Below are 72,089 nucleotides of genomic sequence, written 5' to 3'. Positions count from 1 at the left end.
AAGGGGAATTAATCCCCACACGGAAAATAACGGGGTGGCGAGTATGCATTGATTATAGGAAACTTAATGAAGCCACCCGAAAAGATCATTTTCCCTTGCCGTTCATTGACCAAATGTTGGAAAGAATGGCAGGACATAAATTCTTTTGTACCCTCGATGGCATATCCGGCTATATGCAAATCCCCATTGATCCTTCGGATCAAGAAAAGACGATATTTACTTGTCCGTATGGGACATTTGCATATAGGCGGCTGCCGTTTGGGCTCTGTAACGCCCCCGCCACCTTTCAACGGTGCATGACGGCTATATTCTCCGAGATGATTGAGGATTTCATGGAAGTCTTCATGGACGATTTTTCTGTTTTTGGGTCGTCCTTTGAAATTTGTTTGAGCAATCTTGATAAAGTCCTTCAACGTTGCGAGGACACTAACCTAGCTCTTAGTTGGGAAAAGTGTCAGTTTATGGTTCAAGATTATATCGTTTTGGGACACAAAGTGTCCGGGGAGGGAATCGCGGTCGATCCGACCAAGATCGAGGTAATTGAGAAATTGCCTCCTCCAATCAATGTTAAAGGGATCCGGAGTTTCTTAGGTCATGCGGGGTTCTATCGGCGATTCATTAAAGATTTCTCCAAAATAGCAACCCCCTTGACCCAACTCCTCTTAAAGGATGCGGAATTTAGTTTTTCCTCCGAATGTTTGCTTGCATTTAACACGCTAAAGGAAAAACTAATTAATGCACCCATTATGGTGAAACCCGATTGGAGTCTCCCCTTTGAACTTATGTGTGATGCGAGTGATTTGGCTGTAGGTGCTTGTTTGGGCCAACGGGTGGATAAAATTTTCCGCCCCATTTTTTATGCGAGCAAAACGCTCAATGAAGCCCAACAAAACTATTCCATTACGGAAAAAGAGATGCTTGCTGTAGTTTTTGCTTTCGATAAATTTAGATCATATCTCGCGTTATCCAAAATTATCGTATACACTAACCACGAAGCTCTCAAGTACCTAATGACTAAGCAGGATGCCAAACCACGGTTGATACGGTGGATTCTACTCCTACAAGAATTCGACATCGAAATCAGGGATAAAAAAGAGTGGAGAATGTCGTGGCCGACCACCTTTCCCAGTTACAAAGCAAGCAAGCCACATCTCCGGAAGTTGTGGAGATCAAGGAGACCTTTCCCGACGAAACTCTCTATGCGGTAACACCTTTACCTTGGTATGCCGATATGGCGAACTACAAAGCCGGTAATATTCTTCCCCCGCACCTTACTTACGAGCAACGTAAAAAGTTCTTTCACGACGCTAAGAACTATTTTTGGGAAGAACCCTACTTGTTTAAATCTTGTACTGATAATATCATTCGTAGGTGCATACCGGAAGAAGAGGTAAATCATGTGTTGCACATGTGTCACATCCAAGAGTCGGGGGGCCACTTCGGCCCAAGTCGGACTATGGCAAAGGTTTTGCAATGTGGCTTTTATTGGCCTACCCTGTCCAAAGATGCCCAAGACTTCGTCAAATCATGTGACGCTTGTCAACGGAGTGGGAACATCTCCCGTAAACATGAAATGCTCCAACAAGGGATCCTAGTTTGCGAACTTTTTGATGTTTGGGGGATAGACTTCATGGGACCCTTCCCTAAGTCGCATAACAACGCCTACATTCTCGTGGCGGTTGACTATGTCTCTAAATGGGTGGAGGTCGTTGCCTTACCTTCAAACGACTCTAAGGTGGTAGGGAAATTTATAAAGAAAAACATCTTTACTCGGTTTGGAACCCCTCGAGCTATCATTAGTGACGGGGGTTCCCATTTTTGCAATCGCCTCTAAAGAAAAGGTCAGAAACATATATGGCGTCATCAATTTGATCAGGGGATGAAGTGTGCTATTTTGTTAAACATATCAAACTACAATAAAAATAAAATATCAACATTTTTTTGTCCTAAGTAACCTAATAATGAAATCGATTGTAATATCCACCCTAGGTTCCTTAACGACAACAAGAGTGTATACGTTGGGGTTTAGTGTCCTATAGTCAATTGTTGTAGGATATAAACCAGTTGTAAATGAATCGTTCATTATCGTTTGTTTTATAAGCTGTAGTATGTTAAACTATATAAAGGCATTTATCTTTTATAAGAACTAATTAAGTTAAATAAAAGAAAATCCCAAAGTTTATTTAAAGTGATTATAAAGTGTTCATACAAGCATGAAGTGATACTGAACATTATAATAAACCAATAAACTTAAAACAACCCCAAATCAAGTAACGTGTTTATGGGATTAACATAATACTGTCGAGACTTGTATATAATAGTGTCTTCTGTTGTGAACAGAGAGCTGATCTCACAAGCTTTAGATATGGAGATATCTAAGCAATTACGTGGATCTAGTGAATGAGTTCATTAGGATTGGGGACCCGACTTGAGATAACAGGGTGGATGGATTTATCTAGTGTTACCTGTTTATCTCATTGGTATTAGTAGGTAAAAGTAATCCCCAGACTCAAATAAACATTAACTAGTGATTCTGGATTATAAAGTGTGATTCTTTGATTTTGTGCGAGCACGATCCACTACAGCGGGAGCCCTAGGATGTGTGAGAGCAGGGTTGGGTATCACATAAAGTAATTGCAGGATAGTTAATGTTAGATTGAGCATTCATCACTCCTGATAAGTGGAGAATTAACTGGAAATCCTTGCAAGGTGATAGGGTTAAGAGTAGAAATGAAGATTTCACTTAACCTATCTAATCAGAGTTAATTCTACCTGGACAAGTAAAACAAACGTCTCGCTATATGTAACTTGACATATTCTATAACTACAAGTTTCTTCTAAGGATATAGCTAATGAAGGATCGAATTATACTAGACCTAATACGGAAAGGTAACCGTCATAATCGACCTGACTTCTTATCGCTCTAGGGGAATGTGATGATTATGATAAAACAGTATGTGGGACAAAATAGTAATTCTAAGAGGGAGGACATGTATGGGCTGAAATATATATATGGGATTATAAAGTTGAATTAATTGATTTATTTAGATAATTATAATTAGATCATATTTAGGGATAAGTACAAAAAAATGTCTGTGGTATACCGGATTTGCGAACTCGAACCTGTGGTTTTTTTTGCAAACGGATGTCTGTGCTAAAGGCCGTTAGCAAAGAACAGATTTTTTCACTCACTCCGTCATTTTTGCTTACGTGGCACTTTGACCCAAATTTTGATCAGGGGCAAAACAGGGATTAAATTAAAATATTTTATATATAAACCCCAAAAATGAAATCCCCAAAATCGCAACCCTTATTCTTCTCCCCCTTTCCCTAATTCGATTATCCTCTCCCAAATTGCAAACCCTAATTCCTTAATTGGATACCCAACACTCCCCTTTCTGGCACGAATTGGAAATCTCCGTCCACCGTATTATAATTCCGAACGCGTTGTGGTAGGATGAGTCGAACATCCTCAAATTCGTGGATGCAGGGAAGTCAAGAAGAATGGTCAGGACCTCTGAGATGCAATTGCGGATTCATTTCACCACTACGAACAGCTAAGACGTCGGGGAACATGGGCAGGCGGTTTTTTGGTTGTGGGCGTTTTAAGGAGGTGAAGGGCTGTAATTTTTTTGAATGGATAGATGAATTACCATGCAGGAGGGGAAATATGGTGTTATTAGCATTGAAGGAGGAGAGAAAGATATACGAACGAGGTATTTGGAGTTGGAGTTGGAGTTTGGCTAAAAAGATGGTAGCAGAAAAAGAACTCACGGTGCAGAGTCAGAGGCAAGGAAGAAGATGGACATGGAACTGCTGTATAGGAAATGTAGTTTGCTTGGTTATTGTCATAATATGGTTAGAGATGTATTGGTTGGATTTAGGGAATAATGATAGGAAGTCTTTGGCACCCTGAATTGTTCTTAGATTTTTTGGTATGCATTTGGTATTCTGTGATACCAATTGGCATGAAATGGGATTTTGTATGAAATGGTATTTTGTGGTATGAATTGGTATTGGAATTTTGTGATATGAATTGCTTAAGTTTCATGTTGTTCTTGATGACACAAAATGGGAATGTTTTCTTAATCTGTTGGTTAGCATTATATAAAGGTATTTGGTAAACTGAAGTAGGTTATTTAGGTATGGTTTAGGGTTGATATTGTTGACATTAGTAAGCACAATAATTATGTATTTGCAACGAAGCCTGTAATTGACAAAAAATGGACACATAATTGGTGACATTAGCTAAGGTTATACTTGGTGGCCATAAAATTGACACAAAACTGTATTGTAGAAACATGTAATTGACTAAAAATGGACACATAATTGTATTTTAGGAAGCTGTAATTGACACATAATTGTAAGCATTATAGAAACATGTAATTTACACAAAACCTGTAATAGAAGATTCATTACACAATCAGTAAATGAACATAGAAGATGCATTACAAAAGCAGTTAAGTCAACATCGTTCCAACGTCTTAACTAAACCTGTAATTACATAGACAAAAACAGGGTACTTCAGACCCGCTAGCCACATAAATTGTACTATAAGCATCCAAAAACAAGGTACTTCAGACCCGCTAGCCACATAAACAGGGTACTGCTGGGTACTTCAGACCCACAAAAAAACATCTAACATACTATAAGCATCCAAACAGTGCACTTCATGGTACTTCATATCCAAAAAAACATCTAATCCCAATCTCATTTTTTCAACCTCCACAAGATATCTTTGATTGTCATCCTGCTTGCCTTGGGAGGCTGTGAACTCGCCATAGGTTGGGGCTGCGAACTTGAAACTGCAGGTATTCTTGTAGAGAGTGGAGTTGAGGCTGGTTGTGGCTGTGACAATGGTGTTCTTACACGCCTACTTGGCAATGCAGATGATGAAGGCCGAGATGATGGTGCAGATGTACGAGTGTTCTTCTTTGGTCTTCCAGCCCGTCTAGGGGGTAAGGACTATATAAAAAACATGAAAACTAAATCATTAGATCAAAAAGTTAGATAATGTAAACAAATGACCATGTCTACCCGATATAACCTTACCTGGACATTCAATTCTTTGTTTTTGGCTCTTCTCATCCTCCTTTGCCAGCCGGTTTCGCCTGTAACAGACGCGGTACAACCTCTAACATTATTCCCTTCTTTCTTGCAATTCCCACATACGACAATTCCTCCTGCTCTTGTTACCTTGTATGGATTTCTCGGTTCATCAGACCGCCTAGTTCTTTTCTTCTTAGGCCTTCTTGCAGGTTTTTTCACAACCCATGGGTGGATATCGGGAAGATCTGTTTTCTCCCATTCCTCCTTTCTTGGTATGGGTGACATTATATGACTGTATACACTTAAGTAAACAGCTTTGGAGAAGTACTCATGCACATATATCTCAGGCATCTCCCTATTCCTGAAAATAGCGGATATTGCATGTTTGCAAGGGATACCACTAATATCACACATCCTACAGCTACATGTCCTATCTTGCAAATTTACAACACTTGTGTAATCCCCACAATCAACAGAATAAAGCTTCTGCCCAGTAGGAGTCGCGATACATTCTCTAGCACTCAATTTGAGCTTCTCCAGCTTCTCTTGATTGTAAGGACACATATCACCCCTATATTTCTTCATACCTTCAGTATTCACATGAATTCTCTTCATCATTTTCTTCCTAATCCACTCAAAGCAACTAACCACAGGTTTATCCCTACTCTTCTTAATATAAGCATTGAAGCACTCACTCATATTGTTTTGCACAGCATCGGATTTAGTTTCAATTGAGAAATAGCACCTGGCCCATGTCTTGGGATCTTTCTCCATCACCCATGTCCATGCTGCTTCATCAAATACCTTAAGCTTGTCCATATAGTGTTCCCACAGCCTAATAGTCCCAGCTTTAGCAGCATCCCACAATAGCTTCTTCTACTATAGTCCTTTGTGCTTCACACAGAACCTATGCTCTACTCCAGGAATCAACTTCTCCATAGCTTCAACCAAACCCTGTACACATACATAAACAATTATCAAAATCTATCGAATTCCATAATAATTAGATCAAACTTAAATGAAACAAAGGTATTGTTACCTTTTGCTTATCAGACATAAAAATCCAAGTTGTTGCCCTGGGATTTCCAAAATCAGTGAATAGATTCTCCAAGAACCACTCCCACGATGCTTTGCATTCACTGTCTACCATTGCCATAGCCAATGGATACATTTGTTCATTTCCATCTCTTGCCACAGTAGACAAAATTTGGCCACCTAAGTGTTTTTAGAAAGCATCCATCAAGCCCTATTATTGGTCTCAAGCCAGACTTAAAACCTTCTAACTGTGCATTGAACCTCACATACATATATTGGAAAGTAACTATCTCCTTAGGTAGCCTTGTAAGCTCTCCTTCTCTAGGCACCTCAACCCTTTCCAACTCAAGCTCAGTTTTAAATCTGACCCTGCTACCAGGCATCTGTTTCTCTATTGTTGCACCATAATCAAACAATCTCATGTATTGCTCCATTGCAGCTCCATCAACCAACTTCTTTGCAAGGTTTCTTGCTTTGTAACACTTTGCTGCAGACACCTCAGATCCCAATTCCCTTTGGGCCTTATTACCTAGCGCATCAACATCATAACTGGGATTGTCCCTCAAATCCTCAAGGTATTTCTCTGCAATGTAATAAGAACCTATAAGCCTGTTTCTGTTATCCCTAGGACACTGATGGACTGGCTGAAATGTCTTCACTTGAAATGTGTCATATCCACGTAGCTTAGAAGCATGCACTTTGAATCCACATTTATGCTTGCACCTGACTGTCACCTTCTGTTGATTGTTATTCACGAATATGTAGTCATAGCCATTATGGATTGACCAATCCTTCAGAGCCTTCCTAAACACACGCACATTAGTAAACCTCATACCTACACATAGCTCGGGATTGGCAGAACCAGTATTCTCATTGAAGTCCGTATAGTGTGGACCTTCATCATCAGAGCCCTTTAAACTACGCAACTTATCACTATCATATCCTCTCTTATTAAATTCTGCCATATCGTCATCCTCCAAATCATTGGCACCTGCATCTGTCCTTGGGATGTCTCCAACTGGCTCTACTTCTTCCTCTAGTGATTCTGACTCACTATCCTCCTCATTGTTATCAATACTTTGAACATAAGTACTATCTTCAGAATCAGACCCCATGTCATCATTGTTAGGAGTGTGAACATTCTCATCCTCCGCATCACTGACATCATTGTCATCAGAATCAGACCCTCCTTCATTAGTGGCATCACTATCGTCAGAAGTAGACCCTCCCTCATTAGTGTCAACATTGACACCAGTATCATAATTGTGTGCATTATCCACATTCTCATCATTGGCACCCATACCCACGCCCTCATCATTGTAAGCCTCCTCAACACTCTCATCATTCACACCAATGTCCCCCAAATTATCATCATTGGCACCAATCTCAACATACTCAGCATTCACACCAATTTCCCCCAAATTATCATCATTGGCACCAACATTCCCCAAATTATCATCATTGACACCAATCTCCTCCAAATTATCATCATTGGCACCAATCTCAAAACTCCAATCATTGGCACCAACCTTAACACTCCCATCATTGGCACCAATCTCAACACTCCAATCATTCTCACCATTAGAAGAAGGGTAAACATTCTCACCAACATTATTAGAGCCAGCTGCATTTGTGCTTGGGATATCGTTCATGTCACACCTATTGTCATCAATAACTTGTAATGGATTTATCTCCATGTAGTAAATGTCTGTATGCGGATACCCTGCATTAAAGTCAATGAAATCTCGAACACTCTTATCGTTAACAATCTCCTCAATTCCTTCTGATCCAGATAACCCAGCAATCTTGTACCACATTTGTACTGAGTGTTTATACCCTACATCCTTACCAATATCCGCTAGCTCAAAGTAGCTCATGTAGTCAATATCCATTTTCACCATCCTCGTTTTACCTCCAACATAGAGTTGTTTGTCCATGTCTACCCATTCACCACCGTAATGAATAATCATCGTATGCATTGTAGCCATGATTGCTGTACATCAAACAAGAAATAGCATATCAACATCTTTGAAAGCACAACTCTGAACTCACATGACATCGAACTAAAGATAGTCCAAATCAACAAACTTCATTCACACTAACATGCAACCTTAATAACAACAACGTATAAACATTCATTTGTGCCATTATCACTGTACATCATACAAGAAATAGCATATGACGATCGTTAAAAACACAACTCTGAACTCACAGGGCATCAAATTAAAGACAACCCAAATCAACAAACTTCATTAACACTAACATGCAACCTTAACAACAACGATCACAAATTCGTAACAAAACAACAAGAAAATCGTATATACGAATTCCTATCGCAAAAACCCTAATTAAAAGAAATAGAATGTAACGAAATCAAGATTAGAGAGCTGTGCGAACCGTGTATGTACCTTGATTTCCAAGCTTTTACACCCTCAAAAAGTGGTCTTCACCCTTACTTCTGCTACTTCATACTTCCTTAGGGTTTTCCGTTTTCTTGGAAAATAGGTTGGAAACGAACCGTATGATGCAGGAGATGATGAATTTCGACTTTTCCTCTCCAAATTCCGACTTGATGATGAGGTTTTTCAGTGGTTTGTGGTGCCTGGTAATGTTGAAGTTCGAAGGTTGGAATAGGAAGAGTTGCGATTATGGGGTCTGTGTTTTGTGGGTTTATATATAAAATATTTTAATTTAATCCCTGTTTTGCCCCTGGTCAAAATTTGGATCAAAGTGCCACGTAAGCAAAAATGATGGAGTGAGTGAAAAAACCCGTTCTTTGCTAACGGCGTTTAGCACAGACCTCCGTTTGCAAAAAAAAAACCCACAGGTTCGAGTTCGCAAATCCGGTATACCACATGCATTTTTTTTGTACTTATCCCTTATATTTATGGTTAAATCAATTAAAGGATAATATTAATTGGATAGTATAATTTCATTATATCTCTAAATTATTATCCTAACTTAAATTAAAGGATAATATTAATTGGATAGTATAATTTTGATTATATCTCTGAATTGTTATCCTAACTTAATTGAAGCTCTTAGCCTGTTGGTTGAGAGATTATCTATGACTCTAGATGTCACGGGTTTGAATCATATGGGGTGGGTTGAGAGTTTTTCTTTGTCTTTAATGTAATTTTTTTAATGTAAGTGCATTGTACACAACTTAAAAAAAAGTGCTTTAATGAGATTGAAGTGGTATTTATTTATCATATTTATTAAATATAAGTTATTTTAATAAATGTTTATTTATTAGAAAAAACCAATGGAATTGAAAGTCTAATTAATTAAACTTAATGAGAATAGGAGTTAAAAGAATCAAACACTATAAATACATTCCTATGTTGTATATTTCGGTCAGCCTATTCTTAGAGAAGAAAAGTTCTTCACGTCTCTCATTCGATAAATTACTTTTCTCGTTCCATTCATTTCTTAGTTCATGTGGATACCGTTAGAGGCAATCTACACTTGGTTGCTATTTGGTTGATTACTAACTTTTGGTTTTGGTTTCTTGATTGTGTTCGTGACTGTGTTCGTGATTGACATGACATCCACGTGGTCACTTCGTTAGCAACAGTAGATAGTTCATCAAACTAAATGTATTTTGTTTAATCCCTCTTTATATGAAATAATGATTAACGGATCTTGGGAAAAAGGAAATAGACAAAATAGATAAAAAAAATTATATTTCCGCTGCGCCTAAGCTTGTCTAATTTCCTCCAGTGCTATCAGAGCAAGCGTTAAATCCGTTATTTCATATATGAAAATATTAAATGATTAAGGCGAGATTAATTGGTTTTATGATTTGGTTAATTAACAAATGGGTTTGTAGAGATTAAACGATTAACAATGTTTTGTATATGTGATATACGTGTTTGTGGATTCATAGTTTAACTGTTTGGATCGTTAAAAGAGTTGATTAGATTAATCTTTGAAAATTTGATTTTGTTAATGATTTAAGTCAAATGGTTATAATCGATTAATTAGGGATATATATTTGAAAATAGTTATATATATATATATATATATTTGTTCTCCTTTGTCATGTTTATTTGAATTTCTGATTTTCTAAATATTTTGTTTTTGAGAAAACTAAAATTGATATATATATATATATAGAGAATTAATTAATCCATATGTTTTGATTGTTGTTTATTTTAAATTGTATAGATTGAATTGAATTGTCTGATTAAGGATATTTGATACAGTTAATTAGGCAAACTATTTCACTGATACAAAATTAAAATTGCGAAACAATAAAACTACTCATATTAGTTTATTGATGTTTAAATTATAATGGTTATAATTAATAAATGAATATGGTAGTTATATGTGTTTTATATTGATTTTGCAAACCACTTTTTGTTTAATTAAATATATTAAATATGTTGAACAATTTTGATAAAAATAATAATTAAACACAATAACTCATAATATCTCGTCTTAAAAGGTTTTGTGTTTTTGAATTGATTTTGAAAAGTTATTTTGTGTTTGAATTAATTATATGTGATATGTTAATTAAACGCGTTAAATAAATTTGTAAAATAAATGAACACAAATAATTAATATTTTGTATAGTTATATTTTGGGTGTCTAATTAAGTTTATATTTGATATATTTTAATTAGAATAAAATATAAATGATACAAAATTAATTAAAGGTTAATTTGATGATAAGGTTAATTAAAAGGTTTAAATTGATAGTAAAATTAATTTAAGGGTTAATCAACTAAAATATTACATAAAATAGTTTTATGTAATCAACCAATTAAATTTATTTAATGGAGTCTTGACATGTTTGGCGTTATGGACATTATTATACCCCCTCTGTAATTGTTATTTAGTCTTTTGGTATTTTTGGAAAATAGGGTATGCGTGTCCTGCCTTATCTATTCTCTATTGTATTTCTCTTCTCATCTAAATCCCTTCAAATTAGTTGAAGTATTCTAAAGTAGTATAGAAATTAAATATTGTTGTAAATCAAGGCGCTAAGGAAAAGACGGAGGACCTGAAGGATAAATATGTAATAGTTAGTATTTACCCTAGGGTTGACCTTTTATTCTGTTTCTAGCTCAACGGAATAAATTTAGATAATATGTCCATAACCGCTAATGTTGAATGTATAGTCTGATGTATGCTAAAGCAAATCAAGACTAGGTTAGATTATGAGACTTAAGATAAATCCCTCACTAAACAAAAGTTAAGTCAATAAATAAGTTACTAATCAGTTGCCTTCCAAATATTATAATCAGCTGGCAGTATCTGGGACCTTTGGGTTGTTGAGTTACTCAAACTCGGGGTCTTTATTTTTAAGATAACACCTGGATTATTGAAAATTGTTTTCATGAATATAAGGTTAAGACTTAAACTAGCCTAGAATAATTGGATGAGTCATTCATGTTGTTCGAAGCTGGTAGGCAATATGGTTGGGATTAATATTAAAACATATTAGTTACTAAAGGGGTTAGTAACCCAACAACCTAGGAATCATATAGTTGATGTGATTGATTACACAAATCTACCTATCGAAGGAAGTTAGCTTGTTGAGTCACTCAAGGCGAAACTTCACTAGATAGGATCCTAGCTCACTAAAGAGTTTGTTAAATTCTTCGAGTTAATATAGAGGGTTATTAATTTTGGTAAAATAGTGGGGGCACTTTAAACAACTAAAGTCATGTGTCTAAATTGAATACTTAAAAACAAATGAATAAACATCTGACGCTCTATCTCACTCTCAAGTTAAAGTAAATACTCTAAATCATCATATCTAAAATGGATCTATGCAAATATTTTTAACCGTAGTTTAAATTTCACCAATTGGTTTCACAACCTTAAAATTGTTTTGAAGTTTCGAAAAGATTGGGTATGTATTAGATACATTGATACCCACCGTCAAACTTGTTTTGAAGTATAAAAAAGATTGGGTATGTATTAAGATACACTGATTCCCAATGTTCCTATTGATGATGCTCCTGTTAAGGAGATTGATGTTTACCGGAAGCATCAATCAGATGACAAACATGCAGGATGTATCATACTTGCAGTAACTTTTGAGCTACAAAGGAAACATAAGAACATGGATGTGTATTCCATGGTTCTACACTTGAAGGGGCTGTTTAAGAAACAGGCTCGATGTGAACATTATGAGATAACGAAGTTGTTGTTTCGCTCCAAGATGCAAGAAGGTTCTTTTGTTTTGGCACATTGTGTCAAAGATGATTGGTTACATCACCAAGGTTTCTAGTATTAGATTTGTAATGGATCATGCTTTAAGTGTCAACTTAGTTCTACAATCCCTCCCAGAGAGTTATTCATAGTTCATCATGAATTGTTAGATGAATAACTCAGAGACCTTTCTAGAAGAGCTATTGAATACACTCAAGTCAGTTGAGCCCAAGTCTAAAGAAAGAGAGAGTGATGTCTGCACTTGTTATTGAGGGATCTCACGAGAGAAAAAGGAAGTGTCCTAATTCTAAAGATTCTAAGAAGAACAAATGCATTAAGCCAAGTCAATAAAAGCAAGAAGCCAAAAGGGAATGCCACCAATATGGTAAAGAAGGGAATTGGAAGAGGAACTATAAGAAGTACTTAGACTCTCTCAAGAAGAAGGGGCATGATAGTGCTTTTTACATTAGAACTAAAAGAAATATAATTCAACTTATTTGTGGGAATGTCACCTAGGCCATATAAGCGAGAAACGCATGTCTAAGCTGCATCAAGATGGGCTTATAGACTCAGTTGATTTTGAATTAATAAACACATCTGAGTCTTGTTTAAAGGAAAGATGACAAAGATACCCTTTGGCAATAAAGGAGAATGTGTATCAGTCACTCTAGGACTAATAATTCAGATGTATGTAGTCGTATATCAACACAAGCAAGAGAAAGGTTCAGTTACTCCATTAGCTTCATAAGATGATCATATCGGATATGGATACATCTACTTAATGAAGCACAAATTAGAAGCTTTTGAGAAAGTTCAAATGCTTAAGGAATGAAGTAAGAAAAACAAATAGTAAAGCATATTACTTCGATCAGATCATTGTGGATAATATCTTTCTGTTTTTCTAAATTATCTAAATAAATATGGGATTCGTTCACAATGCGCTCCTCCATATACACCACAGCACAACATTGTATCTGGAAGGAAAAATCATACTCTATTAAGATATGGTACGATCCATGATGAGCACCACCTCTCTTCCAAAGATGTTCTAGAGCTACGCCCTAGAAACTGCCTTATTTATCTTGAACCGAGTATCCACAAAATCCGCCAGTTCTACTAATTTGAATTGTTCATTGGAAAGAAACCCAGTTTCTCTTTCATGAGAATTTAGGGGTGTTCAATATATGTTAAATACATAGCATCATATTAAGTTAGATCCTAAATCTGATAAATACTTCTTCATTAGATATCCGAAAAGGATAATAGGATATTACTTCTATCATATGGATGATAAGAAAGTAATAGTATCCAAACACGCAGTCCTTTTAGAGAAAGAGTTTCTTCTAAAACATAAGTAAAAAGCGTGCTTGAACTTGACGAAGTTCAAGAAGAAGGATAAGTTGATATAGTGGAAGCGATGGCAGAACCTGAATCTGTCTCACAGGATGAGACATTGGTGACATTATTGATTCGTAGGTCTATTCGAGTTCATCAAATCCCAAAGAAATTTGGATTTCTAGTGGGAGATGGTGGAACCAGAATTTGTCTCATAAGATGAGGCACATATGACACTACTACCTCGTAGGTCTGGTTGAGTTCGTCAAATCCCAAAGAGATTTGGATTTCTAGTGGGAGATGGTGAAGAGGTTCCCGCGTTAGACGATGAACCTATAATTTATGAGGAGGCTCTTGTAACCCTGTACATGTAAACTAGTGGGAGCTCGTGTGAGCCTTTACATGTAAACTAGTGGGAGCTCAATCATTTACTTAGTATTATATATCGATGATATTTTACTAATGGAAACAATGTAGCTATGTTGCAATTGGTGAAAATTTTGGTTATAAGATGAAATTCTCTATAATAGACTTAGGAGAAGCAACTTATATCTTAAGGATTAAACTAAAACAATCTAAATTAATCCTAAAAACTCTATAAATTAGGGAGCTATCAACCTCCCCACACTTGAATCTTGCTTGTCCTCAAGCAAGACAGAATCCAAAACAGTGAAAAATCAACAAATAGCTTCCGTACAAAAACAAGAATCTACTGCACTTTATTATCCACAACAGTTTAGACTACTCATTTTTCAATTAAAAACATAATAAACCTCAGACGAGTCTCCAAAACTGATTAATTGGTTTTATCAATCAACACCTCATGAAAACGAAAGAAAATAACTAAAATTGATAGCTCACAAGTGGTCACTGTAACGCTCAAGTGTTTGGGTGTAAATATTTTATTTGGTAAACACTCTACAATTCATCGCACAAGGTGGCCACGTTGGGATTGCATCATCCATCCGGTCGAAATTAATGCATTAAAATTAAACAAAATCATAGGTCTTAAGGGTTGTAATGCAGGCTAAAGGTTAGGGTAGGAAAAAGGGAATTTTAGGCAAAAAGTTAATGACTCGACTAGTTAAGATTTTTGCAAAAAGGACACATTTTCTGCTATAAATTAGGGAGCTATCAACCACCTCCCCACACTTAAATCTTGCTTGTCCTCAAGCAAGTCAGAATCCAAAAGGGACACGTTTTCCGCTATGTATAAGAAGGTTTAAGCTCAAGGTTGTTTTTGTGATTCAATGAAGTTAACCTTTCCTCAACTAAAATATAAGCACGTTTTTTATCCTTTCCTCTATAATTTATTTTTTTGATTTGGTTTTTAACCTTTTTTTTAATAGAGGGAAAAAGAGTGAAATTCAAATGGGCAAAGGTTGCTTCTTCTATTAAAATTACAACCTTTTAATGATTGTTAGTGGGAATTCGAAGGATAGGTGTGTCTAAGGATTTATCAAAACTAAATTGAGTCAATTAACTTGGGTGAGAAAGGGTATTTAAGAAGGCTAAGGTTTGTAACATGGTTGATCAAAGAAATGGGTAAATATAACTCAAAGGGGCTTATCTAGTAGATTTGTTAAGGAGTTTTGGCTAAACAAAGAATAGGCTAAATTCACAAAGGGCTATACCTAGGTTGCTTAATCATTTCAAGTTTAATAGAAACACAAAATTCAACCAGTATTGGATGCAATTCCTATGAGCACAAAGACAATACATGTAATCCCACACTTAAGAGATTAATTGTTCCTAATTATGAGTCTAAAAATATTGATCTTTATGACTCTAATTCATAATTTAAGGGTTATTTGTATCAATCCTAGCCTCAACTAACGTTCCGTTCCATATCAATTTTAGGCAAATAATACACTTTGGAGACTCAAACATTGTTCAAGATTTTTCGCATGCATCAATTTTATTTAGAATGTGCAAATTTTTAAGTGCATTGTCAACTGTATTGACGGGTTAGCTAAATGTATCAAATTCAACTGCCTAGGATTCTGTTTATTCCTAGAAAAATAAAAAGCAAACAGAAACATAAAGTATAAAATCCTAAAATAAACATGCAACCTAAAATAGAAAAATAAAAAGGGAAACATGCAAATGGAAAGAATAAAAAATCATCCTATCCTATTATCTCCTCCCCACACTTACAACATGCATTTACTTCCAAAAATCCATAAAAGTAAAATGTAAGTAAAGTGCAAAAAAGAAATAGGATAGGAAAACTCCTCCAGGGGTGGCGGTCAATCCAACCCCAAATGTCCAATGCTAAGCTGTTGAAATCCAAGCGGAAGTCCTAAAAATCAATCCGGCGTCGGCTAGTGTTCCGCTGAGAGGGTTCTGCCATTAGGAAAAAAAAAGAAAGAAATAAGCATAAGAAGAAAAACAGCAAAAAAATGTTAATTTTTTTTATCGTCCCGGCGAGATGAATAGTGTTTCACCGAGACGAGACGATTTTTTAAAAAAAAAATTTTCGTGTCTCGTCGAGACAAAAAGGTGTCTCGAAGAGACGAGGCGACAAACCCGAAAAAATATATATTTTTTTAAAACTAAACAATTATTTCAACCTATTCAATTTACATAGATTATAATCGAAATAGTCCCCGGCAACGGCGCCAAAAACTTGATGCTCGTAAAATATATATTAGTTAATAGGACAAGTGGATCCTATCGCAACAAGTAATATTGTGCTAAGCACGAGATCGAACCACAAAGACTATTTGTTATAATTAGTAAATCTACCTAGGCTGATCTAATTGTTTAGAGGGTTGAATAATAATTGGTGTTTGTTTAATTAACTAATTAAATGAAACAACAATATAAGCAATAAAGCGAACAATTAACAGGGTAGAAGGTGAATTAATGGAAGGTACAATCTAGGATGAGGAATGCTTTGATTAAATCCTATGTATGGGTTTAGGGAGTTCAGATTTATGTTTTACCAGTGATTGACGGTAATTGCCCTAATGAGAAAGATAAATGTGATCAAGATTCATCTAACCTATTCACATGCATTCAGCTAACGGCTTGATTAGGCATATAACTTAGGGCATGCAAAGCTGTAGGTTCTTTGCCAATTAAGACTAAAGCCGTAGTCCAGTCACGAAGCCGCACTCCTAGTAGTCTCTAGCGAGGTTAGGTTTACACAAGTTCAGCATAGATAATTCCATGGTCAGGTTCTTATCTATCTATAATCCCATTTTTATCAGGTTTATAGGCATTAGGCACAATCATATATACAAAGCAGGCTAGTTGATCGCCATCGAGTCTCATTCTAGCAATAATCTTATTCCTGACAATTTCAATGCATTAAGCATGCATAAACTGATCAATCAAAGGCCCTAGATCCCTAATCATACATATTCATACAATCAATTTCATCCCCATCCCAGATTGGATGGGGATCAGTTCATAGACAAACCAATCATAGCAATAGGGATATATGAATAATGGAAAACATCTTCAATAGATTATAAAAGTAAAAGATAAGAGGGGAAGATAGAAATAAAACCCGCTTTGTCGATTCCGATTACAAAGTAGAAGATCAAGCGCTTCTCCCATTAATTGTTCTTCAATAAAAGAAATAAAAACTGAAATAAATCTAATCTAGAAAGCTGGAAAATAAAACTAAAACTAAAATCTAAGTCTACATTGTGACGGCTCTGAATAATGAATTAATGAAATAATGAATGCCTCCAAAAAGTAATATTAGCTCCCTATTATAGAGTCAGGGAGAAACCCCAATGCAACCGGGGGCAAAATAAGCAATTGGTGCTGTCCAAGGTGGGCCCTGGGCTTAAATTCGCGGATTTCAGCAAAGAGGAAGGCGCTAGTGCGCCTTCCCCCGCCTCGTCTCGTCAAGACAGGACACGTCTCAACGAGACAACCTTTGTCTCGTCGAGACAGGTCCCATTTGGGGAATTGTGGCTCCGGTTTTTATCATTTTGAGTCACCGGGCTTTCGAAAGATGCTCTAATGGTCCCTGACGAATCCTAAAAGTGCTCTGATGGTCCCTGGAAAGTCCGGTAATGCTCCAATGGGCATTGGTATGGTTCGAAAATGCTTGAATAGTCCCTAGAAATCCCTGAAAACACCGAAAATGCCATAAATAAAGGAAAATACTGAATTTAACTAAAAACTATCAAATTAACATCTAAATTAACTAAAGACTAAACTAAAACAATCTAAATTAATCCTAAAAACTCTATAAAATAGGGAGCTATCAATTGTCCGACACGTGAACCTCTTCGTCGTCTCCCACTAGAAATCCAAATCTCTTTGGGATTTGATGAACTCCATCAGACCTATGAGTCAGTAGTGTCACCAGTGTCTCATCTTGTGAGACAAATTCGGGTTCCACCATCTCTTTCGCTATTTCAGCCAATCCTTCTTCTTGAACTTCATTAAGTTCAATCACGCTTTCTACTTGTGTTTCTATAAGAAACTCTTTCTCTAGAATACGTCTTTGGATACTATTACTTTTGATCATCCGGATGATAGAAGTAATATCCTACTTTTCTTTCGGATATCCAATGAAGAAGTATTTATTAGATTTAGGATCTAACTTATCTGATGCTATGTATTTTAACATATGTTGAACACCCTTAAATTCTCATGAAAGAGAAACTGAGTTTCTTTTCCAATGAACAATTAAAATGGAGTAGAACTGGCAGATTTTGTGGATACTCGGTTCAAGGTAAATAAGGCGGTTTCTAATGCGTAGCCCTAGAACATCTTTGGAAGAGAGGTTGTGCTCATTATGGATCGTACTATATCTAATAGAGTACAGTTTCTCCTTTCAGATACATCGTGGTGTGGTGTGTTAAATACAGACGCTAGCAAGTGTACTAGATCGTGTGTAGTGTTGGGTAAGACCAAGTGTCGTATTCCACAGGGATTGCACTTAGTAGGAAGAACAGTTACCTTAAGTGTTAGAATTTAAATATTGAGTGGGTTGATAATATCAAACATAGCATGAACAAGCAACTAAAAACAGTAATAAATGTAATGAACTCAAGATGAACATGCACAAACCTAGCCCTACGCCTACGAACAACTGTGCTTAACGATTATCTTTTAGTGAAGTAAAACCATATTCTTGAGTTGGGTCTCTTCCTCATTTATCACTAAGGTTCGGTGTCCCATTTCCAAAGATTCTAAGTAGGTAAGATTAACCAAATGTCCTTGCGTTAACATACAAACAAGCATTAAGTATCAGGAAGCATTCATAAATGAAACCCCAATATGTGGTAGTTTTCGTGTCCGTCCACTACGACATATGCCAAATAGCTATTTCTGTTATGTCGGAGCACCGTCGTGCCATTTTCGGTAACTAGAATATAGATTTGATCCTAATCTATTCTTTAAAGCATACTAATGACACTCATTCATGGATGGAAATACTTCATTAATCAACAAAAGTAACTTACACTGGCCGTTTAATGGCTGGCTAGGAATGCAGAAGGAATTACTCACTCATTGACATGAGCGAAGAGCTTGTTCTTCCCAAAATCATTCCTCCAAAAATAAACATAAAAACAGAGAATAAAACTGAGGGTGGCGAAAAACGAGGTCCCTTTACATTAAGACTACTGTCCTATTTATACCCTCTCTAACATCAACCCTAATTACAAGGGTAAAGAGCAACAAAAAGTAAATCCAAAAGGACAAATGAACAATCTTCCTACACTTGGCGCAAGATGGAAGCTGTCTTGCTTTCCATGTTTTTCTCTCTTTCTCTCTCCTGTAGCTTGCTCGACCCGCGCATTTATCCGTTTCTTTCCGAATGACCCGTTAATGCTGTTGCTTAAGCTGTTCTGTTCTATTGAGAGCCTGTTCATGAGGATTCCTACTCGAACTGTTATTTCTGCATGTTTCTTCCATTTCTGGTTGAAAACTAAGACTTTGAAGCTCTTTTCTATGAATGCTCAGCCTTTAAAACTTGCTCATTTTACTCGTATCAAATTACCCCCAACTTGAGCTTTTGCTTGTCCTCAAGCAACACATCAAAATAAAAGTGAAGGAACAGGCAAAGATATCACAAGTAAAGAAACAGCTAAGTAGATACATTAAAGTATTTTTAATGATTGTAATAACTCTTACGGTGACTGATTTAAGTTGATTTCAACTAGAGAGTGAATTCCTTGAGCTGAGATTAATCACTTTTCTAGTGCTTCTGGGATTTCGCTCATTACTTACAGTGTTTGCTCTCAATTTGTGGGGTGTTTAAGTCTCTCAACAGCAATGCATAAAAAATAAGTTTTGACTTTGCCTTCTTGTCTAACAGAAAAACGAAACTTCTCTTGGCACCATTGGAATCATTATAAGGGCAATGTGGTAGTTTAGATGGTCGGTTGAGTGGGATCGTTGATTGGAATAGGTGTTTCTTGGTGAAGGTGAATAGTTCTTATTGGAAAGCTGGCTGTGACATAGATGTTTCTAGGCCTTCCTGTCTCATTCTTTTTCTTTTGGACACTTGAAAGGGGAGATTTTTCCTTCTTTTGTTTTTGACAAGGATTTTTGAATGTGCTTGAGTCCCCTTTGATAGGTTTTTGGAAACAGGGCCCTTTTTAGTACTTTAGTGCATAGCTTCCAGCTATGGATTTTGAATATGGGTGTTTGGTGGTGAGTGGTTGTATGTTCATCCTCTTGTGTCAAGATTCATTTCTTTCTACTGAAAGGCAAACAAGGCAAAATCTAACCTACTGATAGCTCCCATTTATATAGGATTTTTAGGATCATTTTAGCTCGTTTTTGCTTCAATTCCTTTTAGTTTTAGTATCGTTCTGTTATCTTTTAGTTAAAATTAGTAATTTCCGTTATTTATGGCATTTTCTGTGTTTTCAGGTGTTTTTAGGCCTATTTGAGCATTTCCGAACCAGACCTGAGCCTTTTGGAGCATTTTTGGACAATTCAGGGACCGTCGAAGCACTTTTAGGATTCGTCCGGGACCATTAGAGCAGATTTCGGAAGTCCAGGGACCAAAACGAAGAAAAACCGGACTCCTTGCCCCATTTGGATGCCTGTCTCGTCGAGACACAGAGCTCTCTCGTCGAGACACAAAACTGTCTCGACGAGACAGGCACTCGTCTCGACAAGACAGTCTATGTCTCGACGAGATGAGGCGGGAGAGGCGTAAAAACGTCTCTCCCCTGCTGGAATCTCGAATTTTTAAGCATTGGAAGACCTAATTAACCGCGGGAAAGGACTTTTGTACCCCCGAAGACCTAGGTTTTCTGCCTATGTCTATAAATAGGCAGCTCAACTCAGTTCTTCGGGAGATTAGTCAGTTTTTAGATTTACAGCTACTATAAACATATTTTCAGCTTTTAGTTTTCGATTCAGTTCTTGTAGTTAGCTTTTATTCTTTAAAGAACAGCTCAAAGGGTGGAGGATCAAGCTACATTGTTTATACTGTAATCAGACAACGGGTTTTAGAAATCCTTTCTCTTTCCCTTTATCTTTATTTACATTTAATCAAAGTATGCCTCCGTTTATTCCCAATTGCATGATTATATTGATTGGTTTGTCTATAAGCTAATCCCCATCCAATCTAGGATGGGGATGAAATTGGTTGAATGGATATGTATGTTTAGGGTTAGGGTTTAATGTATTTGCTTTTGATTTGATCAGATTATGCATGCTTAATGCCTAGCTAATGTCAGGAATATGATTAATGCTAGAATAAGAATCGATGATGATCAACTAGCCTGTTTAATGTAAATAATGCGCTTAATGCCTGTGAACCTGACTTAGATAGGATGATAGATAGATGAAAACCTGACCACGGATTCGTCTATATGGAATCTGTGTTAATCTGACTTCGCTAGAGACCACTAGGAATGAGGCTTTGTGACTGGGCTATGACTTTAGTCTTAATTGTTAGAAAACCTAATGCTTTGCATGACCTAGGGTATATGCCTAATCAAGCCGTCACCCGAATGCATGTGAATAGGATAGACGAATATTGATCACATTTGTCTTTCACGTTAGGACAATTACCTTCAATCATTAGTAGAGCTTAAACCTGAACCCTTAAACCCATACTTAGGAGTTAACCAATGAATTCCCCGTTCTAGGTTGTAACTACCATAAATCACAATCCACCCTGCAGCTTGTTCTGTTCATTGCTTTCCTTAGTTAATAGTTTAATTTCTTAGATTACAATCACTTTGCTTATCAACCTTGCTAAATAGATAGATTTACCGATTAAATAAACTGATTAGGATAATAGTCTTTGTGGTTCGATCTTGTGCTTAAGCACTATATTACTTGTTGCGATAGGATACACTTGTCCTATTAATTGCTATATACTTTACGAGCACCACCTACCTAAAATATGCAAAGCCCACTCTTCAAGGAAATTATTGCACCAGTGTCCATGATTTAGGTACAAGCCTCACCGGTTATTTGCACTTGGTCAGCAATCAAAATGTTCAGGGAATCCACATGCTAAATTGATCAACCTAGATTACTCACCATTGATTATCACAAAAATTAAAGAATACAAAAGTGCATGGCAACTTAACTACTTAAAACTTGATCAACCTAACCTTAATGAAGATGAATGAATGAATGGCGGGTGAAGCGCACATGGTGGTTATGGTGGTTGTGCTTTGTTTTTGTTTTTGTGGGTTGAGGTTGATGCGAAGCGAGGGACAAAAGACAAGTGGGAGCAAAATAACAGAGCAAAGAAAAATAGAGCAACATATTCGAACAGCCAAACAGTTTGCTAAGACGCTGTTCCCCTACCCCCAACTTAACCAAAACATTATCCTCAATGTAAGAAAATTGGGTAGGAGGACAAACGCCAACAGAATGTGCAAAAACACAGCAGCAGCAAGCCGAGCAAAGGATAGAGAGAAAGAGAGCGAGACATTTACACGGTTGGAGATTGGGAGGACTCAGCCTCCTCATTAGCAGTGGGTTTAGGAGCAGTTGGTGTGGGTCCGTCTTCCATAGGTGCATTGTTCTTTACGGGGCTCCTCTGCGATTCATCAGATACATGTGGTTTGGGTGCAGAGTGACTGTTTCCTTCAAGAATGGCTATTCTGGCTTGTAAGATTTCCATCTCTTGTTTATAGGAGCTGATTCTTTGTTCCATGACTCGCATGTTGATGAGGATGGTCTCCATACTCATTCTAGCAGCAATGCGGTAGATCTTATCATCAATGGTCTCCATACTTATTCTAGCAGCAATGCGGTAGATCTTATCATCATCACCACTTGGTGTTGGCTCTGGTACAACACGAATTGGTGTGACATGAATAGGTTGTGGCATAAACTCCTCTGATCTTCGCCTTTTGGATGGACTGGGTGTGTCCTTATTTGTCTTCTTGAGCCGTCCAGCTTCCCTCCGAAGATACCAAACGCCTTTGATGTCGCAACAGATTTCAATTCTTTTCATCACCTGCAAGTTTAAAGGTTCCATAACTGGACCAAGGGTTAGTGTAGTAATCTTGAGGTCAAAGAACCCAAGATTCTAAGCAATGGTTGTGATGAATGGTCCACAGAACAGGCCGACGACATTCTTCTTTTGTTGCAGGGATGCAATGTACTCAGCAAAATAATACCCAATGTTCAGCGGCTTCCGGTCTCATAGACAGGCCAGGGCGAACAGGTCAACAGATGGCACAGTGGCTTGATGAACCCTGTCAAAAAGGGAACCAGCGAGTATACGGTGTAAATATTTCAGAGAATAGTTCTCTATACCTGAAGTCTTAGACGAACTGGGGGTTATAGTCGGTGTGGCCGGTGATTGCATGCCAAAAGGAGTTAGCATCAAAGTCTTGGGGGATTTCTCTGTGCGCCGATAGGTGATAGGGGCATTTTGTCCCTATCTTTTAGCGTGAATTACGGTCTAATTGTGGGCTAAATAAGTGAGTTTAATTATAAAAATAATGTGTTTTTGATAAAACAACAGAATAAAAATAAATTCTATGCTTTTGGTTAGTTTCCTTTGTTTTTAGTTAGTTTCGGAAAAATAAACGTCAAGCTAACTCGGCCGTCGAGAATTGTATTTCGCAGGTACAAGCAAAGGAGTGAAATCCTCCAGGTACGCAGGGCGTCTCTATCAATACACGGGGCGTACAGGAGAAATTCTTCAACATAAGTTCCAGAAGCTCAGATTCGAGCAAATAAACTTCAGAGACTCAGCCACGCGGGGCGTACTCCAACCTACGCGGGGCGTGGCTATGACAAACTGTCTGAATCTGACCAACATGCAGACAATTATCAACAGAATGGGCAAATACGCGGGGCGTCTGCCTGTCCACGCGGGGCATGTTCATGACATCAGGCCTGAATCTGATCCACACACAGTCAATTATCAACGGAATGGGCAAACACGCGGGGCGTACTCCTGGCCACGCGGGGCGTGGTCCGAATAACAAGACTGAACCTGATCCATATGCCAGAAATTGTCAATGGAATGGGCACCCATGCGGGGCGCCTGCCTATCCACGCGGGGCGTGTCTTGGGGAAATGCAAAAATAATACAACTTGTGTATTTACAATTTTACCCCCGGGTTTGATGTATAAGTAAGAGTGATTAGCACTCATTTGATTCATTCAATTTCTTATGTACTAGAGTTCCTCACACCTTGAGAGCTTGTGTAATCCTCCCGTTACTCCGCCGAAGTTCCGCTCCATCCGTATTCACCAAGCTCGAGAGTTCCGCCTCCAACTCCTAAGAGACGACTTTGAGTCCGGTTAGCTAGTCTTAAGGGCCGATTCTTCTTCCCTTTCTACTTGTTAATTAGCTTGTACTCTTTCTATGTACTAGGCTTGGTTGTATCCCGTATTTTCGTATTCCATATTTATAATACATGATTTACGATTCCGTTTTCACTATACGTGTTAATGTCTATTGCTTGCTTTGATACTTATAATTGATTGTTGTGTAGGTCGCTAACGAGCTCCGAAATCTATTAGGAATCACATAGGTGTTGCCTCACCGGAGTTGACAAACCGGAAACCATAGGAATTGACAAGCCACGGAACTTACGAGCCCTAGTTTCTGATCCTAAGAATTAGAGTCGCCTTGAGAGGGAATCACGACTCTAGAACCTCACGGAGTTATTCAGTCTATTAATAGTCGTCTTTGCAAGAGTAAAACTATTAATCGTGTATATTTCGTGTTGTTTATCATAGGTTATAGCTTATCATCACCCGTATCACTCTAGGAGGGCTTGAAATACATGAAAGTTGTCTCACCTTAGTTTAGGAGTAGTTTATAGTTGTCACCCAACCAACTATAGTATTCACCGCTTAGATAACGAGTAAAACCGAGTAGTTTAATACTTGTAGATATAAATCCCGTGGATTCGATACCTGGTCTTAACCGGATTATTACTTGATATGACGGGGTACACTTGCCCATATGTAGTAGCGTCTAGTAGAGTTAGAACTTTTAGAAAGATCATAGCACACATTTATCGTTATGTTTTACCGCTCTACCGGATACTCATCAAGTTTTTGGCGCCGTTGTCGGGGATTTATAATTTCTTGCAATATTAGACCAAAACGTTTTATTGTTAGTCTAAGCATTATCTTTGTATAAATTGTTTATATACACCTTTACTGACAATATTTTTTCTTGCTAATACTTTCTTTGTTTACTTCTTGAGTTTATGCACACCCGATCTCGAAGTGATACTCTCGTTCCTATTGATCTTGAAATTGAACGTACTCTTTGTAGGATTTGGAGAGAAAAGATGGCCAACCTCAACAATGAAGCTAACCAACCCGGGGCAAACCAAAGACCGCCCGTCCAACCCGTGAACGACATCCGCAATGGAGGGGGCAATGACACAAGAACGATGATGGAGATCCTTGCTCCGCATAGGCCCCAAAATCGCAACAGAATCGTCGCCCCCACCATCCCGGCCAACACATATGAGATAAAGACTAGCATGATCCAATTGATCCAACAACTTGGTCAATTTGGAGGAGAACTTCATGAGAACCCTAACGAACATCTTGATAAAATTCTTATGTGTGCCGATACTTCTCGGCAAAATGGTGTTCCGGTTGAAGCCGTACGTCTAAAGCTGTTCCCTTTCTCTTTGACAGGTCAAACGTTGGAATGGTTGCACTCGTTGGAGGCGGGATCAATTACCTCGTGGGAGGAGCTTGAGAAGGAGTTCCTTTCCTACTACTTCCCGCCGTCTAAAACGGTTAAGTTGAGAAATGATATCACTTCCTTTAGGCAACTTGAATATGAGGCCTTTCACTCAGCTTGGGCTAGGTTCCGAAAGTTGCTCCGAAATTGCCCATATCATGACATCTCCAAGCACGATCTTGTAAGTACCTTCTATCATGGTTTAACTCCCACTAATCGTGCAACTGTGGATTCCGCCGCAGGTGGGGATTTGTTTAGGAAGTCGGCAAGCGAGGCTTATGAACTTATCCACGAGTTAGCTAGAAAAAGCGTCCAATGGTAAGAAGATCGGCTTGCCGGACCCTCGCAACATCAAACATTTTCTGTGGAAGATGAGGCTCCCAAAATCTCCATGGTTGAGATGAATAAAAAGCTAGACGCCTTAATGGCACAAATGAGCCTAAAAAATACAGCACAGGTCCTGATGTGCTCGCATTGCGGTGGTGACCACCATGGTCAAGATTGCCAAGTCGGAAGCCCTTTTGCCGGCGATGCCGAGAGCGTAAGTTATGTAGGGGGGCAACCAAGGTACAATTCTAATTATAACTCCTATCATAACCCGAATGCTTATCACCACCGTAATAATAATAACAACGGATGGAGGCCTCAACACCAACACCCGAATTTGTCTTATGGCAACAATCAGAATGTGTTGAAGCCCCCATCCGGATTTCATAATGAATACAAGGAGCAAGGTTTGGGTCAAGCCCCCAACGCCCAAGGAGGACAAACTTCTCAAACTCCTAGCAACACGCAAGACTCTACGGTAATTAATCTCCTTAAGGAAATATCTTCCCGTCTTGCTGACAATGAGGCTTTTTGTAGGGACTTGGGGCATCAAGTGGCCCAATTGAATCGCCACCAACAAGAGAGATAACACGGGTCTCTCCCAACTAACACCGAACAAAACCTGAGGCCCAAGAATCGAGAGACTGCACAAGCAATTACACTCCGTAGTGGTAAGGGTTTGGAGCCACCGGTTCCAAAGGCGATTCCAACCACTCCAAAGGTAAGTAACGAACCGAAAGTGGTAAGCAACCCCGGTTCGGACCCGAAACCCATGACTTCCTCAGATAATAATAAAGATGTTAGTGATCCAATTGGGACTTACGTACCGAAGCTCCCTTTTCCACAATGACTTAAAAAGGACAAATTGGATCACCAATATGGCAAATTTTTGGAAATTTTTAAGAAGCTTCACATTAACATCCCGTTTGCGGAGGCATTAGAACAAATGCCCACTTATGCGAAGTTTCTTAAAGAAATCCTCGCCAAAAAGAGGAGGTTAGAACAAAATGAAACGGTAGCGCTAACGGAGGAATGTTCCGCGATTATAATGAATAAACTCCCGCCTAAACTCAAAGATTTAGGAAGCTTCTCCATCCCATGCACGATTGGTAATGTTGAGTTTAGTAGAGCTTTATGTGATTTGGGTGCTAGTATCAATCTAATGCCTTTGTCTGTTTTTAGGAAGCTCGGCTTGGGAGAACCAAAGCCTACCAATATGACGCTCCAATTGGCCGATAGATCCATTGCCCGACCGAAAGGAGTTGTGGAGGATGTCTTAGTGAAAGTGGACAAGTTCATTTTCCCCGCCGATTTTGTAGTGCTCGACATGGCGGAAGACGATTCGGTACCAATCCTCATAGGAAGACCATTGCTTGCAACAGGTAGGACTCTCATCGACATCCACGAGGGTAAGCTTATACTACGGTTGCAAGACGAAGAGGTAGTGTTCAACGTGTACAACTCCATGAAATTCCCTTCTCATACCATGGAGGATTGTAACTTTTTAAATTCTGTGGAGTCTATTGATCTGTTTGTTGAGGATTTTTGTGATAGGTCTTCCATGGGAACCTCTTCGGATACAAATGATAACGAGCACTTGGATGAGGAGCCATTGAACAAACCATTTGAATACTCCTCCGAGATAGAACAGTGTTTGTTGGCAAGGAGCCGGTTCGAGGGTTTGGACCGGGATAGCAAAGCAAAGCCAAAGTCATCTCTCGAAGAGCCTCCGACTTTGGAACTTAAACCATTGCCTCCTAATTTGAAATATGTGTTTTTACAACCTCCTAGTTTCTTACCCGTTGTTATATCTTCACTTTTGACAGAGGAAATGGAGGAAGCATTGATTGCGGTATTACAAAAATATAAAGGCGCATTTGGATGGACCATTCATGACATCAAAGGGATTAGCCCCACCATTTGCACACACCGCATCTTTATCGAGGATGAAGTCAAACCCTACGTGCAACCACAACGACGACTTAACCCAAACATGAAAGAGGTAGTAAAGGCCGAGGTAATCAAACTCCTCAACGCAGATATAATCTTTCCTATCTCCGATAGTCAATGGGTTAGTCCGGTCCAATGCGTTCCCAAAAAAGGGGGCACTACGGTAACAGAAAATGATCAAGGGGAATTAATTCCCACAAGAAAAGTAACAGGGTGGCGAGTATGCATCGATTATAGGAAACTTAACGAAGCCACCCGAAAGGATCATTTTCCCTTGTCGTTCATTGACCAAATGTTGGAAAGAATGGCGGGACACAAATTCTTTTGCACCCTCGACGGTCTATCCGGCTATATGCAAATCCCCGTTGATCCTTCGGATCAAGAAAAAACAACATTCATTTGTCCTTATGGGACATTTCCATATAGGCGGATGCCGTTTGGGCTTTGTAATGCCCCCGCCACATTTCAACGTTGTATGACGGATATATTCTTCGAAATGATTGAGGACTTCATGGAAGTCTTCATGGACGATTTTTCAGTTTTTTGGTCGTCCTTTGAAATTTGTTTAAACAATCTTGATAAGGTCCTTCAACGATGCGAGGACACTAATCTCGCTCTTAGTTGGGAAAAGTGTCAATTTATGGTTCAAGATTGTATCGTGTTAGGACACAAAGTGTCCGGGGAGGGAATCGCGGTCGATCTGGCCAAGATTGAGGTGATTGAGAAATTGCCTCCACCAATCAATGTAAAAAGGATCCGAAGTTTCTTGGGTCATGCGGGTTTCTATAGGCGATTCATTAAGGATTTCTCTAAAATAGCAACCCCCTTGACCCAAATCCTCCTAAAGGATGCGGAATTTAATCTTTCTTCCAAGTTTTTAATTGCATTTAATACGCTTAAAGAAAAACTGATTAACGCACCCATCATGGTGAAACCTGATTGGGATCTCCCCTTTGAACTAATGTGCGATGCTAGTGAATTGGCAGTAGGTGCTTGTTTGGGCCAACGGGTGGATAAACTTTTCCGCCCAATTTTCTATGCGAGAAACACTCTCAACGAGGCCCAACAAAACTATTCCATCACGGAGAGATGCTTGCGGTAGTTTTTGCTTTCGATAAATTTAGATCATATCTTGTGTTATAAAAAATTATCGTATACACTGACCACGCAGCTCTTAAGTACTTAATGACCAAGCAAGATGCCAAACCTCGGTTGATACGATGGATTCTCCTCCTACAAGAATTTGACATTGAAATCAAAGATAAAAAAGGAGTGGAGAATGTCGTTGCCGGCCATCTTTCCCGTTTGCAAAGCGAGCAAGCCGAATCTCCGGAACTTGCGGAGATCAAGGAGACCTTTCCCGACGAGACACTTTATGCAGTAACACCTCTACCTTGGTATGCCGACATGGAAAACTACAAGGCCGGTAATATTCTTCCCCTGCACCTTACCTACGAGCAACGTAAGAAGTTCTTTCACGACGCTATGAATTATTTTTGGGAAGAACCATTTTTGTTTAAATCTTGTGCTGATAATATTATTCGTAGGTGCATACCGGAAGAGGAGGTAAATCATGTGTTACAAATGTGTCACACCCAAGAGCCGAGAGGCCATTTCGGCCCAAGTCGAACTATGGCAAAAGTTTTACAATGTGGCTTTTATTGGCCCACCATGTCCAAGGATTCCCAAGACTTCATCAAGTCATGTGACGCTTGTCAACGGAGCGGGAACATCTCCCGTAAACATGAAATGCTCCAACAAGGAATCCTAGTTTGTGAACTTTTTGATGTTTGGGGGATAGACTTCATGGGACCTTTCCCTAAGTCGCATAACAACGCCTACATTCTCGTGGCTGTTGACTATGTCTCCAAATGGGTGGAGGCCGTTGCCTTACCCTCAAACGACTCTAAGGTGGTGGGAAAATTTATAAAGAAAAATATTTTTACTCGGTTTGGGACCCCTCGAGCTATCATTAGCGACGGGGGTTCCCACTTTTGCAACCGTCAATTCGATCAACTCTTACATAAATACGGGGTTGCACACCGAGTATCCACGCCCTACCACCCGCAAACTAGTGGGCAAGTTGAGGTTTCTAACCGAGAATTGAAACTTATTTTGGAAAAAACGGTTAGCTCCTCTAGGAAAGATTGGAGCCTAAAGCTCGATGACGCTCATTGGGCCTACCACACGACGTTTAAAACGCCCATCGGAATGTCACCTTATCGATTAGTTTTCGGGAAATCTTGCCACCTACCGGTGGAATTAGAGCATAAGGCATATTGGGGTCTGAAATTTTTAAATTTTGATGTGCAGGTTACAAGGGAACATCGTCTCCTCCAACTCAATGTCCTTGATGAGCTTCGTCTAGGTTCGTACAAAAATGCAAAACTTTACAAGGAGCATACGAAAAAATGGCACGATAAGCACGTGCAAACTCGGGAGTTAAACAAGGGGGACCAAGTTCTTTTATACAACTCCCGCCTCCGTTTGTTCCCTGGAAAATTGAAAAGTCGGTGGTCGGGACCATACACGGTCATTCATGCACATTCCTCCGGAGCTGTCGAAATCCAAGGTCCCGACAACACAATCCAACGGGTGAACGGCCACCGATTGAAAATATACCGAGGCGGAGCTCTCCCACAACATGGAGAAGCCACATATCTCCGGACTCCATGAGCACGCACGCACGAAAGTCGAGATACTCCGACTATAAACGTAGCCCCGGTTTGCATTTTCCAATCCTTTTGTCTATATGTATTATATCTGTTTTTCACCTTCCTTTTATTTTCTTTCTTTTTCTTCGTTCGCATTTTCTTCTTCTTTATCGTTTCGTCTCTTTTAAATAAAAAACCCACGAAAAAACAAATCCCATCACTAATCCAAAACTTTTGCGCGGAGCGTACACCACGGTACGCCCTGCGTAGCCGAGCTTCTGCTCCTATTTTGGTGCTCAAACGCACGGTTACGCGAGGCGTAGCCCTTCCCACGCCCCGCGTCCCTTTCAATTCCCTCAGTCAAACTCAGTCAAAGGCAAAAAATAAAGGCTACGCGGGACGTGCCCCATTCTACGCCCCGCGTATCCTCGGGGGGTTGCGTACTGCCACTCCCCATGATAGCTTTTCCTCTTCCCCACACCCCTTTCCCACTTCTACACTCCACCTCTTCTAACCTCCAATCACCCCCACTCTTTTCAAATTCAAAATTTCTTAAACCTCCCTCCCTCATTAATTTTGCCTTTAGCCACCCCCTTAATTACTCATTAAAACCCATATAAAACTTAAAAATCATTAAACCAATAAACAATTAAAAACTCTTTACAAAACCGAAAAAATGTTTCACCTACCGTCCTCCAGGCGGGGCGTATTCCCATGCACGCCCCGCGTACTATCCCTTCTTCCACACCTTTTCGGTCAGAGACCGATGTACGCGTGGCGTGCCCTCCAATACGCCCCATGTGCCTTGGCAATTTTGGACCAAATTTGGTCAAGAGGTGGGATACACGTGGTGTGGCCCCTTCACGCCCCGTGTACCCCACTGGGAATCCGAAGCTTCCTTGGATTCCCACCCCTTCTCTATTTAAACCCCTATTTTCCCCCCTCCTCCCTCCCACTCACTCCCCCTTCCTAATTCCCTACTCATCTCCCTCACTCCCTTTCACCATGACCCGAAGTAAACGACCCGCCAATGACCGTCCCCCACGGTCCACTCGTGCCCGCTCTTCCCGTTCCAACCAAACTCAATCACCACCCCCACCTGAACACGAATAAACACCACCTCTCACCCGCCAATACCGCGCCCCCTTTCACATTCTCACGGACGGGGAGGCAGTCACCTACCAAACCATCTCCTCTTCCACTGTTATGGCTCTCCCCTACATCAACCTAAGCGCGCTTGATCACTATGACGTTGCTCGTGCCTTCGAGGATCGCCTCCGCGCCATTGGCTGGCACAACCATTTTTGTGCATCCCACCACGTGTACCCGTCGTTGGTCCACGAATTCTACACTTCCCTCACCTCTAATGGTGTCCCCGGTGCTGCCCTCTTCACCTTCCGCCTTCAAAACTGCCCCCACTCCATCGACACAGCTTGGATCCGCACCCATTTCACCATGCAAACGGATCCTGGCACCACCCATTGGCCCACCGATGACACTGCCTAGGAATTCTGGGCGACCATTACCGGGTCGGACACTTATGACGTCTCTAACCTCCACCCAGGTAGCATCCGCGATCCCGTCCTCTGCCTCCTCCATCGCTTCATCAGCTTTTACTTCTCGGGGAAGTCCGAGGCCAACAAGGTCAACAAGCTTGAGCTTCTTGCCCTTTATTGCTGCGCGAACGACCTTAAGTTCGACCTCTCCTACCTTATTGCCACCATGCTCCACCAAATGCCAACACGAAGGCGGGCCAAACTCGGGCTCGGGCACTTAGTCACTATTTATGGCTCCTCGGCTCTTGGCTCCGCCGCCCTTGAACGCCTTCACCACTATGAAGCCCGCCCCTTGGACAAAAATGCCTTCCAAACCCTCAAACGTCGTGCCTCCGGCCCGGGTGAAAGTTCGGGGGCGGGCCAGCAACAAGCGGAGGAAGGGTGGGACTCGGAACCCGGCCTTAACTATAGCCCACCCCCAACCACGGCTTCAACTCTATCTATGCCCGTTTGGACATTTTGGAGGGGAACAACGATGCGATCGGGCCCACTTCGACTCCTGGTTTGACGCCCGCGACAATCGCTTAGACGCCTCCGAGGCCCAAAGGCAAGCGGATCGGGCCAACTTCGACGCCTTTACCCACACCTTCTTCACCCACTTCAACATTCACGGCCATCCTCCTCCACCTCCACCCTAGTTTCTCTTTGTTTTTCGTTTTTATGTTTTTATGATTTTATCATTTGTGTGTTTTTCCTTTCCATTTTTATGTTTTTATTTCGTGTTTCTTTTGTCTTTCGTGTTATCAGTATTGTACTTTCTTTCTTTTATTTTAATATATATTTCACTTTCCTCCGGTCTCTCTTTATGTTTTGATTCGTTTATTTTCCTCCCTTCTATTCTATTTTGCCCTCACTCATTCTTTACGTGTTTGTTATTTCTGTTTCTACATGCATTAATAATGTTCACACGGAGCATACCCCTATATACGCCCCGCGTGAACCACCCTCACCATTGCATAACGGCTTCATCCTCGGTCTACGTGGAGCGTCTCTCTGTGTGCGCCCCGCGTATCCGAGCCTCTAGCCCCAAATCATATAACATGCATCTCTTACGTGGGGCGCCCCCATGGGTACGCCGCGCGTAAGAGCGGACCTGCATGGTCCTTTCTATATCTTTAATTCTATCTTTCCTTTTGTTTTTGTTTTCATTTATTTTGCGATGTATTTGGAATAGACGTCATTTTAGTCACGCGGAGGGCCGTGCAACCCCGCACTTACAGTTTGTTTTACACTAACAAAAACAAAAATAAAAATAAAATAGACAAAAATAATTGAACTCATTTATTGGCTCATAAATTACCCAAGACACTACCTTCTACGGGCAATAATTAAAAGTTCCGTTATTTGTCGTCAAAGGTAAAAACATCGAAACATAAAGGATCGGTTTAATTAAGAAATTTTAGTCTTGATTTTGACGTTATAGAATTTATGCAAAGCCTAGGTTCGTACTAAACAAAAGCATTGATCCTAACCCACAAGTTATCTCTATAATGAAATTTAAAAAGGCAATAAAAACGGGATGGTTGAAAATTTGACGAGAACTTGAAAGTACAGAATTTAACCCGAAATTCTTGTGAGGTATTTTTGAGCCTAAAAGAGTTCGTACGAGAACTCTATTTCTTTCACAATCTTTCGAGAGCTTTGACTTCACTCGACTCATAGAGTTTGCATCTAATACCGGTTTAAGTACACTTATTTTGGTAAGAAAGGCAATAGATGATAAAACAAACCCACTTAGGCTAATTCCTTTCTTAATTATTTTTCTCGTTTTCATTAACCTTTAGGAAGCCCCCTCGAGCCTATTAACCGACTTCTTTGCTAATACCTTTTTAACACTTAACCCTTTTTCCTCTTGTTCAAATACCAATAAAATCAACCGCATCAAAATTACCCGAAACAAGCCGAGGCCTTAACAAGTAAGCATAATAAGTCTTCGAAATCGTTTTTGTGCCGCTCTCAAATAAAAAGAAAAAGAAAAACACAATAAAGAGCAAAAAGGCATTCTCAAGCTCCACCCGAGAAATTTCGAGTTATATTTTACGAACTCGCTAAGGCCAAAATGAAAACACGGTGCGACCATCAAAATGGTGTTTGAACTCGAGTTTCTAAAAATTAACCACTAAAAAAGCCACCCACATTACAACCCCCTCCAGGTTCATTTTTAAAATTGCTTAAACCATAACATAGGAGGAAAAACCCGGACGAAAATGCAAACTCAAAGTGACTTCAAGTAAGTACAAAGGAGAGCGCAAAAACACCGACCCACCAAAATTTGAGCGTAAGAGTGAAATCCCTTGGCGAGGTACAATCGGGATTCTCAAAAGATAATCGATCCCCGTTGATATTGCCTATTAAGTTTGATCATGGAGGTTTCAAACAAGTTTTGGTCACTCATTCGTTTGCGTAAGTACTTGCCGAAAACTTTGCGTAAAACTTTAGCTTCGGAATCACGCACTTGGTAAAACCAACCAGAAGTTTGTTTCTTAATTGTCTCAATCCCTTGTCTTTTGATTTCTTTTACTTGAGGACAAGTAAAACTTTAAAGTCCGAGGAGGTTGATAGGGGCATTTTGTCCCTATCTTTTAGCGTGAATTACGGTCTAATTGTGGGCTAAATAAGTGAGTTTAATTACAAAAATAATGTGTTTTTGATAAAACAACAGAATAAAAATAAATTCTATGCTTTTGATTAGTTTCCTTTGTTTTCAGTTAGTTTCGGAAAAATAAACGTCAAGCTAACTCGCCGTCGAGAATTGTATTTCGTAGGTACAAGCGAAGGAGTGAAATCCTCCAGGTACGCGGGGCGTCTCTATCAATACGCGGGGCGTACAGGAGAAATTCTTCAACATAAGTTCCAGAAGCTCAGATACGCGGGGCGTATCCCAAGACACGCGAGGCGCTAAAGTCATGATTCGAGAAAATAAACTTTAGAGACTCAGCCACGTGGGGCGTACTCCAACCTATGCGGGGCGTGGCTATGACAAACAGTCTGAATCTGACCAACATGCAGATAATTATCAATAGAATGGGCAAATACGTGGGGCGTCTGCTTGTCCACGCGGGGCGTGTTCATGACATCAGGCCTGAATCTGATCCACACACAGTCAATTATCAACGGAATGGGCAAACACGCGGGGCGTACTCCTGGCCACGCGGGGCGTGGTCCGAATAACAAGACTGAACCTAATCCATATGCTAGAAATTATCAACGGAATGGGCACCCATGCGGGGCGCCTGCCTATCCACACGGGGCGTGTCCTAGGAAAATGCAGAAATAATGCAACTTGTGTATTTACAATTTTACCCCCGATTTTGATGTATAAGTAAGAGTGATTATCACTCATTTGATTCATTCAATTTCTCATGTACTAGAGTTCCTCACACCTTGAGAGCTTGTGTAATCCTCCCGTTACTCTGCTGAAGTTCCGCTCCATCCGCATTCACCAAGCTCGAGAGTTCTGCCTCCAAGTCCTAAGAGACGACTTTGAGTCCGGTTAGCTAGTCTTAAGGGCCGATTCTTCTTCCCTTTCTACTTGTTAATTAGCTTGTACTCTTTCTATGTACTAGGCTTGGTTGTATCCCGTATTTTCGTATTCCACATTTATAATACATGATTTACGATTCCGTTTTCACTATACATGTTAATGTCTATTGCTTGCTTTGATACTTATAATTGATTGTTGTGTAGGTCGCTAATGAGCTCCGAAATCTATTAGGAATCACATAGGTGTTGCCTCACCGGAGTTGACAAACCGAAAACCGTAGGAATTGACAAGCCACAGAACTTACGGGCCCTAGTTTCTGATCCTAAGAATTAGAGTCGCCTTGAGAGGGAATCACGACTCTAGAACCTCACGGAGTTGTTCGGTCTATTAATAGTCGTCTTTGCAAGAGTAAAACTATTAATCGTGTATATTTCGTGTTGTTTATCATAGGTTATAACTTATCATCACCCGTATGTTAGGGATTATTGCCAGTTAATCAACTGTAGCGCAGCAGAATTGCGGTTTAAAATTTATTTCTAATCCCTTTAATTTGATCTTTGTCCGTTAACCATTGATTGAATGAAACCTTTTGATCCGTTTAGGGATATAAACATACCCGGACTGTCTCTTCTAGAGACGGCTGAAGAATCCACAAGGTAGTAAGATCTCCGTAGTCAGGTGAACGAACAACTATTGAGTCAGAACCGGTGCTAGCCGAAGAACGGAGGATGAACTGGAGAGATTATGTAATTAGCCAACAAAATCCCACTATGCCATGAATGGTGGCTGAGTTTTTTGTGTATTGCTTCTTTAAAGCAATAGGTTGGCCGAATGAATAGTAGTTAATGGTTTTAGGTTTTAGGCTTTTATTATATATAGTGTAGTTATTCCTAAACCTAATTGGTTTAGGGTTAATTGGTTAATTACAAAACTAATCTAATCCTAACATAATCACTTAAATAAATACCAATAGTATTTATTCTATGCAATTAGTTATAATTAGATTAAATTTAATTACCCTAATTAAATAAACAACACTAATTAATAAATTGACGTATTAGTTTGATTAATTATTCACGAATGCAATTTCATTAGTTTACAAATTAATTAATTATATCCTGTAAACTAATTACCCAATTAAATACTCAACGCCTAAATCTATTAATCAATTCCATTGATACAAAGTATCAATTAATCAATTAATCAACCACCAATTAATTACCTTGACATTTTACTGTCAACCAATTAATTACCTTGACATTTTACTGTCAACCAATTAATTAATCTCATACCTCCAGTGTACCGTTCTATAAGTTCTAACTCAGATGTTCAATGTGCACGATCCTATGGGACTATCCTTAGCTAGCAGTGGGCTCACGGCCCACAGATAGTAAGTGGGTTCTAGCAAACCATTACTACCCCTAACCAACACAGCTATTTCAACAGTCTAAAGATCCAGAGACCCTATAGTTATCTCTTAACTTCTTTTACCATTTGATATCAATATTATAAACTAAAGGCATGGCGGCTGTCATCCTCTCTGTTGTTTATGATATTTCTTGATCTTAAGTAGATTAATGAATCCGATAAGTAAACTACTTATCAGGGTGTGACCACACACTTATCAATCTCACTTATCAAGTGGCCTGTGATATCATCTCACTATTATGTGAGCGGTAATTCCATCACTTCACTATCAATGCCAATGTGTTCACCTGTTCACCCAATCATACCCGTATTTGGCATCCTGTTACAGACCTGTTAGGCGTATGTCAAAGTGAACCAGATCCCACATTGATATTATAATGAAATCTGGTCTGAAGACAGTTAGAGACCTATTTAAGAAAACTAATGACACAACCACAACGTAGTTTTCTCGAGCGGATCGATCCAGTCACATGTATACAACATGTACCTATATTCACAACTGACTTATCAAGTGCTATGGCTAGTATCAATTACTACCATACAGTCGTCGAATATACAAGTCTGTGGTCCTAATCATTCCCATGATAGAATAGACTTGGGATACGGTTTTATGATTATCAATCAATGGATTCTCTATTCATATAATAGCACAAGATATAAATGAACTAGATTAATGCCTTTATTAATGCGACACAAATATATTTTTATAAGAACCAATGCCTATGAACTAGGACACACCAACAGTCTCCCACTTGAACTAGTTCCAAGCGGGTATTGCCCTAAACACTATAGATCTAGTACTACCAATTGTTTTGGTAAACTGATAAGCGACATTGTTCTCAGTGTCAACCCTCTACAATGTAATGTCACCGGGTAAGGTGTTACTATCTAAGTACGCGTTTGGATCTCTTGTGTGATATGGGATCCAGTGCTTGTGCTATGACCCCATTATTGTCACAGAAAACATCAACTAATCTTAGGAGAGTTTGACCTACTCCTAAATCAGTTATGAACTTCTTAATCCAAACTACTTCCTCTGCATCATCGCATGCAACGATGTACTTAACTTCCGTCATAAAATCGGCAATGGTTGGCTACTTTAAGGATCTCCAACTAATGGCATCGCCATTCATGAGAAATCCATAACTAGTATGTGACTGGTTATCATCCTCAAAGTCTCGATCAGTGTAACCTGATATTTCCATTCCTTCTACCCATCAAATACTAAGAAAAACATCCTTGGTACGGTTAAGGTACTTTAGGATTGCCTTGACTGTCTTCCAGTGTTCCTTATCGGGATCTAACTGGCACCGACTAGTCACGTTTGGTGTAACACGCAACATATGGCCTTGTACATAACATGGAGCATATGATGGATCCTTGTCTATGTACGATGCCTGAATCAAGCTTAGAAGTCGGTTGGATCTAACTTTGTAGATCCTGATCCCTAGGATCGTTTTGGCTTCTCCTAAGTCTTTCATTGTGAAGCATTTACTCAACCACTACTTCACGCCTTGTAGTGTTGGTATATCGCCTCCAATGAGCAGTATGTCATCGATACAATATCAGGAAAGTGGATATGCTCCCACTGAATTTCATATACACATAGGTTTCATCAAGATTCTGCACGAAAATATATTCAATTATGGCTTCATTGAATCTCTGATTCCAAGACCTAGATGCTTGCTTCAATCCATAAATGGATCTTTGAAGCTTACATACTCAGTTAGGATACTTCGGATCGATAAAACCTTCTAGCTGTGTCATATATACATCTTCGAGTAACTTCCCGTTCAGGAAAGCGGTTTTAACATCCATCTTCCATATCTCATTGTTATACCATGTAGCTATGGCTAGTACTATCCTAATGGATTTGAACATAGCAACTAGTGAAAAGGTTTCATCATAGTCAATTCCTTGGATTTGTCTATAACCTTTTGCCACCAGTCGCCCTTTGAAGGTGTTATCGGCTTTTAATTTGAAACACCACATAGGGAGAGTGAACCGTCAAGGATGGTTGCAACCGTTTGGACCAATCACTTTTCTTATTCCACCGTGAGAATATGGAATCAAATTGCCATGTTTGGAAAGAGGAGTAGCCACATCAATGCTTGTGACCGTTGAGACTGAGGGACTGTCGTTTGACAAATGTTCATTAAAGGACAAGACGGCTCTAGCGGTGGCTGTCTCGCGTGTGGTGCGGTTTGGTGAGAGGAATGATTGTTCGTACTTCCCTAAGTACTTAGCGACATGTTTATTCAAAAGGTGGACTAGAATAGGAAAGGTTAGCATAAAATTTAACTATGTTTCAGAAATTAAAATTAAACTATAATAAGAATTAAATTTAAATTTTATTTACCCCCAACATTTTGATTTGTCATGGTTTGCTCAAACAATGGGTGATGCCCACTAGTCCGGGGGGTTCGTGGGCCAAGTCCGATTTCAGATGATGTCCATTAACTTTGAATACCTCTCCGTCAGTGTTCTGTATCTCTATCGCCCCGTGAGAGAATATGCGGTGTATAGTGAATGGTCCGGACCATCGCGAGTGAATCTTACTAGGGAACAGGCGTAGGCGTGAATTGTAAAGGAGGACTTGTTCGCCTTGTTGAAAGTGTTTTGCTTGAATGCGCTGATCATGCCACTTTTTTGTCTGTTCCTTATACTTGAATGTATTTTCATAAGCGAACAGTCTGAATTCATCCATCTCATTGAACTGAGCACACCTGTTCTGCTTAATATCCTGATCATCAAAATTTAAAAATGTTAGTGCACAATAGGCCCGATGTTCTAACTTAACAGGGAGGTGGCATGCTTTTCCAAATAGGAGCCGGAAAGGGGACATCCCTATGGGTGTTTTATAGGCTGTTCGGTAAGCCCACAGTGCATTATCGAGTTTCAAAAACCAGTCCTTTCGTGAAGAATTGACTGTTTTTTCTAAAATTCGCTTTAGCTCCCTGTTGGATAGTTCAACCTGTCCGCTCGTTTGGGGGTGGTATGGCGTGGCTATACGATGTGTGACACCATATTTCTGAAGCAGTTTTTCAAATAGTTGGTTATAGAAATGAGTACTTTGATCACTTATAATTGCCGTTGGTACTCCAAATCTGGTGAACAACTGTTTTATAAATTTAATCACTACCCTTGCGTCATTTGAAGGGTACGTGCATGCTTCCACCCATTTACTCACGTAATCCACATCGACCAGGATATACTGATTCCCAAAGGAGATGGGGAATGGTCCCATGAAATCGATGCCCCACACATCAAAAATTTCACAAACAACAAAGTTGTTTAGAGGCATGGCGTTTCGGGCAGAAATGTTGCCTGTGCGTTGACATTCATTGCATCGTTGAACGAACTGTTGGGCATCTTTCTATATGGTGGGCCAGAAGAAACCTGCTTGAAACACCTTTGCAGCTGTTCGATTGGCCCCAAAATGTTCACCTGATTTCGTGGCGTGGCATTTGTGCAAGATCTCCATTCCTTCTTCCTTGGTCACACATCTTCGCAGGAGCTGGTCTGCACATAATTTAAATAGATAAGGTTCCTCCCAAATGTAGTATTTAAGTTCAGAATAAAATTTTTGTTTTCGATTTGTAGAATATCGAAAAGGTTTTATTTTGCAAGCCAAGAAATTTGCGATGTCAGCAAACCAGGGGAGTGTGGAGATTGCACACAGTTTTTCATCAGGAAAATGGTCGAGGATCTCGAGTTGTTCGATCTCCGTGGTGGCTTCTATTCTGGATAGATGATCAGCTGCTAGATTTTCGGATCCCTTTTTGTCATTGATATCTAAATCGAACTATTGTAGAAGCAACAACCATCATATTAATCGTGGTTTAGCAACCTTTTTGGCGAACATGTATTTTAACACTGAATGGTCGGTATACACAGTCACCCTAGAAAGTACCAAGTATTGGCGAAATTTGTCGAATGTGTAGACCACTGGAAGCAACTTTTTCTCTGTGGTTGTGTAATTCTGTTGAGCTTCGTTCAGAGTTTTGCTTGCATTGTTAATTCGTTGTCCAAGAATAGCCCCTACACAGAGATCGCTGGCATCACACATGAGCTCGAATGGCGCATCCCAATCTGGTGAGGTGAGTATAGGTGCATGTGTCAAGAGTTTCTTGATATGTTCGAATGCCTGGTTGCATTCGTCTGTGAAGATGAAGTCAGCTTCCTTATGTAGTAGTGCGGAGAGTGGTTGCACAAATTTTGAGAAATCCTTGATGAACCGTCTGTAGAATCTAGCGTGTCCTAAAAAACTTCAAATATCCTTAACCGTTTTGGGCGCAGGTAGTTTCTCGATTACTTCCACTTTAGCCTTGTCAACTTCCAGTCCTTTGCTTGATATTTTATGTCCGAGCACAATGCCCCCTGTCACCATAAAATGGCACTTTTCCCAATTTAGGACCAGCTGTGTTTTCGTGCATCTCTCCATAACAGCTTTTAGGTTTTCTAAACATGCTTCGAATGATGTGCCATAGACAGAAAAATCATCCATAAATATTTCAACTATTTTCGCAATCATATCATGAAATATGGCCATCATACATCTCTGAAATGTTGCTGGAGCATTGCACAACCCAAAAGGCATACGTTTGTATGCAAAGGTCCCATATGGACAGGTAAACATGGTCTTTTCTTGGTCTTTGGTGCAGATGTGAATCTGGTTGTACCCTGAATATCCATCCAAGAAATAATAAAATTGATAACTAGCTAGTCTCTCTAACATCTAATCGATGAAAGGCAACGAGAAGTGATCCTTTCTTGTTGCTTCGTTGAGCTTCCTGTAGTTAATGCACATCCGCCATCCTATGATTGTTCTTGTGGGGATGAGCTCATTTTTGTCATTTCTGACCACGGTGGTTCGTCCTTTCTTAGGAACAACTTGGACAAGACTGGTCCACATACTATCTGAAATGGAGTAAATGATTCCTGCCTCGATGAGTTTGATCACCTCTGCCTTCACAACTTCTTTCATGTGTGGGTTTAGCCTTCTTTGCGGTTGCACAGTTGGTCGATGGTCTTCTTCCATTAAAATCTTGTGCATACAAATTGTTGGGCTGATCCCCTTTATATCCTCTATCTTCCATGCCAGAGCCTCCTTGTGCTTCCTTAAGATGGTGAGCAACTGCTCCTTCTGATTCTCTGTCAATGTTGCCGAAATTATCACTGGTCTACTGTTTGGTGGATCTAGAAATGTGTATTCTAGATGATCAGGCAGCTGCTTTAGTTTAGGACATCTTTCTTCATCTCCCCTCTCTAGATTTATTTTAGGAAGGGTATCGTGTTCTTCTTCATCGACGATTCCTTCAGTGCTAACACCCTCTTGTTCGGAGTCAAACACACGTTCCTCCTCTTTTTGTTTTTCCTCATCGAGTTGTTCATGTAAGAAGGGATTGTCATCATTCATTTCAATGAAATAACATGAATCATTAGATACTGACGTATAACAAACAACTTTATGCATTTTAAACACTACTTCTTCATTATTGATTTTCAGAATGAGCTGTCCCTTGTGTACGTCAATGACAGCTCTTCCTGTAGCTAGAAAACTCTTGTGTGATATGGGATCCAGTGCTTGTGCTATGACCCCATTATTGTCACAGAAAACATCAACTAATCTTAGGAGAGTTTGACCTACTCCTAAATCAGTTATGAACTTCTTAATCCAAACTACTTCCTCTGCATCATCGCATGCAACGATGTACTTAACTTCCGTCATAAAATCGGCAATGGTTGGCTACTTTAAGGATCTCCAACTAATGGCATCGCCATTCATGAGAAATCCATAACTAGTATGTGACTGGTTATCATCCTCAAAGTCTCGATCAGTGTAACCTGATATTTCCATTCCTTCTACCCATCAAATACTAAGAAAAACATCCTTGGTACGGTTAAGGTACTTTAGGATTGCCTTGACTGTCTTCCAGTGTTCCTTATCGGGATCTAACTGGCACCGACTAGTCACGTTTGGTGTAACACGCAACATATGGCCTTGTACATAACATGGAGCATATGATGGATCCTTGTCTATGTACGATGCCTGAATCAAGCTTAGAAGTCGGTTGGATCTAACTTTGTAGATCCTGATCCCTAGGATCGTTTTGGCTTCTCCTAAGTCTTTCATTGTGAAGCATTTACTCAACCACTACTTCACGCCTTGTAGTGTTGGTATATCGCCTCCAATGAGCAGTATGTCATCGATACAATATCAGGAAAGTGGATATGCTCCCACTGAATTTCATATACACATAGGTTTCATCAAGATTCTGCACGAAAATATATTCAATTATGGCTTCATTGAATCTCTGATTCCAAGACCTAGATGCTTGCTTCAATCCATAAATGGATCTTTGAAGCTTACATACTCAGTTAGGATACTTCGGATCGATAAAACCTTCTAGCTGTGTCATATATACATCTTCGAGTAACTTCCCGTTCAGGAAAGCGGTTTTAACATCCATCTTCCATATCTCATTGTTATACCATGTAGCTATGGCTAGTACTATCCTAATGGATTTGAACATAGCAACTAGTGAAAAGGTTTCATCATAGTCAATTCCTTGGATTTGTCTATAACCTTTTGCCACCAGTCGCCCTTTGAAGGTGTTATCGGCTTTTAATTTGAAACACCACATAGGGAGAGTGAACCGTCAAGGATGGTTGCAACCGTTTGGACCAATCACTTTTCTTATTCCACCGTGAGAATATGGAATCAAATTGCCATGTTTGGAAAGAGGAGTAGCCACATCAATGCTTGTGACCGTTGAGACTGAGGGACTGTCGTTTGACAAATGTTCATTAAAGGACAAGACGGCTCTAGCGGTGGCTGTCTCGCGTGTGGTGCGGTTTGGTGAGAGGAATGATTGTTCGTACTTCCCTAAGTACTTAGCGACATGTTTATTCAAAAGGTGGACTAGAATAGGAAAGGTTAGCATAAAATTTAACTATGTTTCAGAAATTAAAATTAAACTATAATAAGAATTAAATTTAAATTTTATTTACCCCCAACATTTTGATTTGTCATGGTTTGCTCAAACAATGGGTGATGCCCACTAGTCCGGGGGGTTCGTGGGCCAAGTCCGATTTCAGATGATGTCCATTAACTTTGAATACCTCTCCGTCAGTGTTCTGTATCTCTATCGCCCCGTGAGAGAATATGCGGTGTATAGTGAATGGTCCGGACCATCGCGAGTGAATTTTACTAGGGAACAGGCATAGGCGTGAATTGTAAAGGAGGACTTGTTCGCCTTGTTGAAAGTGTTTTGCTTGAATGCGCTGATCATGCCACTTTTTTGTCTGTTCCTTATACTTGAATGTATTTTCATAAGCGAACAGTCTGAATTCATCCATCTCATTGAACTGAGCACACCTGTTCTGCTTAATATCCTGATCATCAAAATTTAAAAATGTTAGTGCACAATAGGCCCGATGTTCTAACTTAACAGGGAGGTGGCATGCTTTTCCAAATAGGAGCCGGAAAGGGGACATCCCTATGGGTGTTTTATAGGCTGTTCGGTAAGCCCACAGTGCATTATCGAGTTTCAAAAACCAGTCCTTTCGTGAAGAATTGACTGTTTTTTCTAAAATTCGCTTTAGCTCCCTGTTGGATAGTTCAACCTGTCCGCTCGTTTGGGGGTGGTATGGCGTGGCTATACGATGTGTGACACCATATTTCTGAAGCAGTTTTTCAAATAGTTGGTTATAGAAATGAGTACTTTGATCACTTATAATTGCCGTTGGTACTCCAAATCTGGTGAACAACTGTTTTATAAATTTAATCACTACCCTTGCGTCATTTGAAGGGTACGTGCATGCTTCCACCCATTTACTCACGTAATCCACATCGACCAGGATATACTGATTCCCAAAGGAGATGGGGAATGGTCCCATGAAATCGATGCCCCACACATCAAAAATTTCACAAACAACAAAGTTGTTTAGAGGCATGGCGTTTCGGGCAGAAATGTTGCCTGTGCGTTGACATTCATTGCATCGTTGAACGAACTGTTGGGCATCTTTCTATATGGTGGGCCAGAAGAAACCTGCTTGAAACACCTTTGCAGCTGTTCGATTGGCCCCAAAATGTTCACCTGATTTCGTGGCGTGGCATTTGTGCAAGATCTCCATTCCTTCTTCCTTGGTCACACATCTTCGCAGGAGCTGGTCTGCACATAATTTAAATAGATAAGGTTCCTCCCAAATGTAGTATTTAAGTTCAGAATAAAATTTTTGTTTTCGATTTGTAGAATATCGAAAAGGTTTTATTTTGCAAGCCAAGAAATTTGCGATGTCAGCAAACCAGGGGAGTGTGGAGATTGCACACAGTTTTTCATCAGGAAAATGGTCGAGGATCTCGAGTTGTTCGATCTCCGTGGTGGCTTCTATTCTGGATAGATGATCAGCTGCTAGATTTTCGGATCCCTTTTTGTCATTGATATCTAAATCGAACTATTGTAGAAGCAACAACCATCATATTAATCGTGGTTTAGCAACCTTTTTGGCGAACATGTATTTTAACACTGAATGGTCGGTATACACAGTCACCCTAGAAAGTACCAAGTATTGGCGAAATTTGTCGAATGTGTAGACCACTGGAAGCAACTTTTTCTCTGTGGTTGTGTAATTCTGTTGAGCTTCGTTCAGAGTTTTGCTTGCATTGTTAATTCGTTGTCCAAGAATAGCCCCTACACAGAGATCGCTGGCATCACACATGAGCTCGAATGGCGCATCCCAATCTGGTGAGGTGAGTATAGGTGCATGTGTCAAGAGTTTCTTGATATGTTCGAACGCCTGGTTGCATTCGTCTGTGAAGATGAAGTCAGCTTCCTTATGTAGTAGTGCGGAGAGTGGTTGCACAAATTTTGAGAAATCCTTGATGAACCGTCTGTAGAATCTAGCGTGTCCTAAAAAACTTCAAATATCCTTAACCGTTTTGGGCGCAGGTAGTTTCTCGATTACTTCCACTTTAGCCTTGTCAACTTCCAGTCCTTTGCTTGATATTTTATGTCCGAGCACAATGCCCCCTGTCACCATAAAATGGCACTTTTCCCAATTTAGGACCAGCTGTGTTTTCGTGCATCTCTCCATAACAGCTTTTAGGTTTTCTAAACATGCTTCGAATGATGTGCCATAGACAGAAAAATCATCCATAAATATTTCAACTATTTTCGCAATCATATCATGAAATATGGCCATCATACATCTCTGAAATGTTGCTGGAGCATTGCACAACCCAAAAGGCATACGTTTGTATGCAAAGGTCCCATATGGACAGGTAAACATGGTCTTTTCTTGGTCTTTGGTGCAGATGTGAATCTGGTTGTACCCTGAATATCCATCCAAGAAATAATAAAATTGATAACTAGCTAGTCTCTCTAACATCTAATCGATGAAAGGCAACGAGAAGTGATCCTTTCTTGTTGCTTCGTTGAGCTTCCTGTAGTCAATGCACATCCGCCATCCTATGATTGTTCTTGTGGGGATGAGCTCATTTTTGTCATTTCTGACCACGGTGGTTCCTCCTTTCTTAGGAACAACTTGGACAAGACTGGTCCACATACTATCTGAAATGGAGTAAATGATTCCTGCCTCGATGAGTTTGATCACCTCTGCCTTCACAACTTCTTTCATGTGTGGGTTTAGCCTTCTTTGCGGTTGCACAGTTGGTCGATGGTCTTCTTCCATTAAAATCTTGTGCATACAAATTGTTGGGCTGATCCCCTTTATATCCTCTATCTTCCATGCCAGAGCCTCCTTGTGCTTCCATAAGATGGTGAGCAACTGCTCCTTCTGATTCGCTGTCAATGTTGCCGAAATTATCACTGGTCTACTGTTTGGTGGATCCAGAAATGTGTATTCTAGATGATCAGGCAGCTGCTTTAGTTTAGGACATCTTTCTTCATCTCCCCTCTCTAGATTTATTTTAGGAAGGGTATCGTGTTCTTCTTCATCGACGATTCCTTCAGTGCTAACACCCTCTTGTTCGGAGTCAAACACACGTTCCTCCTCTTTTTGTTTTTCCTCATCGAGTTGTTCATGTAAGAAGGGATTGTCATCATTCATTTCAATGAAATAACATGAATCATTAGATACTGACGTATAACAAACAACTTTATGCATTTTAAACACTACTTCTTCATTATTGATTTTCAGAATGAGCTGTCCCTTGTGTACGTCAATGACAGCTCTTCCTGTAGCTAGAAAAGGTCGTCCTAAGATGATTGGAACTTCCAAATCTTCTGCAATATCCATTATGCCAAAATCAATAGGCAATATGAAATTTCCGACTTTAACCAAAACATCTTCGATTATACCCTTGGGGTATCGAATTGATCGATCTGCTAGCTGGACCGTGACCTTAGTTGGTCTTGGTTCTCCTAGACCTAATTGCATATAAATTGAGTATGGCATAAGGTTAATACTGGATCCTAGATCACATAAAGCATTTTGAATAGTGAGTGTTCCTATTGAACAGGGTATAGAAAAACTCCCTGGATCCTTAAGCTTCTTCGGAAGTTGCTGTTTGGCTTGTAAGATTGAGGAGCTATCCCTGTTCAGTTGTACCATAGCTACACTTTCCAATTTCTTCTTGTTGGTAAGCAGATCCTTCAAGAATTTGACATAGATAGGCATTTCAGACAAGGCTTCAATGAAAGGTATATTAATGTGCAACTTCATCAATTGTTCGAGAAAGCTCTTGTGTCTCTTTTCACAATTCTGCTACTTCAGTCATTCTGGGTAAGGAACCCTTGGTTCATAATGAAGTGCAGTTGGTTCTTCTTCAACCACCTGTTTATCTTTCCTATGTTGAGGCATAGGTGTTTGATCGTTGAACTTCGCTCCATCTTCTTTACCCGCAACAGATTTTTCACCACTGTCCCTTACCTCTTTACCTACCCTTAGTATGATAGCATTGACTTCTTCTCTCGGGTTGGTCACTGTGTTGCTTGGAAGTGCGCCGTTTTCCTTCGAGGATATGGCTGTGGCAAATTGCTGCATTTGAGTCTCAAGATTCTTTATGGACGATTGTGTCTGCTTCATGAACTACATCATCATGGACTCTAAATCAGGCTTTCCTTCTTGTTGAGCATTTGATTGGCGCTGATAGTGTTGGTTAGATGAACTGCCTTGTTGTGATGGATATGATGTTCGTGAGTTTTCTTGTCTCTAAGGCTGCTGCATAGCTGGTTGCCTTTGATTATCCTGCCAAGAGAAATTCGGATGACTTCTCCACCCTGGGTTATATGTGTTCAAATAAGGATTCGGGGGTTGACGAGCAATGAAATCACACCATTCCTACATTGATGCACCTGGTTTGGTTCCTGGGCAATCTATGGGTCGATGGGGTCCATTGCAGAAATCACAACCATCGGGTGATAGTATCTCCATAGGGGTCGAGAGTTGCGTGTTTACTGCTGAGACGTTCATCTTTCCCATTGTTTTGACCAGTTGTTCAATTTGTGAGGACAGTTTGGTTATTGCCTCACTGTTTGTGCTATTTGTGACTCTCTTTCCATCGCTTCTCACCGAGTGCCAATTATAACTGGTATTGACCACTCTTTCAATTAGCTCATACAATGCTTGAGGTTCCAGTTCCTCCGGATTTCCATTGGCAACTGATTCAATTTGTATCTTGTATGCGTTGGTCACTCCATTATAGAAGTTCTGCACTTGCATCCACATGGGTATGCCATGATTTGGTACTCTTCTCAACAGTTCTTTATATCTCTCCCATGCTTCAGATAAGGATTCGTCCTCTTCTTGAAAAAAATGTGAGACTTCATTCCTCAACTTGATTGCTTGTCTGGGGGGAAGTATTTCATCAGGAACAGGGTAGCCATTTCCTCCCAGTTCGTGATAGATCGTGGTATTACATTCTTCAACCAATTCTTTGCCTTATCCTTCAAGGAAAATGGAAACAATTTGAGCCGGATAACCTCGTCACTATCATTTCTATGAGTACGAAATGTGTTGCACATTGTGACGAAATCTTGGATATGAGCATTTGGATCTTCATTTGGGTATCCCCCAAACTGTACAGCTGTTTGTGACATCTGAATCATTGAAGCCTTCACTTCAAACATGTGATTGCCTTCATTTGGGATTACAATGCATGATGAATGGCCTTCAGTGGATGGTCGCAACCTCTGGTTACCATTATTGTAATATTCGTTTTCACCATGACCTTCCTTATGGTTCTCATCATGTCTCTGATTTGGTATTTCGATCTCGCGATCCATTCTGATGCATCTAGCTTGTCTGAGTAGTCTTCTCCTTCTTCTGTATGTTCTCTCTATCTCAACGTCTATAGGAAGGATAGGAATACTTGTTCTTCGCATACAAAACTAGCAATCGAAAACCAAAAACTAGCCAAACAGATGGTTATCAGGTAACGAAATAAGCATACAAATTCTTCCCAACTTTAGTTTTAAACAATCCCCGGCAACGGCGCCAAAAACTTGGTGTGTTTATTACGGACGCTAGCAAGTGTACTAGGTCGTGTGTAGTGTTGGCAAGACCAAGTGTCGTATTCCAGAGGGATTGGACTTAAGTGAGAAGAATAGGTTACCTTAAGTGTTAGATGTAAAACTTGGAGTGTGTGAATGATATCAAATTAACATAAATAAAAAACTAAACAGTGATAAGTGGAATGAATTTAGGATGAACAGGCACAGACCTAGCCATACGCCTACGAACAACTGTGCCTAACCTTTATCATTTAGTGAAGTAGATTTATATTCATGAGTTGGCTCTCTCCCTCATTGGTCACTAAGGTCGGGTGTCCCATTTCCGAAGATACTAAGTGAGTAATATTAACCAAGTGTCCTTGTGCTAACATACAAACAAGCATTAAGCAATAGGGAGCATTCATAAAGAAGCCCCAATATGTGGTAGTTTTCGTGTCCGTCCACTACAACATATGCCGATTAGTTGTTTCCGTTATGTCGGAGCACCGTCGTGTCATCTTTGGTAACCATAAAATTGACTTGATCTTAATCTATTCGTTAAGCATACTAATAACACTCAATCATGGATAAAAATACTTCATTAACTAATAAAAGAAACTTACAGTCGCTGTTTAAATGGCTGGCTAGGCCTGCATAAAGGATTACTCACTCATTGTCATGAGTGAACAGCTTGTTCTGCCCAAAAGCATTCTTCCGACAGAAGATATAAAAACAGAGAAAAACTAATGGTGGCGGTAATGTCGAGATCCCTATTACAATAATATTCCCTTCCTATTTATACTCCCCTTACATCAACCCTAATTACAAGGGTAAAGAGTCACAAAAAGTAAATACAAGGACAAGTGAACAATCCTCCTACACTTGGCGCAAGATGGAAAGCTGTCTTGCTTTCCACGTTTATCTCTCTTTCTCTCTCTCCTATAGTTTGATCGACCCACACGTTTATCCGTTTCCTTCCAAATGACCTGTTAATACCGTTGTTTAAGCTGTTCTGTTCTACTGAAAGGCTGTTCACGAGGATTCCTCTTCGAACTGTTATTTCTGCCTGTTTCATCCATTTCTGATTGAACACTAAGACTTTGAAGCTCTTTTCCATGAGTGTTCATCCTCTTTTAGTTGCTCCTTTTACTCGCATTAGTTGGGCTGATCCCCTTTATGTCCTCAATTTTCCATGTTAGAGCTTTCTTGTGCCTTCTTAGGATGGTGAGCAGTTGGTCTTTCCGATCCTTTGTCAATGTTGCCGAAATAATCACTGGTCTGCTGTTCCGCGGATCTAGGAAGGCATATTCTAAATGATCGGGCAGCTGTTTCAGCTCAGGGCATCTCTCTTCTTCTTCCTCTTCGAGGTCTTTTTCGGGAAGAGTATCATTTTCTTCTTCATCAATGTTTCCTTCAGCAGTTTCTTCTTTCTGTACGGACTCGAACAATTGGTCCTCTTCTTTATGCTTCTTCATTTCGTATTGTTCCTGCAAAAAGAGACTATTGTCATGTGTATCGAGGAAATAACACGACTCATCAGAGGCTGATGCATAGCGAACAACTTCGTGCATCTTAAACACTACTTTTTCGTTATTGATTTTTAGAATAAGGTTTCCTTTATGTACATCAATGACAACTCTTCCTTTTGCTAGAAAGGGTCTTCCCAAGATTATTGGAACTTCCAAATCTTCTGCAATATCCATTATTGCAAAATCAACAGGCAATATGAAATTTCCAACCTTAACCAGGACATCCTCGACTATACCCTTAGGGTATCAAATTGATCGATCATCTAGTTGAACCGTGACCTTTGTTGGTCTTGGTTCTCCTAACCCCAATTGCATGTAAATTGAATATGGCATAAGGTTGATACTAGCTCCTAAATCATACAAAGCATTTTGAATAGTGAGTGTTCCTATTGAACAATGTATCGAAAAACTCCCTGGATCCTTGAGCTTCTTTGGAAGCTGCTATTTGGCTTGTAGAATTGAGGAGCTATCCCTGTTTAGTTGTACCATAGTTGCACTTTCCAATTTCTTCTTGTTGGTGAGCATGTCCTTCAGAAATTTGACATACATGGGCATTTCAGATAAATCTTCGATGAACGGTATGTTGATGTGCAATTTTGTCAATTGTTCCAGAAAGCTCTTGTGTCGCTTCTCATAGTTTTGCTGCTTCAATCGTTTTGGGTACGGAACTCGTGTTTCGTATTGAGGCACAGCTGGTTCTTCTTCAATTTGTTGTTTATCCTTCTTTTGTTGGGGTGTAGGTGTTTGGTTGATATCAGATACTTCCTTGCCTCCTCTTAGAATAATAGCATTGACCTTTTCTTTCGGGTTGGTCACAGTGTTGCTCGAAAGGGCGCCTTTTTCCTTTGAAGATATGGCTGTCGCAAATTGTTGCATTTGAGTCTCAAGATTCTTTATGGATGACTGTCTGCTTCATGAACTACATCATCATGGACTCCAAATCCGGTTTTCCTTCTTGTTGAACACCTGGTTGTCGTTGATATTGTTGGTTAGATGTGCTGCCTTGTTACGGTGAGTAGGATATTCGTTAATTTTCTTATCTATAGGGTTGCTGAGCAGCTAGTTGTCTCTGATTATCCTGCCATGAAAAGTTAGGATGGTTTCTCCAACCTGAGTTATATGTATTCGAATAAGGATTCGGTGGTTGGTGAGCGATGAAATCACACTGTTCTTGCATGGATGCACTTGGTTTGGTTCCTGGATAGTCTATTGGTCGGTGGGGTCCGCTATAAAAATCACAGCCATCAGGTGATAGTATCTCAACAGGAGCAGATAGTTGTGTGTTAACTGCTGAGACGTTCATCTTTCCCATTGTTTTAACCAACTGTTCAATTTGTGAGGAAAGTTTGGTTATCGCCTCGCTGTTTGCGTTGTTCGTGACTCTCTTTCCATCACCTCTCACCGAGTGCCAGTTATAGCTGGTGTTGACCACTCTTTCAATTAGCTCGTACAATTCTTGGGGTTCAAGTTCCTCTGGATTTCCATTGGCAACAGATTCAATTTGTATCTTGTACGCATTGGTCACCCCGTTGTATAAGTTCTGAACTTGCATCCACATGGGTATGCCATGATTTGGTACTCTCCTCAACAGTTCCTTGTATCTCTCCCATGCTTCGGATAATGATTCATCCTCTTCTTGAAAGAAGTGTGAAACCTCATTTATCAGCTTGATTGCTTGTCTGGGAGGAAAATATTTCATCAGGAACAGTGTAGCCATTTCCTCCCAATTTGTGATAGAGCCTGGTTGCAGATTCTTCAACCAATTCTTTGCCTTATCCTTCAAGGAAAATGGAAACAATTTGAGTCTGATTACTTCGTCACTATCATTTCTATGAGTGCGAAATGTGTTGCACATTGTGATGAAATCTTGAATGTGAGCATTTGGATCTTCATTTGGGTATCCCCCAAATTGCACAGCTGTTTGTAGCATCTGAATCATTGAAGCTTTTACTTCAAATAGGCGATTGCCTTCATTTGGTATTATGATGCACGACGAATGTCCTTCAGTGGATGGTCTGGAATAATCCTTCATCCACAACCTCTGGTTACCATTGTTGTTATTATTGTTTTCAACATGACCCTCCTCATGGTTCTCTGCATGTTCCTGATTTGGTATTTCGTTTTCGCGATCCATTCTGGCACGTCTAGCTTGTCTGAGTAGTCTTCTTCTTCTTCTGTAGGTTCTCTCAATCTCGAGGTCCACAGGGAGGATAGGAATACCTGCTCTTCGCATACACAGCTAGAAGTCGAAATACAAAAACTGGACAAACAGGTAGTTATCGGGTAATGTTAGGCATGAATTTGACTACAATTTAACATATTATTTATGATGAATTAAGGGTGTTTTTAGGGTAAAATTACGTAAAAGAAGGTCTTATAAGTGTTTTTTATGCACATTGGGAAAGATTAAGTCAAACAGACTGTAAGCAGCCTATTTTGCAGATGCCATGAGGAGATGAGCAACCTTTGATCCAGTAGTCAAACGCTGCGTGTCTGATGACGGATAGCAAATTGACAAGCGGTAGTAGCAACAAGAAGGAAAGGCAGGAAAAGAACAGCTAAAAGCAACAAGATGACATGAGTGATCGACCTTTGAGTGGTCAAAATATCTTAACCACTTCTACTAATCTAGGATTAGTTGAACAATCTACTTTATTTTGTAATATTTTATGAATACTTTTATGTTCCGATTACTTTCTTCCTCCTATATATAAATGTAGTGGAGGGAAAGGAAGGGACACCTTTTTGTAAACTGAAAATAGAAGTTTTGGTAGAGAGAAGAGCTCTCGAGGAAGATGATGACTGCATGGATGGAGTTCTGTAGTTGCAAAGCAGACTGTTCACTCGGTAGTATGAGTGAGTAGTCATTTTGAACTAGTTTGGCCAGTTAGGGCCAGTTATGTAAGCTCTCTATTTTCTATTTATGAATGAATGTTGATAAATTATGATGTGTTTGATAAAGTTTCTTACTCCATTACTTATGCATGTATGATAGTGTTAGATGAATGATAGGGAATTGCTTTCGTCTTCACGGAACTTTTTATCAAACGTCCAACCCCGAAGCAGGAATGTTATGAGGTTGTATCAAGGGGTTTCTTTATTGAAATGTTGTTTCGATCGTAATGCAAGAAAGAACCAACCTTAGGGACGCTTATGGTTGTAGTAAGTCTTAGAATCTTAAGAACACACGAGAGTTGACTTAAGTGAGCATTAAAGCAGAAACCTTGACTTCACTTTACTTCATTCATGAATAAATAGGATGTTTAGGGACTTAAAGTAACGTGTTCCGCTGTGCCTAGCCTGTTCTACCTTTTACCATTATCAAGTAATCGTTTTTATAAGTTAAATCATTGACTTTGTTACCCGTTCACAATATATCTCTACATCAAGAAGTCACGCACCATGAACACCCTGTTCTGCAAGGTTTTTTCTAGTAAAATTTGGTCATCAATCCCTGTGGAGACGATACTCTATTATCACTTTATTACTTATTTCTAGTGCACTTGCTAGAGTCTGTTCAGAGGACAACAAGTTTTGGCGCCGTTGCCGGGGATTGAAAGCAACAAAATTTATCTGAAAATTTCTGTGAAACAATGTGTTTTTAATCTATTTGCTAAGTAGTGCAGCCAGAAGTAGATCTCTCACTGTCTATGCGCAGAGCTGGACCACCAGTTTTTCCTATCGATCTTGAGTTAGAGAGAATGTGTAGACGAAACCAAGCGGGAGCTCGACGAGCAAGATAAAGGGAGCGACAAAGAGAAAGAAGGATGACTGGAAGAGTACCACCAGAACAACCAGTTCAACCTAATCAAGAAGAGGAAGGAGAGAACAACAATTCTATAGTTATGAGGATCAGAGACTATTCCAGATCGACCACGGAAGGACACTCGTCGTGCATTGTGTTGCCTAACAAAGGGAACAACATGTTTGAAGTGAAAGCATCTATGATACAAATGTTGTAGGCAGTAGTGCAATTTAATGGATACCAGTCGGAAGATCCAAACGGACATATCCAGGAGTTCATTACACTGTGCAACACTTTCCGATCAAACCGAGGAGTCTCCGATGATGTGATAAGGCTAAAGTTGTTTCCTTTTTCTCTCAAAGATAAAGCAAAGAATTGGTTAAAGAACCTACAGCCAGGAACCATTGCCACTTGGGAAGAGATGGCCAGTGCTTTTCTAATGAAATACTTTCCACCTAGACAGGCCATCAAACTCAGAAATGAGGTGTCTCGTTTCGTGCAAGAAGAGGATGAATCCTTGGCCGAGGCATGGGAAAGGTACAAAGAGCTATTAAGGAGGGTACCAAATCATGGCATCCCCATGTGGATGCAAGTACAGAATTTTTACAATGGAGTCACCAACATTTATAAAATCCAGATTGAATCCATTGCTAATGGTAACCCTGAAGATCTTGAACCACAAGCCTTGTGCGACCTTATTGAGAAAGTCGTAAGCACAAGTTATAACTGGCACTCAGCTAGGAGTGAAGGAAAAAGAACGGCGGACGATGATGTTGTGTCAAAACTGACCACCCAGGTGGAACAGCTTGCAAGGCAGCTCAGCAAGATTAATGTATCATCCATTCACAGTGAACCACCATTCAATGATGTTTGTGATTTTTGTGGCGGGCCTCACTTCAACATCAACTGTCCTAGAGTCAAGCAAGGGAAAGGTGAGCAGGAACAATGTGATTATGCTGGATATAATCAAAGGAACCCACCAAAACCATACTCCAATACCTACAACCCAGCTACAAGAAATCATCCGAACTTCGGATGGACTGGATAGCCGAATCAGCAGGAACAACCGAAGTACCAGCAGAAACAAGGAGGACATTACCAGAGGCAACCTCAACAACCTTATAAACAGCCTGTTCCACCAAAGGAAGATGTAGAACAGGACATGAAGACCATGATGATGCAATTCATGAAGCAGACACAGGCTTCAATCAAAAATTTAGAGACACAAGTCCATCAAATTGCTGCGTCATCATCAAAAGGAAAATGGTTAATGCCGAGTAATACTGAACCAAACCCTAAAGGAGATGTCATGACTATCACTCTGCGATCTGGTAAGGAAACTTACCCTCCTTTGTCGACTAATAAAAGTGATAAGTGTGCAGTTACCTCTCAAAACGCTAAAGAAAAGAAGGAACAAGCTGTTCCTAGCTAAGAAGAGCCAACCGTGGTGGAATTGATCGCTAATCGAGACCAGGAGGAACAAGGGGAGAGGTACAAGCCACCTCTTCCCTATGTGCCACCTGTACCTTATCCGGCGAGGCTGATAAACAAGAAGCTTGAAGAGAAAAATTCAAAAGTGCTAGACACCTTGAGGAAGTTGCATATCAACATCCCCTTCGTGGAAGCACTTGCCCAGATGCCCACATATGCAAAATTCTTAAAAGATATCTTGTCCAATAAAAAGAAATTGGAAAATATCTCGATGATCCAACTAATCAGGGACTGCTCCTCAATACTCCAGAACAAGCAGCAGCTTCCGAAAAAGCTAAAGGACCCAGGGAGTTTTTCGATTCCATGCTCAATTGGCAAGTTAAATATTGAAAATGGATTATGTGACCTAGGAGCAAGTATAAACCTAATGCCATATTCGGTGTATGCTAAGCTAGGGCTAGGAGAACCACAACCAACTAGAATGTCCATTCAGTTGGCTGATAGGTCTGTCTGTTACCCGAGGGGAGTCGTGGAAGATGTATTGGTCAAAGTAGGAAAATTCATACTGCATGTTGATTTCATCATATTGGACATAGACGAGGATTTATATGTTCCTATTATCTTGGGTAGACCATTCTTAGCAACGGGTAAAGCATTGATTGATGTAGGAAAAGGACAGTTATTTTTGCGAATTAATGGGGAGGAAATCATTTTCAAGATGAATGAGGCTATGAGACGAGCTAACACTAGTGATGACACATGTTATTTCTTAGATGATTTCCAAAGTCTTTCTACTTCGCAGGAACAGGGACAGGACACTCTAGAGGCACTCTTGGGAGAAGAAGTGAATTTATGTGAAGGAACAGGCTGTTCCATTGAAACCAATGTGTCAACACTCCCTCCAGATCCCACTGTTCCTACTCATCAAGAACCACCTGAACTAAAACCTTTGCCATCACACCTAGAGTATGCTTTTCTTGAACCACCAAGCGGAAGCCCGGTGATTATATCTTCAAAACTAACCCCTGATCAGAAAGCTCAACTCATGGAGGTATTGAGAAGAAACAAGGATGCTATTGCATGGAAAATTGATGATATCAAGGGAATTAGTCCAGCAGTGTGTGTTCATAGAATTCTGATGGAGAAAGATCACAAGCCGTCCATCCAACCACAGCGCAGATTGAACCCCCACATGAAGGAGGTTGTAAGGAAAGAAGTGATCAAGCTGTTAGATGCAGGAATCATTGATCCCATCTCTAACAGTGTCTGGACCAGCCCTGTTCATGTAGTGCCAAAGAAAGGAGGTACCACGGTTGTTCTCAATGAAAAAAATGAATTGGTTCCCACACGGACCATAACAGGATGGCGAGTATGTGTGGACTACCAAAAGCTCAATGAGGCAACTAGGAAGGACCATTTCCCTTTGCCCTTCATTGATCAAATGCTAGAACGTTTGGCATGGTATGCATTTTACTGTTTCCTTGACGGATATTCGGGGTATAATCAGATTGCCATCCATTGCGAAGATCAAGAGAAAACAACTTTTACCTGTCCCTACGGGACTTATGCTTACAGACACATGCCGTTTGGATTATGCAATGATCCAGCCACGTTTCAGAGGTGCATGATGTCAATATTTCATAATATGGTGGAATGGACTATGGAAATCTTCATGGATGATTTCTCCGTCTATGGAAATTCATTTGGAAGCTGTCTGAACAACCTGGAGGCTGTGCTAGTGCGATGTAAGGAGACCAATTTAGTCCTAAATTGGGAGAAGCGCCACTTTATGGTTACTGGCAGCATTGTTCTCGGGCATCAAATCTTTGAAAAAGGGATGGAAGTGGACAAAGCCAAGGTGGAAGTGATAGAGAAACTTGATGTTCCTACTAATGTCAAAGATGTGAGAAGTTTCCTTAGACACGCGGGGTTCTACCGAAGATTTATAAAGGATTTCTCAAAGATCGTGTTACCTTTGTCAGCTTTGCTACATAAAGATGCAGACTTCTCATTTGACACAAGCTGTGTAAAAGCATTCGAACTATTGAAGGGCAAGCTGATCAACTCACCTATACTGGCAAGACCAAACTGGGAACAGCCATTTGAGATGATGTGTGATGCTAGCGATACATGTGTAGGAGCTGTTCTTGGGTAAAGGATTGAGAAGAATTTCCGGCCTATCTATTATGCAAGCAAAACATTAAATGAGGCTCAGCAAAACTATACCACGATAGAGAAGGAGCTTCTTGCAGTGGTGTATGCTTTCGACAAATTCCGTCCATACCTGGTTTTGTCAAAGGTAGTTGTCTACACAGACCATGCTGCCTTATGCTACCTGTTTGCAAAGAAAGATGCAAAGCCGAGGCTGATACGGTGGTTACTCTTACTCCAAGAATTTGACCTCGAGATCAAGGACAAGAAGGGGACAAAAAACGTAGTTGATGATCATTTGTCCAGAATTTCTAATACAAATAGCCAGGAACAACCAGAAATCGTAGAGATTTTTCCAAATGAGCGTGTGTATTCTCTACAGCTTACTCCATGGTTTGCTGACATTGCCAATTTCCTTGCTAGTTCAATTAAACCTCATAACCTGTCCACTAACCAAAGGAAGAAGTTCTATGCAGAAATCAAATATTATTTTTGGGAGGAACCATATCTTTTCAGGTTGTGTGCAGATCAAATCATACATAGATGTATCACCCAAGAGGAAGGACAGGCTGTTTTGAGCCACTGTCATGATCGAGAAGCTGGTGCACATCATAGCGCAAGCAGAACAGCAACAAAAGTGCTCTAATCAGGTTTTTCTGGCCAACCATTTTCAAAGCTGCCAATATGTTTGTAAGTACTTGTAATGAGTGCCAAAGAACATGCAATATTTCAGCTCGGAATGCCATGCCCCTCAATAACATTGTTGTATGTGAAATATTTGATATATGGGGCATAGACTTCATGGGACCATTCCCTACGTCTTTTGGGCATAAATACATATTAGTTGTAGTAGACTATGTGAGCAAGTGGGTTGAAGCAATTGCTAGTCCCACCAATGATGCTCGTGTGGTTGTAAAATTCCTAAAAAGGCTGTTTGCCCGATTTGGTGTCCCACGAGCGATCATTAGTGATTAAGGAACCCACTTTTACAACGCTCAATTTGAAAAGTTGATGGGCAAGCTTGGAGTCTCTCATAGAATTGCCTCACCGTACCACCCACAAACTAGTGGGCAGGTGGAGATTTCCAATCGTGAAATCAAAAGAATTTTGGAAAAAACTGTGGGCAATTCTAGGAAAGACTGGGCAAACAAGCTTGACGATGCTTTATGGGCATATAGAACTGCATACAAGACACCCATTGGAATGTCCCCATTTCGATTGTTGTATGGAAAATCTTGTCATCTTCCAGTAGAGATGGAGCATAGAGCCTTTTGGGCGTTAACTTTCCTGAATTTTGAGAAACAGGCTGTGGGCGAACAGAGAAGGTTGCAACTATGTGATATGGAGGAATTTAGGTTGTTTGCATACGAAAACGCAGTCAATTATAAGGAGAAGACCAAGAAATGGAACGACAGGAAAATCTAGGAGAAAGTCTTTCAAGAAGGACATAGGGTCCTTTTGTACAATTCCAGGCTTAGACTGTTCCCTGGGAAGATGAAGTCCAGATGGTCGGGACCGTATACGGTGAACAAGGTGTTCGACCACGGGGCAATAGAGATTGTCAAGGATGGTCATGAACCTTTCAAGGTCAACGGACATCGGTTAAAACCTTATCTCGAGAATGATCACCAACGGAAAATTGACACTGTCCACTTCAAGAATCCCCCGAGCCAATAGAATCAAGAACAGGGTGTCCGCTGCAAACACCAATTGTAGCACGAGTAATCTTGCATTTTAGTACATTAACTTCAATTTTTGTCAAATTTTAGGTAGGATTGCTTAGTGGTGTTAAGTTAACTCTGTGTCATATGAGGGTCTGTAAAATAAGAAAATTTCTTTGATTAATATCATGTTTTTAAGTGCGAGCAAAAATATAAAACTTCTACCCTTCCATAAGGGTAAAGTTTTAATTTTTACTTGCTTGAAAAAGGAGATTGAAATGATCTTTGGGGGGGAATCAATTGATCCAAAATGTGAAGCGAATATGAGCGAATAAAGTGAACATCAAATCAAACTGTTCTTTGGGTACTTATTATACTCTACTTTTGCACCTCTCTCGGTAAAACCAAAGTAGGTAGAGTATAATAAATTCAAAACTCAAAAGTAACCGTTTGCTTTCCCCAAGCGTCTTTTCGTCTGTCCGCGGCTATTGCCACAACCACTCATAGAGGTGTGGCGTTCATAGAAACATCGTCATTATGATGGTTTTGGCAACAGGCCGTTTCGCACCTTTTTCTACTTAAAGGACGTAGACTGTATTGCGGACCCTAGTCAAAAAATTTCTAAACTCTTTCTCTCACACCGTTCCCCATATTTTGTTTGATAACTATCTTTGGGTGCACCTATTTAGTCTCTATCTCAGGATGAGGACTTGAGGCTCAGGAAAACAAGTGAAAGTAGAAGGTGCAAAGAAAGACAAAGCGAAGGGCAAGATGGTTGGCACGAGCACAGTCGCTTTTATACCCGATGAAAAACTGGTAAAGAAATTGTCTCAGTTTAAAGATGTCGTCGTACAACAATATTATGATGATTTGGCTCAACTGGAATTTGGGCCGGTGAGAACGATTTGCTAGGAAACGCTGAAAAAGCTTAAGCTTGCGGATGGTGTAAAGAAGCCCATGGAAGCATGCCATTTTGGCTGCTTCTTTGAGATGAAGGAGCCCGCGTACAAGGAACTCACTTTGGAGTTTCTAGCTACCTTTAAGCATGATCCCGAGATCACCGACCCAGATGAAGAAGGAAAGTTCAATTTCCGACTTATGACCCATACCCAGCGGCCATCTTTGAACACATTTAATAACCTGCTCGGAGCCGCGGATGATGATGATTTGGAGTCGGACGGGTACAAAGGGGCGTTCACCAAAACCCCAGGCGAGTTTGACCCGACGGCTTTCTGGCGCTCAATCTCTGGCCAGCCAAGTTACGACGGTAGTGCCTCCAAAGCATCTGGCATTGAGGACTATGCCATCCGCTACTTGCACAAACTGGTTTTCGGCACCATCTTCGCGCGAGAGAATCAAGCCACTATCCCTCACGCAGACCTTACGACCCTATGGAGTATGGTGCAGGGGCGCAGGATGAACTTAGGATTTTGGTTTGGGGAGTACATTAGCGCTTTTGGGAGGAAAAACTCTTCCGTCATATGTTGTGGCAGCATTGTGACGCGAATAGCCGAAGCAATCGGGGTCTTCAAGCCAGAAGACCGGAACAGGCTAACAGTGGTGAACTACCCGGAACAAATCGACTTGAAAAGCCTACAAAGCATGCTATTCGGGAGGATGGTGAATGGGAAGTGGGTCTGGATGTCAGATTTTGTTGAGGCCAAGAGGGTTGAAAGTCGGAAGCGGAAGAATGAGCCTACAGTATTAGTGTCATCAGAGTCAGAGCAAATTGAACAAGCCAAAGATCTTGGCTTTTACCAGAAATGTGCAAGGCTCTCCAATGAAGATATCCTCTCCAAGTTCAACGCCCTGTTTGCACAGACCCAAGCATGCAGAGAACAGATCTTTGCTCTGGAAAGTAAAAATGCCGCGCAACAAGGCGAGATTGACATGCTCAAACACCTTTGTGTGGAGGAACATGGGTGGGAGAGTCCCTCTGGTGCCTCGATAAAGAGTCCGGTAAGAGTTAAACTTGAAACAACTGCCAATGCCGCTGCCTCCTCGAAAGGGGATGGTAATGCTCCTGCTACGGATAAAGAGGTTGATTCCTCTCTTTCCCCGCCTGTCTGATCATTCAATTTGTCGTTATCCAAGCATCTGGTAACACTTATACCCCTTCTTTGCATTTGTTTACACTCGCCTGTTATCATGATTATGTTGTTTTTTCTATGCTTTTGTTAGTAGTAACATTGAGGACAATGTTCAATTCTAATTTGGGGGTGGGAAATTACATTAATAATTGCAATATCTGTGTGCATAACATGATAAAAGTTTGAACAAGTTGTTAGTGTAGTTTTTTTCTGAATAATAAATTATCCCCCTGTGACCTTTTGCATGTACAAAAGAAAATCTTTAACCATCCTCAATAAATATTCCTTGTTTATGTTCATTTTCTTGTAAACGTTCTAGTGTTTCGATTGTTTAGGCTCTGCTGTAATCACTAAACAGATTGCGCTTGTTATGATTGGAATGTGTGGTGATAGCCGTGTGTTAATCTTAAATACCCGAGTCTTGAAGTTTCAAAAATTTTTAAGTTTTAAATCAACTTTCACTTGAGGAACCTTTTGCCTAAATGCATGAAACCCCAAAGTAGTGAGAACTTGAGCCTACAATTGCATATAAAATGCATTGATTCTTTAAAGAGTGGGCTAGTACTTACTATCTTTATGGAGAAATTGCTTTGGTATGCCCTATAGAAATGGAAAAATTTTGGACAAACTTAGAATGATAAAGGCACTTAGGCACCCTACTCAACCATTAAAAGACATAACCCGTGCATTACACTCACATAGTAGGATAGACCATTTGAGCCTTGTCCCTTTTCTTTCGTTAACTTAGCCCATGAATAACCATAATCCTTTCACTTTGAGCTTAAAGAGCCCAGAATCTGCCTCATGCAAGCTGTGTGGATTGATAATATAATTGGCTGAGGAAACTCGCGCGCACATTGAAATAAAATGTTGAATAAAAGAAAATGATTGAGAGGAAAAACAAAATAAGCATACAAATTCTTCTAAACTTCAGTTTAAACAATCCCCGGCAATGGCGCCAAAAACTTGGTGTGTTAAATACGGACGCTAGCAAGTGTACGAGGTCGTGTTTAGTGTTGGGTAAGACCAAGTGTCGTATTCCACAGGGATTGCACTTAGTAGGAAGAACAATTACCTTAAGTGTTAGAATTTAAATATTGAGTGGGTTGATAATATCAAACATAGCATGAACAAGCAACTAAAAACAGTAATAAATGTAATGAACTCAAGATGAACAGGCACAGACCTAGCCCTACCGCCTACGAACAACTATGCTTAACGATTATCTTTTAGTGAAGTAAAACCATATTCTTGAGTTGGGTCTCTTCCTCATTTATCACTAAGGTCCGGTGTCCCATTTCCAAAGATTCTAAGTAGGTAAGATTAACCAAGTGTCCTTGCGTTAACATACAAACAAGCATTAAGTATCAAGAAGCATTCATAAATGAAACCCCAATATGTGGTAGTTTTCGTGTCCGTCCACTACGACATATGCCAAATAGCTATTTCTGTTACGTCGGAGCACCGTCGTGCCATCTTCGGTAACTAGAATATAGATTTGATCCTAATCTATTCTTTAAAGCATACTAATGACACTCATTCATTCATGGATGGAAATACTTCATTAATTAACAAAAGTAACTTACAGTCGCCGTTTAATGGTTGGATAGGCATGCAGAAGGAATTACTCACTCATTGACATGAGCGAATAGCTTGTTCTTCCCAAAATCATTCCTCCGACAATAAACATAAAAACAGAGAATAAAACTGAGGGTGGCGGAAAACGAGACTATTGTCATATTTATACCCTCTCTAACATCAACCCTAAGTACAAGGGTAAAGAGCAACAAAAAGTAAATCCAAAAGGACAAATGAACAATCTTCCTACACTTGGCGCAAGATGGAAGTTGTCTTGCTTTCCATGTTTTTCTCTATTTCTCTCTCATGTAGCTTGCTCGATCCGCGCGTTTATCCGTTTCTTTCCGAATGACCCGTTAATGCTGTTGCTTAAGCTGTTCTGTTCTACTGAGATCCTGTTCGTGAGGATTCCTACTCAAACTATTATTTCTGCATGTTTCTTCCATTTATGGTTGAAAACTAAGACTTTGAAGCTCTTTTCCATGAATGCTCAGACTTTAAAACTTGCTCATTTTACTCGTATCATGGTGTATACAGAGGAGTCCATTGTGAGTGAATCCATATTCATTTAGATAATTCAGGAAATCATTTGAAAGATATTCTCTGCCTCGATCTAATCAAAGTACTTTAATAGTCTTTCCTGTTTGATTTACTACTTCATTCTTGAATCATTTGAACTTTCTCAAAAGATTCTGACTTATGCTTCATCAAACAGATGAGTCAATATCTAGTATGATCATCTTATGAAGCTAATGAAGTGACTGAACCTTTCTCTTTACATGTGTTGATATATGACTACATACATCTGAATGTATTAGTCCTAGAGTGTCTGATACACGTTCTCCTTTATTGCTAAAAGGTGTCTTTGTCATCTTTCCTTTAAACAAGACTTACATGTGTTCATTGATTCAAAATCAACTGAGTTTATAAGCCCATCTGCATGCAGCTTAAACATTGTGTTTCTCGTTTATATGGCCTAGGTGACATTCCCATAAGTAAGTTGAATTATCTATCTTTCAATTCCAAATGTAAAAGCACCAGCCTGACCCTTCTTCTAGAGGGAGAGAGTCTAAGTACTTCTTACAGTTCCTCTTCCAATTCCCTTCTTTAACATATTGGTGGCATTCCCTTTTTATTTTTATTGACTTGGGTTTAATGCATTTGTTCTTCTTGGAATCTTTAAAATCGGAAAACTTCATTTTCTCTCGTGAGATCCCTCAATAACAAGTGCAGACATCACTTTCTTAAGATTTGGGCTCAACTGACTTGAGCGTATTCAAGAGCTCTTCTATAAAGGTCTCTGAGTTATTCATCTGACAGTTCATGATGAACTTATGAATAAATCTCTATGAGGGATCATGGAACTAAGTCGACACTTAATTCATTATCCATCACAAATCCAATATTAGAAAGCTTTGGTGATGTAGCCAATAAAATGTCACAACAGAAGAACCTTCTTGAATCTTGGAGCGAAATAATCATCGCTATCTCATAGCTTTCGCATTTAAGTCTGTTTCTCAAAACACCTCCTCCAAGTGCATAACCATGGAATACGCATCCATGTTCTCATGTTGCCTTTGTTGCTCTAGTGCCATAGCTGCAAGTATGATACATCCTGTACATTCGTCATCTGATTGGTGCTTCCGGAAAACATCAATCTTCTTGACAGAAGCATCATCAATTGGGACATTGGGTATCCGCGTATCTTAATACATACCCAATCCTTTTCGAACTTCAAAATAATTTTGATGGTGGGTATTAGTGTATCCTAATACATACCCAACCATTTCGAACTTCAAAACAATTCTGAGTTTTGCCAAAATATTTGGTGAATTTTGAACTATTCAATTTGTTATCGGTTAAAATATTATGTAGATCCATTTTCGATATGATGATTCAGAGTATTTACTTTAACTTGAGAGTGAGATAGAGTGACGAATGTTTTTCATTTGCTTTAACATATTCAATTTAAAATAGGACTTTAGTTGTTTAAATTGCTCCCACTATTTTGCCAAATTAATAACCCTCTATATTAATTCGAAGAATTTCACAAACTCTTTAGTGAGCTAGGATCCTACATCGTGAAGATTTCCTTGAATGACTCAAACAAGTTCACTCCCCTTAATAGGTAGATTCATGTAATCAATTCAATCAACTATGTGATTCCTAGGTTGTTGGGTTACTAACCGCATTAGTAACTAATACCTTTTAATATTAATCCTAACCATATTGCCCAATAGCTTTAAATAATCCAGACGACTCGCCCAACCATTCTCAGCCACTTTAAGTCATTAACCTTATATATTCGTGAAAACATTTTTCGATAATTCAGGTGTTATCCATAAGACCCCGAGCCCTAAGACTCTCAGTCACCCAAAGGCCCCCAGATACTGCCGGCTGAATTATAATATTAGAAGGGCAACCGATTTTATAACTTGCTTATTGACTTAACTTTTGTTTAGTGGGGGATTTTTATTTTAAGTCTCATAATCTAACCTAGTTTTGATTTGCTTTAGCATACATCAGACCATACATTCAACATCGGCAGTTATGGACATATTATCTAAATTTATTCCGTTGAGCCAGAAACGGAATAAAGGTCACCCTAGGGTAAATACTAACTATTACATATTTATCCTTCAAGTTCTCCGTCTTTTCCTTGGCGCCTTGATTTACAATAATATTTAATTTCTATACTACTTTAGAATACTTCAACTAATTTGAAGGGATTTAGGTGAGAAGAGAAATACAATAGAGAGTAGATAAGGCAGGACTCGTATGCCCTATTTTTCAAAATACCAAAAGACTAAATAACAATTATAGAGGGGTCTAAATATGTCCATAACACCAAACATGTAAAGACTCAATTAAATAAATTTAATTGGTTGATTACATAAACTATTTATGTAATATTTTAATTAATCAAATTATTAACCCTTAAATTAATTTTACTATCAATTTAGTCCTTTAATTAACTTTACTATCAAATTAACCTTTAATTAAATTTTGTATCATTTATATTTTATTCTAATTAAAATATATCAAATATAAACTTAATTAGACATTCAAAATATAACTATAAAAAATATTAATTATTTGTGTTCAATTATTTTATCAAAATTGTTTAATGTGTTTAATTCAACCGTATCTCATACAAATAATTAAACATCAAATAACTTTACAAAATCAATTCCAAAACACAACTTTTAAGACGAGAGATTATCAAATTATTGTGTTTAACTATTTTACCGAAACTGTTTAACGTGTTTATCTAGTATGTCAAATATAATTATTAAGCACAAAACAGTTTGCAAAATCAAATTAAAACACACATAATTACCATATCCTTTTATTAATTATAATAATTATATATCAATAAACTTATATGGGCTGATTCGTTGTTCCTAAATTTTAATTTTGTATCAATGAAATAGTTCGCCTAATTAACCGTATCAAATAACTTTAATTAGACAACTCAATTCAATATATGCAATTTTAAAATAGACAATGATTAAATCATGTGGATTAATTAATTCTATATAAAAATTTTAGTTTTTTGAAAAAACCAAAATATTTTGAAAAACTTAGAAAAACAAAAAAAACGTGACGGAAACGAAAAACGGATTCGTCCCCTAACGCGGATCGCATCCGCGACGTTGGGTGGTGTTACTGCCAAAAAGGGGCAGCAACATACCGCCAAACATATATATTGTGGGTTGCGCATGAACAGTAGCTTTCAGCTACTGTTCGCAAACCACAATCTTTCCTTTTTTTTAAATTAATTAAGTTTAAATTAAACTAATAATTCGTTTACATTAAAACATTTTAAATTAAAACTTTTAATTTTTTTTGGTAGGAAAAGGAAAGAAAACAAAACAAAAAAACCAAAGCAACCTAACCCGGGATTAGCCTAGGGAAGCTAACCCCCACCACATCCTCTAAAAGGAGAGAAGACAAGAAATCAGGAGGAGAAGAGAAGGTTCTAACTCCCAACATCCTCTCATGGCCCTCTGCCGCCAGTCGATCCGCCACTCTATTTTGTTCTCTGAAAATATGGCTGAAGTTGATAGACTCAAAGGAAGAGCACATCCTTCTAATACCTTTGATTAAATTCTGGCTATTTAAACAAATAGCAATATCATCAGAGATCATTTTGATAGCTTCACGGTTGTCAGATTCCACAAGCACCTTCTTCAAACCCAGACTCCTAGCAAGTTTAAGACCGGAGAAGATCCCCCAAAGCTCTGCCGAAAAGGAGGAGCCCATGCCCAGGTTATGCGTGAACCCAGAAATCCAAGCACCACCATCATCTCTCAGAACTCCACCAGCAGCAATTTTACTGTCCTTGTGGCAAGAGCCATCAGTATTTAATTTCACCACCCCTTCACTAGGCCTACACCAGCCCAAGAGGTGAACAACCTTCTTCTGGATAGGACTAACCAGAGGGGCTTCTTTAAAGCTATCAACAATAGTACAAAATTTTTTAGAGAAGAACTCAACCAAATTAGGAATAACAACAATCTCTCCCCCAAAAATCTCAGAATTCCTCCAATTCCACAGTTGATGACATACAATAGAAAAGATAATGTCACCATACTCAAGCTTGGTCAACAACTTCCCACTAACACCATCTGCAAACCAATCAAGATCAGAGTAGGAAAAGAAAGCAGGTAGCAGCTGGTTTGGGATAATCTTCCTCCACACCTCATTACTTCTGGGGCAATCTCTAAGAGCATGGCAAATAGTTTCTTCCTGCCCTCTGCATCTACTACACTCACCCGATTCCACCAAATGATGCCTTTTTCTATCTGTATTAGTAAGCAGCCTATTTTTAACACCAAGCCATAAGAAACTCCTAATACGGTAAGGAACTCTCAAGGCCCAAATATTTTTCCACAACTCAAGGTGAGGAGTCTCCAAACCTTGACAAAAGGCCTCATAAGATGATTTACAAGAATAAGCCCCGTTGTTTGTTAAAGACCAACAGTGACTATCCCTGTCTTCCTCCTTGCTACTAACTTTAACTCCTCTAATTTTGAGGAGCATTTCCAGATTGAGAAAAGAATCAAACCTCGACCAAATCCAATCCCCCTCAGAATCCACCACATCAGCAATCCTCCAATTCCGGATGTCTAAAGGCGGCATGGACACACAAACATCCAATAAAGGCTTGTTGCCGATCCAGACATCATTCCAAAAGCTAATAGATTTACCATTACCCACATCCCAGCCAATCCCAGAGCAAAACTCTGAAAACACAACGCTAAGGCCTTTCCAAGGGAAGGAACAATTAATAACCCTCTCCTTGGGACCCCCAGAGATCCGATCCTTTCTATATTTACCACACAATAACTGGACCCAAAGAGAAGACGGAAGTTGCCACATCCTCCACAGAAGCTTCATTAATAACACTTTATTGTTATTTCTGGCTTTCCTAATTCCCAGTCCTCCCATGTTTTTAGGTTGACAGACCTCATTCCAAGGAACAAGGTGGATTTTCTTCCCCTCCACAGAGTCTCCCCACAGGAACCGATGATTGATTTTATCCAGATCATTAAGAACAGGCTCAGGCAAAAGACAAGCTTGCATAACATGATTAGGAGCCGCACAATTGACTGACTGAGTCAGAGTAAGGCGGCCCGCAAGAGAAAGAGATTTAGCTTTCCAATTAGCACATTTGCTATTGGTTTTATCAAGCGTCTCTTTAAAGGAAGCTTTAGAAACTCTATCACTATGGAGGGGAATCCCCAGATACTTACCCAAAGAATTAGTCAAGGGTATACCAGATATATCACTCAACCTTTTGCAAACTCTTTGATCCATATTTTTGGAACACAGCATCCTGGATTTTTGGGTATTAAGCTTTTGGCCAGAAGCAGATTAGAAACAGTTAAGGATATCCATAATCACTCCAATTTGCTCCTCATTGCCTTCCAAAAAGATCATAACATCATCTACGAAGAACAAAAGAGTAACATGTGGATAAAATTTGTTGGTGGACACCGGATGGAAATTCCCATTATTAACTGCTTATTGGATAAGGTGAGTCAACCTCTCCATAGCAATCACAAATAAGAACGGACTCATAGGGTCCCCTTGACGGATACCCCGGGAAGGGGTGAACTCCTCTGACATATCCCCATCAATCAAAACTTGAAACACGGGCGAGGAAATGCAGACCTCAATTAAGCTCCTCTAGTTATCCAGAATCCCCGCTCTCTTCAGACTATCAAGAAGAAAACTCCAGTTAAGGCGATCATAAGCCTTTTCCAGATCCAACTTTAGAGCCACAATACCCCTCTTTCCCTTATTGATTTTCATAGAATGGACCATCTCTTGGGCAATAACCACATTATCCATCATCTGTCTCTAGGGACAAAGCTACCTTGATTCTAGCTGATAATTTTAGGAAGAATACATCGGAGTCTGTTGGACACAATTTTAGTAATAGCCTTATAAAGCACATTACAAAGGCTAATAGGCCTCATTTGAAGGAACGATGATGGCTTCTCTACTTTGGGGATCAGAACTAGCAGGGTTTTGTTCACGAGACTAACATCCTCAGACCCATTAAACACACCTTTAATAAAACTATAAATGCCCTCTTTAATAGTCTCCCAGTGTTTGTGATAAAAGCCAGCAGACAGACCATCAACCCCAGGAGCTTTAGTAGCCCCAATACTAAAGATAGCCTGATCAATCTCTTTCAGGTCAATAGGATGGAAAGCATCTAGAACCTTATCATCTCCCAAGATGGGAAATGTAGTCCTAGACAAAGCTTTATCCAGATCCACTGGGTCCTCTTTGAATAACTCTTTATAGAAATTTAGGGCTAATTGAGGAATCTCCTCATTCTCATAAACCCAGTCTCCATTCGGATCTTTGATAGCATCAATCCGATTATTCTATCTTCTAATAATAGTAGAAAGATAAAAATACCTGGCATTACGATCTCCATCTTTAATCCAAGTTTTCCTAGACTTCTGAAACCAAAGTAACTCTTCCTGCCTGAGCACTGCTTCTAATTCCTTCTAGAGAGTTCTAAGAAGACCATCCAAACTATGATCAAACCTAACCTCCAAAAGACGTTGGATGCCCTCAATCCTGCTCAAAATTTTATTCTTCCTTCTGATAATATGGCAAAAAATGTTCTTATTCCATCCCACTACATTCCTTCTAAACCCTTCAGCAGCTTGTAAGACTTTAGAATGAGGCTTCCAATTATCCCGAACAAAGCTTTTAAAATCAGGATGAGATTCCCAAGCCACCTGATACCTAAACGGTCTATCCCCTTTAGGCCGACGACTCCTCACCAGCCTGACTAAGATAGGGCAGTGATCAGGGTGGCGGAAAGGGAGATTTAACACTGACACTTCAGGAAAACTACTTTGAGCTAAAATGTTAGCATATACTTTGTCTAAACAAACAAAAGTACCATTTCGTTTCCAAGTAAACTTATGACTTGAGGCACCCAGATCCGAAAGCCCACACAAATCCATACTCTGTTTATGATTGAGACATCGATTAACATAGTGATTACCACCCCCTCTTTGATCACTCATAAGGGCAATATCATTAAAGTCACCAGCCACAAACCAAGAATCTACCATACTCACACTCGTAGTATAAAGAACCTCCCACAGTCGTTTATGATTGGCCAGGATAGGATCAGCATAAACAAAGGTGATAAAGATAGGTTTGTTACCAGAATAGATAACTTTACTGTGAATAAACTGTTTATCTATACTAATGATATCAAAATGAACCCGATCTGGCTTCCAAAAGAGCCAAATCCCACCAGCCCGGCCAGTAGCCTCCGATCTGACACATTTCCAGTTTCTAAACTTTTTAACCACCTCATCAGCTTTAGTTCCACTGATCTTTGTTTCCATTAGAGCAAATCAAGAAGGGTTAAACTGTTTAATTAAATCTTTAACATGGATGCGGGTAGCCTTGCTCGCCGCACCTCTAACATTCCAAACAAACAAATCCATCAACAGGAAGACTATTGACCGCAGCCCCAACACCCTAAACCAGGTATTTATTAGGGGCTCCTAAGAGCCTTGAAGAGCAACCAGCAGGCCCCCTCTTCTCCGACAAAACCATAGAATTATGGATATTTTTCTGATTATTCATAGGTTTTTTCATACTCATTTTCTAGACACCCATAGCCTTTTCAATATTAGGCTCAGAAACGAATTTAGGGATGCAAACCTCTTTATGCTTTTTATTCACTTGTGGAGCAAGAGCCTGGGAACCTCCGTAGACCTCTCCTTTGGAAACAAAAAGGGGATTAACAGCCTCCACAATATTAATTGCCGGCTCAGCAGATTCCAA

The 72,089-nt window shown here is 39.7% G+C and overlaps 3 non-coding genes across 3 annotated transcripts; 2 read left to right on the top strand and 1 right to left on the bottom strand.

The window, feature by feature from the left end:
- Nucleotides 1-48,807: 48,807 nt before the first annotated feature.
- On the top strand, nucleotides 48,808-48,914 carry LOC136231584 (small nucleolar RNA R71). The gene has a single exon (XR_010689957.1). It is a non-coding gene; the product is annotated as a small nucleolar RNA R71 (small nucleolar RNA).
- A 3,744-nt stretch (nucleotides 48,915-52,658) lies between these two features.
- LOC136231604 (small nucleolar RNA R71) lies at nucleotides 52,659-52,765 on the top strand. The gene has a single exon (XR_010689976.1). It is a non-coding gene; the product is annotated as a small nucleolar RNA R71 (small nucleolar RNA).
- A 2,545-nt stretch (nucleotides 52,766-55,310) lies between these two features.
- Nucleotides 55,311-55,417, bottom strand: LOC136231523 (small nucleolar RNA R71). The gene has a single exon (XR_010689897.1). It is a non-coding gene; the product is annotated as a small nucleolar RNA R71 (small nucleolar RNA).
- Nucleotides 55,418-72,089: the final 16,672 nt, after the last annotated feature.

This window comes from Euphorbia lathyris, chromosome 5 (assembly GCF_963576675.1).
Source record: "Euphorbia lathyris chromosome 5, ddEupLath1.1, whole genome shotgun sequence".
Taxonomy (NCBI): domain Eukaryota; kingdom Viridiplantae; phylum Streptophyta; class Magnoliopsida; order Malpighiales; family Euphorbiaceae; genus Euphorbia; species Euphorbia lathyris.
The sequence above is the reverse complement of the archived record's forward strand: the minus strand, read 5'-3'. Positions and strand labels throughout refer to the sequence as shown.